The sequence below is a fragment of the Ovis aries genome, chromosome 11 (genome assembly GCF_016772045.2).
Source record: "Ovis aries strain OAR_USU_Benz2616 breed Rambouillet chromosome 11, ARS-UI_Ramb_v3.0, whole genome shotgun sequence".
Taxonomy (NCBI): Eukaryota; Metazoa; Chordata; class Mammalia; order Artiodactyla; family Bovidae; genus Ovis; species Ovis aries.
This window is the reverse complement of record NC_056064.1, coordinates 60,068,842-60,140,930: the sequence shown is the minus strand read 5'-3', so window position 1 is coordinate 60,140,930 and position 72,089 is coordinate 60,068,842. Positions and strand designations below refer to the sequence as shown.

Here is a 72,089-nt window from a genome sequence, read left to right as displayed (position 1 = left end):
TTGTCACAGCTGAGGGTGAACATTCCTCTGGGGAGTTCTGAGTGATCCTGCAGCAGAAGCGAGTACTGAGGGTGTGAGTATGTAGAAAAGAGGAAGCAGAGGAGGAGCAAGAAGGAGAAGAGAAAGAGGAGGAGGAAGAAGGCGGAGGAGGAGGGGAAGGAAAGGAGGGAAGAGACGGAGGAGGAAGAGGAGAAGGGTAACATTTAGCGGGACCGCCACCGCTCGGAAGTGTCAAGGGAGATGAGTTGGAAAGAGTTGGCAGAAAGGCGGCAAGTCCGGAGAAAAGAGCCCGCAGTTTGAGGGAAGACAGGAGGGCCTTTTAGGAAGGAGGGTGTGGTGAAGGAGGAGGAGCGCAGAGAACCTGTCTTGAGATTTATTCAGGACGAGGTTGCTGATGACCTTGGAAAGGGCAGTGTTACTGGAGTGCCGGGGAGGTAAACCAGAGGTCGGGCTGTAGAGAAGGGGTTCAGAGAAAGGGGGAAGCCAGAGCAGTGCACTCAGTTGGAGTCTTTAAATCTTTCAGCCATCTAAGGAAGTTGCCAAGGGCAAAAACCCATGCCTGCCACGATCGCTGGGACAGAGTGTTCCCTTCTCCTTATCACTGTTCACAGAAAACTCAGGGCCGGCCAATCCCGGCCAGAGGTGCTGAGGGTCAGGATGGGGCTGGACAGCTTGGGAGCAGAGGTGGAGGTGGCTCTGGGCCGTTGTGTGCTGAGCCTCCGGGCAGCGCCCGTGGGCAGGAGTCCATCCCTGGGCCGCCCTTCCCTGGCCCGAGCCGCTGTTATTGTTAGCTTCTCATTTCCAGGAGCCCTAAATCTATCCCGGAGTATGAAAGCTGGTGTTTGGAGCGTCATCTAATTAATGCCTTTTGCTTTATCTGAATTCAATGGCAGAGGAAAGGCTGGCTTTGGACGTTCATCTTGCAGGCTGAGTGGCAGTACCAGAACAGCAAGCAGTTCGGTTTAGGAGGGAGGAGCCTGCTGCCTGCTGGACGAGGACAGGGGTCTGAGGGGGAGGGTGGGAACCAGCAGGAGTTAGGTTTATGGGCGTCCTGGGCAGCTCACACAGTAAAGAATCCACCTGCAGTGCAGGAGACCTGGGTTCCATCCCTGGGTCGGGAAGATCCCGTGGAGAAGGGCATGGCTACCCACCCAGTATTCTTGCTGGAAAATCCCATGGGCAGGCGGGCTACAGTCCATGGGGTCACACAGAACCGGACATGATTCTTCAGGTTTACCAGCAATAGGTAGGCCATGGATGTCATCGGCACAGGTCTGGGTTACAACGAGACCAGGTGGTCTAGTTTCGGGTCAGGAAGGCCACGGATGCAGAATCTTCATCAGAAGTCAGCAATCCAGAGATCGTGTTCATCAGGCTTTGGGAAGGAGCAGGTTAGCGTCTTTGATAGGGAGGCAGCCCTGGCTCTACCGCTGACGCTAGGTGCAGAGGCCCCTCTGCTTCCTACGGTGTAACCCCCCGCCCCCCCACTGTCCGCGCTTGCCCTCCTGTGGACTTAGTGTCCCTTGGGGCTGTCGGGCGACCTGCTGGATCAGTGAGGCCCATCTTCGCAGAGCCCTAGGCTTCTGCTTGTTAGAATCTTCCTCTGCTGGGAAACCGCATGCGTTTGGGAGAGTCGCGACAGAGAGACCTCCAGCTTGGGTTTGGATGGTTTCCTGCTCTCTGCCTTGTCAGGGTCGCAGTGAGGGAGCTCCTACGACTATTATAGACTAGTATAGGGGCTTTCCGGACTGGCCCCTCGCACCCCCTGCCTTTCTAGTGCATCCCAACTGTTTCTGCTGTCTTCTGGAGTCAAGCGAGACAGACATCATGCTCTTCTGCCTTGTGAATACGAACTGGGTCTTATTCTTGAATGTAATATTACACGTCATTCAGGAAAAGAATTACATGTGGAAGCTCACCATGACTTATAACTTTAGGCTGCAGGAAGCAAGCTGTTGACCCACACCTTCTTGGGAGGATAAAGGTAGGCAGCCACGCCTGAGCTTTTCTGCAAGGTTTGTCCCAATTTTGCAAATGTCCCTGTTCCCTCGAGGGATAGTCAGCAAGTGGGACTGCGGTTTGCAGTCTGCAAATCTGGGCCATGCGGAGAGTGCAGAGAATGATAAATGCTGGAAGCAGTGTGGATGGGATTTCCGGTCACCTCAAAGGGGCTGTTCTGTATGAAGTGTCCTGCAAAAACTAGAGTCTTTGAAAGAGTTTCCTGGTTTAGAGGTGAGCTTTTTCTTTAATATTTTTGAAGTGTAATTGATTTGCAATGTTGTACTAATTTCTGCCATCAGCTCAGTTCCGTCGCTCAGTCGTGTCCGACTCTTTGCGACCCCATGGACCACAGCAATCCAGGCTCCCCTGTCCATCAGCAACTCCTGGAGCTCGCTCAAACTCATGTCCATCGAGTTGGTGATGCCATCCAACCACCTCATCCTCTGTCATCCCTTCTCCTCCTGCCTTCGGTCTTTCCCAGCATCAGGGTCTTTTCTGATAAGTCAGTTTTTCACATCAAGTGGCCAAAGTATTGGAGCTTCAGCATCAGTCCTTCCAATGAATATTCAGGACTGATTTCCTTTAGGATTGACTGGTTGGATCTCCTTGCAGTCCAAGGGACTCTGAAAAGTCTCCTCTAACACCACAGTTCAAAAGCATCAATTCTTCAGTGCTCAGTTTTCTTTATAGTCCAACTCTCACATCCATACATGACTACTGGAGAAACCAAAGCTTTGACTAGACAGACCTTTGTTGGCAAATAAATTTCTCTGCTTTTTAATATGCTGTCTAGGTTTATCATAGCTTTTCTTCCAAGGAGCAAGTGTCTTTTAATTTCATGGCTGCAGTCACCATCTGCAGTGATTTTGGAGCCCAAGAAAATAGTCTGTCACTGTTTCCATTGTTTCCCCATCTATTTGCCATGAAGTGATCGGAACAGGTGCCATGATCTTTGTTTTCTGAATGTTGAGTTTTAAGCCAGTTTTTTCACTCTCCTCTTTCACTTTCATCTAAAGTCTCTTTAGTTCCTCTTCACTTTCTGTCATCTGCATATCTGAGGATGTTGATATTTCTCCCAGCAATCTTGATTCCAGCTTATGCTTCATCCAGTCTGGCATTTCGCATGATGTACTCTGCATACAAGTTAAAGAAGCAGTGTGACAATATACAGCCTTGACGTACTCCTTTCCCAATTTGGAACTGGTCCATTGTTCCATGTCCGGTTCTAACTGTTGCTTCTTCACCTGCGTATAGGTTTCTTGCAGTACTGGGGTGCAGTCTCAAAAATGACAGAATGATCTCTGTTTGTTTCCAAGGCAAACCATTCAATTTTTGCCATACAGCAAGGTAATTCAGTTTCTTTTTCATGTTCTTTTCCATTCTTGTTTATCACAAAGTCTTGAGTAGAGTTCCTTGTGAGAGAGATGATCTTTTATTCTTATTCAAAGCAGGCACTTCTAAATCAACCTGGAACAGTTAGAAAAAGCTTCACAGAGGGAATGGTAACTTAGATGATTCTAGAAAAACAGTCACAGATCAGCCATGTTGATGATGAGTGAATCAAACAGGAAGAAGAAGGTTGGAAATTCTAGGCTGAGGAAACAAAATAGCTTTGTGAAATTTTCGTAGAAGTTCTGCAGTTCTGAGGAATAAGCCTTGTGATGGAGCATGGTGGAGGGATATGATTCGCTTTGTGTATCATTGCCAGGAGCTTGGGTGTTTACCCTGGGCATGAAGGAGAATCACTGAAACATTGTCTGCGAGGATAAACTGGGGATTACTTGGCCATATTTGGACTTTTACAAAGCTGACTCTTGCTAATATATGAGAATAAGAATACTCTGAGAGATAAGGAGAAGATGATAGATTTAAGCTCTTGCCTTGTAAGAAAAGCAATGAGTTCCTTTTTGTGTATAGTGTTAGGTAGGGATCTAATTTCACTCTTTTACATGTAGCTGTCCATTTCACTGCTGCTCATGTATCTTGACAAAACCATAATTCAAAAAGGACACATATATAAAAACAGCCTAGATGTCCAATGACAGATGAATGGAAAAAAAGATGTTATACAGATATACAATGGAATATTACTCAGCCACAAAAAGGAATGAAATTGGGTCCTTTGTAGAGATGTAGATGAGCCTGGAGACTGTCATACAGAGAGTGAAGTAAGTCAGAGAGAGAAAAACAAATATATATTCCACATAGATTGTGGAATAAAACAATATTTGTTTTATTTGTTATATATAAAACAATATATATTCCACATATATTGTTAATATTCCAGATATATTAGCACATATATGCGGAATCTAGAAAAATGGTACAGATGAACATATTTGAAGGGCAGGGATAGGGACACAGACGTACAGAATGGCCGCATGGACAGGTGGGGGAAGGGGAGGTTGGGGCAAATGGGGAGAGTGGTACCGCCGTGTGTATGCCACGATGTGTGAACTGCTAGCTAGTGGGCAGCTGCTCTGCAGCTCATGGAGCTCAGCTCTGTGCTCTGTGATGACCTCGGGGGTGGAAGAGGGGGCAGGGAGAGAGGGAGGCTCAAGAGGGAGTGGGCATAATGTATGCAAACAGCTGATTCACACTGTCGTACAGCGGAAACAAACAGCATTGCAAAGAAATTATACTCGAGTGGAAAAAAAGAAAAACAGTGAGTCCCTGACGTTACCAGTGACCCTGGAGAGGAGGGGATGATTGCAACAGTGTTTAGGGTCTGCTGGCTGTTAGTTAAGGAAGGTGTAGAGGAAAGAGAAACCCACGATGGTTTCTAAAATTCTGGTTCATACAGCTGTGTTGAAGTCAGTGGCCAAGATCAGCAAATACAAAGATGGGTTTGGGAAAGAGTGATGAATGATGTGTTGTCTTGGACCAGTTGAACTTAAATATTTTGGAACGTTGAGTGGAGGCATCCAGGAGACAGAACTACAGGGTCTAGCGTCTGGGTGAGAGGATCAGGTCAGTGATGTAAATTTGGAATCATAAGCATTGACGTTGGTTGAAAAATTCTTCCCTACGAGAGCATGTAGATTGACTACAGATCACTGTCAAGGATGAAGCCTTGAAGACCAGCAGCTCTTAGGGAATAAGCAGAGAAGTATGAGGGCCGTGAGGAAAAGAGGTCTGCAGCAACACAGCAGTGAGAGATGCATTAATGGCTGTAGAATCCACGGAAGTAGAGATTTTGTAGAAAAAGAAAGTGGGAAAGACTGAGGATGAGAGAAGGGGAAGACAGAGGACGGATGGCTGGATGGCATCCCCGACTCAGTGGACATGAGTGAGCAAACTCGGGGCACACTGAAGGATGGGGAAGCCTGGCTGCCGCAGGCCATGGGGTCGCCGGGGGTTGGACACAGCAGCTGAATAACAGCAGCAGCAGCTGAGGAAGACGCCGCAGACAAACCCAGTCGGCAGCATTTCACCGCAAAGCTTCAGGGCCCAGTGTTTCAGAGACTGGGGTCCCCTGCCAGGCAAGGGGACTTTCGCCAGGTCTTCAGGTAGATTTCTTTTTTTTTTTTTTTAACCATGGACATTGAGAGTGTCCATCAATTTGGTGTACACAGAATGTCAATCTTCATATTCCGTCTTTCCTAAAGCACACATTGTGTCCATAGTAAAAGCCTCTGGGCTTTGGTCTTCTGTTCTGTGTCCCTAAGCAGTTTGCATTTGTTTGGATTTTTGTCTCCTTCAGTAGACTTACTGTTTCTCAAGGGTTTTAATCACGTGTTTTATCTCTCTTTTTTAAAAATTTCAACCCAATATTCAGTCAAAGGATCTCACATAGTAGGTGTTCTAGATAAAAAGTTTTGAGACTCTTAAAAAAAAAAAAGGAACCTAAGCAAGTGCTGAAAGATCTCCCGAAACATTCTTTTTTCAGCCTCATTTCGATAGATCGTCAGTTTGGGAACATTTGTTCCAAACAACCACGTTCTCAGTGACACAGAGACAAGTGTCAGAGAGAGAGTTTGAAAGATGTATTTTTCTCAGGCTGTGAATCTGGCCAGCACGAAGGCTTGTTCATTTGACTTTTCCTGATTGGAGTGATAAGGAGAAGAGTAACCTGATTTTTGTCATCCTGATGATAACCAAAGACTATCAGAATGTGCTTGTGTAATACAGTCATTAGAAATGACAAAAATTCATGATTTACTGAGTACCTGTGGTATTAGCTGTCATTTACTCATAGTGTTTGGGAGGCCAGGCCCTGTGCTAAACTCCACAGTGCTTTAAAAATTTTTTAATTAATTAATTTTATTGGGGTATCATTGTTTTGCAATGTTGTGCTAATTTCTGCTGTACAGCAATGTGACGTAGCCATATGTCCACATATATCCCCCCTCCCTCTTGGGCCTCCCTCCCCTCTACACCCCACCCCTGTAGGTTGTCACAGAGCACTGAGCTGAGCTCCTCGGGTTATACAGCAGCTTCCACGAGCTGTTTGCTTACACATGGTGGTGCACGTAAATAGACATTTCTCCAAAAAAGAGATACAGGTGCCCAAGAGGCACATGAATAGGTGCACGACATCGCTAGCTATTAGAGAAATGCCAATCAAAAATGTAGTTAGGTAGCCCTCACACCGGTCAGAATAGCTATCATCAAAAAATCTACAAATAGTAAGTTCTAGAGAAGGTGTGGAGAAGAGGAAACCCTCCTGCTCTATTGGTGGGAATTGTAAATTAATGCAGCTGCCGTAGAGAACAGTGTGCTGCTGCTGAGTCGCTTCAGTCGTGTCCGACTCTGTGCGACCCCATAGACGGCAGCCCACCAGGCTCCCCCATCCCTGGGATTCTCCAGGCAAGAACACTGGAGTGGGTTGCCATTTCCTTCTCCAATGCATGAAAGTGAAAGGGAAGTCGCTCAGTCGTGCCCGACTCTTCGCGATCCCACGGACTGCAGCCCACCACGCTCCTCCGTCCATGGGATTGTCCAGGTGAGAGTACTGGAGCAGGGTGCCATTGCCTTCTCCGAGAGAACAGTGTAGAAATTCCCTAAAAATCTGAATATAGAGCCACTATATGATTCAGAGGGCTTCCCTGGTGGCTCAGAATCCGCCTGCAGTACAGGATACCTGGGTTCGATCCCTGGGTCAGGAAGATCCCCCGGAGAAGGGAATGGCAACCCACTCCAGTATTCTTGCCTGGAGAATTCCATGGACGGAGGAGCCTACAGTCCATGGAGTCACAAAGAGTCAGATGCGATGGAGCGATTAACACTTTCACATTCATACAACACAGAAATCCCATTACTGAGCTTATACCCAGAGAAAACTATAATTATAGTGCTTTATAACCTTAAATTTCAGGTACTGTTCACTCCAGTGTCCTGTGATGGAGGAAGCCAAGACATAAAAGGTCAGAGCATTCTGGCCTCAGTCACACAGTCAGTGAAGGAACAGCCCAGGCTCCGAGTTCCCAGCCTCTTGACCCCGAAGCACCTGCATATGTGACACTTAATGATTTCATTTATTCTTCACGGAATCCTGGAAGGTAAGTATCAGCAGTAAGTACTGCTTTACTGACGACGAGCCAAAGCTCTGATAAGTTCAGCGCGTTGTCTGAGGTCACACAGGCCGTAAATAGTGGCGCTGCCTTTCCAATTTAGATCATCGGTCCAAGCCCTTTCTCTTTCTGCTGTTTTTCTGGCCCCTGAAAGTGTTCCATCTTCATGAATTGTCATGGGCTTTACTGATAGTGGGGAAAATGAGAAGACTCCAAGGCTGGCCACGTCCCAGGAGATGAGCTCATCCTTCTCTGAATTGCCTGGAGAGGCTGAAGCTCTTCCTGCTTGGTATCAAGCTGAAGAAGAAGGTTCTTTTGGAAACAATGTTGATATCATTGTAACTGTAACACATGTTCACTGGAGAAAAGCTGGAAGACACAGAGAAGATAAAAAATACCCACTTTTTATTTTAAAATATTCTTTATAAAATGGGTAAATATGCTATTTATTTGTAGCCTTTGTCATTTAAGACATTTCCTTATCTTTAGATATTTTTATACAATATAATTCTTTCCTACAGTATGAACACACAGTACTCTAATAACATTGTATCCTGTTAGAGGACAATACCATTACTTATTGAAACATATTAGGTTGATGTCATTGAGGTTAACATCTTTCATTAATGTCTGTGGTGATTTCCTTATGACCAACTCCAATAAACTGAATTCTAAGTTGGAGGAATAACGTGATAAGTTCTTTGAGATATAGTGATATGCACTGATAAATAGTTCTGTATGTTAGTTATATGGGTTTCCCTGGTGACTCAGAATCTGCCTGCAATGCTGGAGACCTGGGTTTGGCCCCTAGGTTGGGAAGATCATCTGGAGAAAGGGAATGGTCAGTTTTATATATATATATACACACACACACACACACGCACAGACATGCACACACAGTCTTTCTGTGCCAAAACCTGTGCCACTTTTTGCCCCTACCTACAGAGTGTGGTTGTACCCTGCACGCCTGTCAGTTCAGTGGGTGAAAAATGGCATCTTTGTTGTTTTTGATTGAACTTTTGGTTACAGCTGTGGTCTGCTGAATCCTGCCCTCCCCCTAAACTGTCCATGCTCTGATCCCCGTGTCCTAGCACCCCTAAGCCCACTGCCTTATCTAGTAACAGAGACTTCACAGATAGGATTCAATGAACAGCTCTGAGATAAGGAGGTTATCCTGGATTATCTGGTTGACCTAATGTCATTCAAATATCCTTGGAAGAAGGAAGCAGGAGGGTCAAAGTCAGAGAAAGAAGATGTGAGGATGGAAGTGGATTTCAGTGAGGAGATGAGCGTCAGCTGCTGACTTTGAAGGTGGAGGAACAGGTCCAAGACCTAAGGAAGGTGGCGGTCTTCAGGAGCTGATGGAGGCCAGGGATGGGTCCCGTGGAACCTCCAGGAGGAGGGCAGTCCTCTGGACCTGCGTTGGATTTCTGACCTTCGGAGCTTACATGTAACATAAAAAATGATGCTGGGGAGCTCAGCTTGGTGCTCTGTGGTGACCTAGAGGGGTGGGAGGTGGTGGGAGCCTCAAGAGGGAGGGATATATGTATATCTGTGGCTGAATCACATGTTGTACAGCAGAAATAACAATAGTGTCAATCAACAATACTCCAATAATAAAAATTTTAAATATGAGAAGACAAAATATGCTTTTTTAAGCCAATAAGTTTGGGGTAACTTGTTACAGCAAGAATAGAAAGGAATACAATAACAATTTTTTTCATTTTTAGAAACTTTTGTGTTTTAGTTTTCCTTGACTCTTAACTTACTTTCATTTTGATGATTTTATCTTTTTCTTATGGGGTTTTAAAGGCCGTTTTTGTATTAACTACATTTCAGTCACACATATGGTCAGTATTTTCTCCAATTATTTGTCTTATTACTTCATTTCTAGTTTTTTGTCTTATTGCTCCCTCCCCCCTCGATAAGATAAAGCTGTGAAGATTCTGGACTATAGTGTCAGAAAGTCCTGGACTTGAGTCTCATCCCTGATTTTGGACAAATTTCCTTACCTGAGCCTTACCTTTCCTATGTGTAAATTCAGAAAATAAAAGACAGTGTGCATAGAGGATTGCTATCGTGTCTCATATCTACTGAATAAGTAATACATATTAGACCTTCTTTTTTTCTTTTTAAATTAAAAATATTTTTTTTTTTGACCACACCATGCTTCACGTGGAATCTTATTCCCCAACCGGAGATCGAACCTGCGCCCCCAGCATGGGAAGCATGGCGTCTTAGCCGCTGGGCTGCCGAGGAAGTCCTGCAATCGCCTTCTTATCATTATCTTTTCTTCTGTGGTTTCTTATTTTGCTCAACACCTGAGGCAGGAGATTTTGCGTTCTGCCTTTAATCCATTCAGTGTCTCCAAACTTCAAGTAGCTGAAACTTGTCGTTTTCCCGTCTGTATCAGCTTATTCCCACCACCATGACAGCTGTCTTCTCGTGTCTCAGACCTTGCAGGGAGAGCCAAGTGTCCCTCCCTTATTTCTTTTGAGCCCTGGTGCATCTGATGACTTGTCATTCTAGCCCACTGGGAATTGTGGTTGCTGACGGCTGCCTTGCTCTTTTATTCATGAAGTGATTGATGGGGAACCAGGAGTCAAAAAGAAGATTTTTTCCATTATTCTGTCTTCTGAGTCTGTAGAAAATCATCTGCATTTCGATCTGAGTCATGGCAGGTGCTGAAACCACCCATACGTTCCGGGCTTATCTAAGAGCTGACTCAAAGGTGATACGTGTGTAGAGTGAGCAGCATCCAGGAGTTGTGCAGAATAAACTTTCTGGAAGTCAGACCCCATTGAGAGAGCGCTGAATTCTGGGCAGCGCTGTGTTCTCATGCTTTTTCAAGTGAGTTTGCTTTTGAAGGCGCTGTCGGTGGGTAAAGTAAACAGAAATGTCTTTAAAAAATACTCCAAGTGTATCGGGTTTTCTTCTCTTTAATTTTGGATCCACATCTTCGGCAGGATTTGTAACCTGATTTTTTTTTTTTTCCAGAGGGAAAGGACTTCAGAGCAAAGTGTTTTTCTCTCTTTTATCAGCAGAATTCTGAGGTCATCATCACAGAAAATGATGATTTGGGTCATAACGCGGCTGACCATTTTGCTCAAAGATTGAAAGGTCAGTCTCATTTGCCCTGTGAAAGTTCCTTATCTTCTCTTCAGAGGGCCAGTCTTCTTGTAAACAAGCCAACAGGCACCCCAGAGGATTGTAAACGGGTCTCCTTATACTTGCAGTCTTTTATTGGAAGTTGCAGCAATTACGGCATGAATCCTTCAACTTCATATCAACAGTTAGAGGCACCTATTGAACGTCTGATATCCCAGGAGATGTGGAAGGAGAGAAAGCAGGACTACTCATGAACATTATATAAAGGGGGGTTTGCGTGTATGCAGACTTTCCAGGTGGCTCAGTGGCAAAGAGTCTGCCTGTCCAACAAGGAGACATGGGTTCGATCCCTGGGTCAGGAAGAGTCCCTGGAGGAGGAGATGGCAACCCACTCCAGTATTCTTGCCTGGAAAGTTCCATGGGCAGAGGAGCCTGGAGGGCTGCAGTCTGTGGGGTCACAGAGTCAGACACAACTGAGTGACTAACACTTTCACTTCTTCTTTCACTTCGTGATCTGACTTCAAATTAGGGCAAGATTCCCAAGCTGGGGAATGTTTCGCAATATTAAACAGTCCATATCACTCTTACAGTCATACTTATGTAACTAACACACATGGTGTGTAATCCCAAGTCTTCATGATGCCAGTGGGACAAACTCCAAATACTAGAATTATGAGTTATTTTATTTTTACAAAAATGTTTTTAATATTTAATTTTCTTTTTATAGTTTAATAGATAATTTTGAGTCCGTAGAGAGAAATAACTTATTTGAAGTCAGTTCTTTTTTCTATCTTACATTTAATTTTCTTTTTTAATGAGAAGACGCCCAAATTCATATATGTAGAATACATTTTGTGTTTCAATCCTTTAGTCACTACTCTCTGTACATCATAAATTATGGTGAAAGTCATATAATTAGTGAATCTGCTGGAATGAAAGTGAGAAAGATGCATTCTATAGGATAATTATATAATAAACATTATGTCTGTTTTTTGAATTTGGAGCTTACCCAAATATTGCCAAATTATCAAGAGAATGCTCGGATATAATGAGAACTGAACTCAGTGCTGTTAGATGTTGGATCAGCTCTGTGAGTCACGATGGCCATGGCTTGCTTGCTTGCTTTCTTAGAGAATGCTTTAATGTGCTTATTTTTGGCTGCGCTGGGTCTTTGCGGCCCCACGGGCCTTTCTCCAGCTGTGGCGAGTGCAGCCTGCTCGCTACACTGGCCCCCCTTGCTGGGAGCAGAGGCTCTGGGGTGCTCAGGCTTCAGCAGTTGCAGCAGGTGGCCCAGGAGCTGCGGCTCCCCAGCCCTAGAGCACGGCGCACGGGCTCAGCTGCTCGGCCGCTCGTGGGGTCTTCCAGACCAGGAATCGAACCCGCGTCCCCTGCATTGGCAGGCGTTTCTTTACTGCTGGGCCACCAGGGAAGCCCAGTTTATTCATTTCTTATTTTGTCACCATGAATGTTTATTTTTTCAAAGCAGGGGGCGGAGAATGTTGAAATCTAGCTCCATCTGTGCTGCTGCTCTGAGCCCAGCAGATACTTGGGACCAGGTCAGCTCACAACCTTTCCTGGTAACTTATTCTAGACGTTTTTTTGTCTTTTCATTCTGGGAGCCAAACAATTTTCCTTGTGACAAGGAAAGTCTTTCTTATTATATCTTAAGTCATTTTTTTTCATATTTTAGAATACACATATACATATATATATATATATATATATATATATATATATGGTAAGTATTACCAGGTGTATTTTGTAAAATGTGTCTTACTAACAATCTTCCTCAAAAAGGCCAGTGTGAGAATTTTGCTGGTATTTGTTCAGTTCAGTTCAGTTGCTCAGTCATGTCTGTCTCTTGTGACCCCATGAACCACAGCATGCCAGGCCTCCCTGTTCATCACCAACTCCCGACTCCATTGAGTCGGTCATGCCATCCAACCATCTCATCATCTGTCATCACCTTCTCTTCCTGCCTTCGATCTTTCGCAGCATCAGGGTCTTTTCAGATGAGTCAGTTGTTTGCATTATGTGGCCAAAGGACTGGAGTTTCAGCTTCACCATCAGTCCTTCCAATGAACACCCAGGACTGATTCCTTTTAAGATGAACTGGTTGGATCTCCTTGCAGTCCAAGGGACTCTCAAGAGTCTTCTCCAACACCACAGTTCAAAAGCATCAATTCTTTGGCGCTCAACTTTCTTTCCCTGGTGACTCAGACGGTAAAGGGTCTGCCTGCAATGCAGGAGACCCTGGTTCAATCCCTGGGTAGGGAAGATCCCCTGGAGAAGGAAATGGCAACCCACTCCAGTACTCTTGCCTGGAAAATTCCATGGACAGAGGAGCCTTGTAGGCTACAGTCCATGGGGTCGCAAAGAGTCGGACACGACTGAGCGACTTCACTCACTCACTCAACTTTCTTTATAGTCCAACTCTCACATCCATACATGACTACTGGAAAACCATAGCCTTGACTTTTGTTGACAGAGTAATGTCTCTGCTTTTTAATATGCTGTGTTTGTACGTTTTTGTAATTTATTTCTCAAGTCTGTTGCCCTAACACACACGGAAGTATCTCTCTGGTTTTGAGAGGTAGATACAGGCTCCCTGATGTTTTTATTAGAATATCATTGAAAACCTCTGCATTTGGGAAGGATACTTTATAGAAATACATTTTACAGGTTGGCCAAGTATTCCTTTCTCTGCAGTGGATCTGAATTCACACTTTATTTGGCTTGCACGCTTCTGCACAACAGCATGGAGTGTGTGTGCTGAGCTGGTTGGGTGTTTCTAGCCTCTCAGGACTCTGACATGCTGGCCCAACGTTGAGCGACTTGTTTATGAATTACAGAGCTACCGATTCCGACCTACTACCTACCTCGTAGACATGCTGTAATATTTTAATGAAAAGGACTTTGAGCTCCTTAGAGGGGAAAAAAAGATCCTCTCTATAAACATAGAATTGTTACCAAATATTCTTTTGATTAGTTCTTTGGATCCCCGTATGAAAGTCCCAGGCCAGCTAATGGTTGGGGATTTATAGATAGCCATTTGTGCAAGAACATCCAAAGACACTCCAACATTAAACAAACACAGATGCAAAAAGGAGATGATGAAATTGCCCGATGATGGTACAGCCTGTACCTGGGAGTTGATGGGAGGGACTGAGTTTTCATAACTCTAATTGTTCTCTCTACCATACATTTGAGACTTGAACAGCCTGAGCTGGCCAGTGTGGACATGGCAGTCTTTTTTATAAAACTCTTAATAGTCCTCCAAGGGCAAAGCAAAATTAGGAACAGATTGTCTAAAGCTGGGGCTCCACTGGCCGTTGCAGTTTTTCGATGTTTTAAGATCTCATCTAGATTGCTGTAGATACCATCCTGTAATGCTGAAGGACACACAGCTAGTGACTCGTGAGCCAGATGTCTAAACTTTGCAGTTTCCCATCAATTTCAGGTGCTGCAGTGGAAAGAGTTAAGCTCTGGGAACATCCTGAGAGCTGCCTCGGGTTTTGTTCAGCCACAGGCCGATGCTCCTTGCACGGCCCCCCTCAGTGACAGACTGGAGGGCATGGATCAGAAGTCCTGCCTCATTAAGTCCACGATGACACAAACAATAGGCGATTCTAACAAGGACAAGAGAACATCGGCTCTCATTATCCACACCAGGGGCCTCCTCTCCCCACATTCTCTAAGCTGCCTCCCTGTGCTCCACTTGACTTTAGCTCACACGGGCCATCTTCTGTTACCATTTGGCAGAGGTCTTCTGCCCAAAATATTCCTGTCTTGCACAATGGAGACGGTACCCATAAGGTCTCAATCAGATTGTCATGTGAATTATTTTACATTTCACGAGGGAGATAAAAATAAACCCAGATTGGGATTGGAAAAACCATTTCACGTCCTCAACCTCAAGCCCTCTTCATCTGCAGTCTCTCCAGCCGCTCTCGCCCAGTCCCTAGCCTCTCCTAGCCTCTCCTAGCCTCCTCTCCTCCACAGTGACTCAGGCTGCTCTCCTGTTGCCCAACTCTTGTTACGACTTGGGAGGTTGTTGTGATTGGTTTGTTTTTAATATCTTGCCCAATCTTTCCATTTTTAGTTCCAGACTGTTGCTTTCAACCACTTTCAACTATCCCATTCTTTACAGAGTGACACAGTCCTGGATACAATCTAGCTCAGAGACTTCTTTCACTCTGGTTCTGGGGTGGCTGCGTCACACCCATGGATTGTACAAAAATGGCCAGTGGGAGGTTGTTAGGCAGTTTCTATTGATTCTCTTAGGGGTCCAGCACGAGGGGAACCGCCCCCGGCCCCCCCGCACCCCCCGCCAGTCATTGTTGCGTTGCTCTCCTAATAGCCTGGAATGTGCGCTGGTATCTGAGGAATGGGGGTCAGTCAGGAGAGCCAAGGTCATCCAATTAGTACTTGACGGTTTCGTAGCTTGCACCCAAGCCTGACTGACTCCAAAACCCATTTTCTAAAAAAATTTCTTTTTTGTGTTTTTAAATGATGAGGGTCTGAGAACACATCTACAGGAGACATGGAAAACACAGAGCAAAATTGCATATAGTTCTATTATACGTTACAATTACTTTTAAGAATTTTGGATTTTAGATTTACTTTTAAGATTTTTAGTTGGAGTTTCAATATCAAACTCAAACATCAATAGAATGAATATACAGACAAGCAGAAGGCTATAATAGACCTGAAAACACCATGAACCAATCAATATGACTGCAATGCCAGAGTCTCAGATTCTGTCCCTGGGCCAGAAAGATCCCCTGGAGAAGGGAATGGCATCTCCACGGGTGTACTGGAGAATACCACTCCAATATTCTTGCCTGGAGAAGCCCACGGACAGAGGAGCCTAGTGGGCCACAGTCCATGAGGTTGCAAAGTCAGACACAATTGAGTGACTAGCACTTTCACTTTGTTCAAGATTTATACAATTTTCACACAACAGTAGGATAGAAAATTCTATTCAAGTTCCCACAGACTATAAACTAGGAGACTCTGGAACATACCCAGGGGCATGAGACAAGGTGCAAGAGGTTCATGGTCTAAAAGGATTGGAATCTGTCCTCTTATCCCTGTGGACCTGCATTAGCAAAGCCCGTGCTGGCTGTTGTTCACCCGTCTCCCCGTTAGTCTGGTCCTTTTTTCCTTTTGGATCCTGCAGACCAGCTTCCATTACTTTTATACAGCTGGAGTGAGAGCATAGCAAATTGAAATTTGGAAGCAGCTCCCCTCTAGCACCTGGCCCAAGAAGCTTATGGGCACAAACAAGGGGGAAAGGGGGACCCTCCGTGAGGAGGGAGGGACAGCAAGAAGTTGTTGCTAAAGGACGTACATCCTACGACGAGCACCGATTCTGCTCAGTCAGGAAAGGACCTGACTCCTGACCTCACTTCTGGGCGCATGAAGCACAAGGGCTTGCGGGATTCCTGACCAGAGTCCTACTGCCAACGCCAATTGCTGTTTTGCCCTCTGAACCCAGTTTTGTTCTGTGTTTCATCAGAGTTCATGCTATCATCAGTTTCCATTTTGCTTTAAGAGAAATAAACCCTGGGTTGTCCCTCCATCCACACCCCATCTGCCTCCATCCCACTCCTGGGAAAGCGCTTACCCGAGGAAGGCGCTAGCTGAGCACCGGGCGTCTTTCCTTAGAAGCAGGGCAACCAGAGCATTACAGAGACACAGGCGTCACCGGATCCTTAAGGAGTTCATTGGAATAGGCACGGGTGCTTCATCCTGAGTTCCAAGGAAAAGGTATTTTGACCGTTCAGCTCATGTAGAGACCATTTGCTAATATGGTCAGCGAGCCCTACCTGCAGAAACTTGTCACTGTTTAAAGCCTTTGTAGAATTTTGCCTAATTATTATTTATTCCCAGTTTACTGGTTCTTTTGCTTTGTTTTGGGTTTACGTCTACATATGTTTATGTGACAAAAGCTAGAAAAAATAAGCTTTTTATTTCCGTTTTTTAAGCATTGAAATGCTTTACTTCTATAACTTTATTTGTTAATTTTTGGCTGTGCCGGCTCGTCCCTGCTGCAAGAGAGCTTTCTCTCGTTGCAGCGAGTGGGGCTACTCTTGCGTCGGGCAGGAGCTTCTCACTCGGGGGCTTCTCTTGATGGAGACACGGGCTCTAGGGTGTGCGGGCTTTGGTGGGCCTAGCGCCTGGGCTCAGTAGTTGCTGCTTCTGGGCTCCAGAGCTCAGGCTCAGAGGCATGTGGGATCCTCCCAGACCAGGGATTGAACCCACGTCTCGTTCATTGGCAGGAGGATTCTTTATCACTAAACCACCTCACTGGTTCTTTATCCACTGTGTGTTTTCTCATTTGAGCTGCTCACGAGTACTTGCTCAGTTGAAAACAGGCGGTAGAAACCCATCTGTTGCAGACCCGGGCTGGGAGGAGATAAAGGAAGTGTTTGCTCTTGTTCAAGTTCAGCTGCAATTCTTTGCTTCATAACCTGCTGCCCAGGTAGGTAACAGTAGAAATAAACACGGAAAACGTAATTTTTTTCCTGGTGAGACGTCGTTGTCAGTTTCAATCATGAGGTAGAGGCTGGTACTTTCTTAGAATTGTGTTCTGCAATGCATTTTGCTTTGCTAAAAATCAGGATGTCATGTTGAATGTCTTGTTCTTCTATAGGAGCCTGGATTTCATCCGGTAATTTCACATGTTGCACAGGTACTTTGCTCAGAGTAGGTGCTGCAGCTGAGCCCAAAATAAAAACTTGAAAAAGTGAACAGGATCTTGATCTCAAAAACGCTTCTATCACCACCTCCAGATTTTTTTTTTTTACTTAATTCATAACATTTCCTTTCTCAAATATTTGTGTTTTATTCATTGAGCAGCTGTGTAAATCCTTAAGAAATAGCCAGGAATGTAGGAATGCCCCCAAATACCCTTCTTTGCTGTCTTAACTTTAATATAATAGAACCAGTGCAGGTATGGCCAGTGTTTTTACAGTGGTTGTTTGGGGCTTGAATTAATTTTCATTCGAATCATGGGGCATCGTGGGGCTTGAAAACCAAGTGGAAGGAGCTGCAAGCTGCAGGTCTTCTGTCTCTCTAAGTTGATGGACTAATTTCTTTCTACAGTAAGAGGTGACTTTTCTGATATTCTGAGTTTATGTTATTGTTTGGTATAAGAGATCTAGACTTCAGTTAAGACTTCTAGTAGATTATGAGGGGGAGAGAGAGAGAACGTGGTCAGTCATGCAAAATTAAATTAGTTTACATTAAAAGCAAAGGTAAGAGATACTCAACCCTCATCACTTCCTGCGGTGTATGCGTTCAATGGGCGATTACTCAGCCTTTAAAAAAAGAAGAAAATCCTGCTGCGTGTGACAACAAGGGTGAACAAGTTACGCCAAGTGATGCCAGCCGCAGAGGGGTGAACACCCGCTGGGCAGTTGCACGTCTGTGAAGCATCTCAAGTAATCAAACCCACGGAAACAGGGTAAAACAACGCTGCTAGAGGGGTCGAGGGAGGGGAACGGGGAGTAGCCACCCGACAGGTGCAGAGTTCCCCTTCTACAAGATGGGCAGGTTCCAGCGATCGGCTGTGCACCCCCGCCAACGGGCAACACCCGGGTGCCGCGTGCTTGCTAATCTGTTGAAGGGAGACCTCATGTCAGGCATCCTTACAATAAAAATGACGGTGACGATGACGACGATGCTCCCTAGGGAATTCTGGTGCACAGTGGTGGTTCAGGACATTTATCCTCTCAGGAGTTATAACGAGGGAAGACTTTCTTTAATTTTTTTTTTAAAATTGATGTACAGTTGGTTTCAGAGAAGGCAATGGCACCCCACTCCAGTACTCTTGCCTGGAAAATCCCATGGACGGAGGAGCCTGGTGGGCTGCAGTTGATGGGGTCGCTAAGAGTCGGACATGACTTCACTTTCACTTTCAGAGTTGGTTTACAATGTTGTACCAATCTGCTATGCCGCAGAGTGACTTGGTTATCTTCATATAGACATTCTTTTTCTTTTTTTTTTAATGTCCTTTTCCATTATAGTTTATTACAGGACATTGACTATAGTTCCCTGTGATATACAATAGGGCCTTGTTGTTTATCATCCTATGTATAATAGTTTACATCTGCTAATCCCAAACTCCCACTCAAGGGGGAAGATTTTCTAGAAGGGGTGATGGCTGAGTGGAGACTTGGAAGTACACATGAATAATCCAGGGGAAGGACGTCAGATCTTGGAATTCTACTGGGCTTCTCCCACGATGCCCACGGAAACCTGGAACATTGTCCTTTCTCAGTCAGCTCTTGTAATAATCATGATAAAATCATGCTACTGTGAAGTATTTGCCAGGACGCCAAGGCAGAGCCTGTAGACCAAAGGGGACTAAAGAACTAACCGAAACCCTTTGACGCATTAGTATGCCTTGGCTGGGATGGAGAGTTGGATTAGAGAGTAGAGATGAAGAAGGCTGGGGAGGTGCTTCACACACCCAGAGAGGTCTAGAAACGAGAAATCCTTAGTCAGAATCTGACCCAACCCCTTCATTCTTCATTTTCACAAATGAGAAATTGAGGCTCCAAGTCCTGGCGAGCTTTCCGAGACTATGCAGCAAGGACAACGGCAGCCCACCTCTTTCCTGATACCACAGAACGGTTTATCTTCTCTCTTGCCCGTTTGCTGTGAGATGCCTCCGAGCAGGGCTTCCCTGCTGGCTTAGTCGGTAAAGAATCTGCCTGCAAAGCAGGAGACGTGAGTTTGATCCCTGGGTTGGGAAGATCCCTTGGAGAAGGACATGGCTGCCCACTCCAGTGTGCTTGCCTGGAGAGTCCCATGGACAGAGGAGCCTGGCGGGCTGCAGTCCAGGGGGTCACAAGACTCGGACACGACTGTGCCCTGGAGCACACACACAGCTCGGATCAATAGTCGGCCTCGTCGTGTTACTTGGTGCCCAAGAGGCACGAAGCACGAGCCTGTTCAGTGACCCACGGGCAGTGCCGCGAGAATGACCGCTGGCTGTGGGGAGAGCTGATGCAGACATGCACGCCTGTTTAAGCAGACGGCTTCAGCGCTGGCTGGAAAGCGTTTTGCTCTCTGAGCTCGGCGGCCCCTGCGTTCTCGGTGGTCGCTGAAGAATGGACAAGGAGGCAAGGTGACGTAGAAGCTGCTGGACTGTGTTCTAGGGATGCCCAAGGGGCCTTGAAGGTGTCTTGCGGGGAGACCGTTTTGGGGGGTGAAGAGTGTGTGGGGTGGAAGCTAAGTTGGTGGGAGCCCTCCCTCCCATTCCCCCTATTTCATCAGAACAGCTCCACTGCCTCAGAGTGGGTTTCCAAGGAGCATTGAGTGGGGGAAAGTGTCCCGCTAAAGTAATGAAGCTGGGAAAGCGCCGGATTAGTGGGCAGAGTGGTCTCCTGAGAGCGGGCAGGCCTGCAGCCGGCGGAGTGGGCTGACTGTGCCTCCACTCACAGGGCGTGTGCAGACCGACACGCTGCGGCTCGTGAGGGCGCGGGAACCCAGGGGCGGCTCTCCGCGCTCTGCCCGGCACAGGGGGAGAGGTTCTTTTTAACGGCCACTGTGGCTGCACCTTGAATATCTCGAAAGTGTCAGCTTGTGAACTTAAGTCACCAGCGGTAGCTGTGCAAACCAGTTACACCAACATGATCATCCTTTTCACTGCCTTTTTTTTTTTTTTTTAACATCATAGCATAGCCTGCTGCTAAGTCACTTCAGTCGTGTTCGACTCTGTGCGACCCCATAGACGGTAGCCCACCAGGCTCCCCCGTCCCTGGGATCCTCCAAGCAAGAACACTGGAGTGGGTTAGCTTGTCTGAAATATGCTCAGAACTCTCTCATTAGCCACAGTTGGGCAAAATCGTCTAACACAAAGCCTGGCTTATAATAAAGGGTTTAGTAGTGCTGTAAGTGAGTTTTTGTTGTCTTGTTTGCTTATATTTTATTTTATGTATAGTGTCTTCCTTCCTTTTTAGCTTTTAAAATTTATTTACTTTGATTTTGATGCCATATTTTATTTTATCTAATACATACATCCAACACATTATCCTTTCCAGATGCAATTAAGATAAAAATGATTAATGAGATACATTATGTATATTTTTTTCTCGGTAGTAAGTATTCAAAATCCGGCATGTATTTTACGGCACGTCTCAGTTCATGCCAGCCTGGCTCAAGTGTCTGATATTCGCTTGTAGCTAGGGTGGTGGTTTAGTTGCTCAGTTCTGTCTGGCTCTTTGTGACCCCATTGTCTATAGCCTGCCAGGCTCCTCTGCCCGTGGGATTTTTCAGGCCAGAATACTGGGGTGGACTTCCATTTCCTCCTCCTGGGGATCTTCCTGACCCAGGGATTGAGCCCGCATCGCCTGCATCTCCTGCTTTTGCAGTCAGATTCTTTACCACTGAGCCTCCAGGGAAGCCCCTGCTTAGAGCTAGTGGCTATCATACTGGACAACATGGATTTAGAGGAGAATTGCCGGCAATACCGTGTTGGCTTCAGCCATACCACAGTGCCAGTCAGCCATAAATCCCTTTCCGGTTTTAAAGGTAACACGTGGTAGTGTGTTCACTGCTAGACTGAGCTAGTGGAAGCTTTCCATCCCAGAAAAATCACAGCGATAATCATCATTTATCTTTTGGTTTTTGGTGGCTCTTCACTTCCTTCTCACATGAGACTCAAAATAACCCAACCGGGCCGAAGGGCTACCCTGCTATCTATCTTCATTTCATGGATTAAAAATCGAAGCCCGAGGAATGAAATGATCCATTTATCAAGGCTGGTATCAATCTCCCTCTCGCATTTTTTCCCTCTCTCTGGGTTCCTTGGTTCCAAAGCTGGACTTATTTTCTTATGGAGAGAGCCAGTCTCACTTGATTTCCTTGAGTAATCTTGACCCAAGAAGTATTTAAGTGAATGTTGGATCCAAGTCCACCCACTCCAGCAGAACCTATGAGGCTTCCTGATTGCATTTTCCATTGTAGATGACCTGGAATTTCCCCGAGCTTGGTGTTCTCTCCCTGCAGCTCCTCTTTCCCATCAGTAGCGAGTCTAAGAATACACCCACCACCCCCTAGGGCTTCCTCCAGGTCACAACAGCCTCCGACTTTGCCTGGCAACTTGGGCACAAGTTCCCCAAAATGGGACTGAACATCATGGTGACTTCGGGTTTGGTCATTTTCGCACAGAGTGTGGCTCTCCCCTGTCCTCCAGTTGGTCTGTTCACCATCTTCCTTGCCTCCCCCACTAACCACAGACACTTGATCCGCTTCAGAAGCCCTTTCCTGTCGTTTCTGGACTACCCCACAGCCACACCTCTCCAGAAGACGGCAGATGTGCTCGTCCCGCGCCGGTGGTGGCCGCAGGGCCAAAGCCCACAGCCAGCCAGCGTCCTCAGTGCCCTCGGAAAGGGGGCTGTCGACACCGCCGGCCACAAGGGCCAACACGGCTTATTCATCTGTTAAATCAAGAGTGATGGGAAGATGGTCCATCCCAGGCAGCGTGTTTTGCACCAGGCAAATAATGACGAATCGTGTGTAAAAATGTTATAATTGAAGGCATACGCCTGCCTCTGAGAAGGGTTCTAGGTGAAATTCAGAGCAGTTATTTATAGACCGGGAGGCCAAAGGCTGAAGGGCAGGGGAGTGAGGCATTTTAGAAAAATATTTTTCTAGGAAAGGAGAGAGAAAGGACATGGAGCAGGTTAGCTGAGGCGGGAACGTGCACGCAGGGGAGGAGCGGAGGACGAGGCAGGGTTCAGAAGAGCTTTGGAAGGGTGGAGACTTGGACTCTCCAAGATGGGGAGGGACTGGTGCAGAGATGTGGTTAGAACCGAAGCCTGGAATCAGTCCTGGCAAGGCCCCTGCTCCTGGCACGCTGGGGAAGATGGATGAAAGGGCGAGCGAGATGAAAGCAAGGGAAATTGAGTCATCAGCCCCCCCTCCCGCCCCCCAGCGCTCACTCACTGCTGAGGGCAGCGCGCAAACAGCTCAGAAAGAACTCATGACCGGGGAGGCTCAGGGAAGGCAAAGCCCCTTGCTTCCAGTTCCTGTTTGAAAATATAAACAACATGCAAATTCAAATAAAAAAATTCTTCCTGTGTCACGTTGAGAAACTCTGTTTCTTTTTTGCCATGACTCACTGGGGGACTATTCTTTCAAGAATGCAACTTGTAGGGATGGGCAGACCTGCTAGGGGAAAAACAAGAACCTCTCTGGAATGTTTACCCATTCTTCAGAAAAGGCTCTCTGTTAGTTTAGATTTGAAGGGGAACATGTCTCAGATATCCTAGCCCGGCTGGGGTGAGGTACCCAGGACATCCTGAACCAGCTCTTAAGGAAGCCATAGGGGATGCCTGGTGCCCGCAAACCTTCTTATCTCCCGATTCACCCCAAAGAGAGCAGAGGCAGCTAGTCTCAGGAAGGGAGTGGGACCAGAGATGGGTCCATGGGTGCTGTACAGGCATTGCCAAGGATCCGACAGTCAGAGTCGGGGACGAAGGTGAGAGAAGCCAGTGGGAACAGCTCCAGTCAGATCAAAGAATCAAATCCTGTGCTTCAGATAAAATACCTGCCTAGGACAGAGTGTCTGCTCAGGAGGCTTACATGGGTGGGCATGGGGATTCCGCTTCAGAACTAAGCTTTCTTTCACAAATGTAAAATTCACATTGAACATTTTTAATCAGATACATGAGAAAAATGTAAATTCTCTGATTCTCTGTAGGTTTAAGATGCTGTTTAAGACGCTGGAGGTTTGGTGAGCATTTTCCTTCCATCTGTCCTTCCTTCCCTTTTTAATATAAATTTATCTATTTTAATTGGAGGCTAATTCCTTTACAATATTGTGGTGGTTTCTGCCACACACTGACATGAATCAGCCACGGGTGTACACGTGTCCCCCATCCTGATGCCCCCCCTCCCCCATCCCATCCCCCAGGGTCATCCCATCCCTCAGGGTCATCCCATCCCCCAGGGTCATCCCAGTGCACCAGCGCTGAGCACCCTGTCTCATGCATCGAACCTGGACTGGCGGCCCGTTTCACATACGGTAATATACAAGTTTCAGAGCTGTTCTCTCAGATCATCCTACCCTTGCCATCTCCCACAGAGTCCACAAGACTGCTCTTTCCATCTGTGTCTCTTTTGCTGTCCACCCTTCCTTTCTTTTTCTCCCTTCCTTGATGTGTCTTTCCACTGTCTTGGCATTGGAGCATTTAATCCTGAAATATGCTACAAGAGATGCCTTAACATTTTTTAAAAGTTGAGTGAAGTGTTCGACATTCCTGAGGTGTCCATCTTTTATCTTCTCTTAGAAGAATCTGAGGTGATGGTGAGAATCTTAAGGCGAGGTATTTGGAAAGAAAACAAATGAGCTCAGTGGTAGAAAGTGTGTGTGTGTGTGTGTGTGTGTAGGATGGTGGGGTTCAGCACCGCCCTGTTTATTCCAGGAGCTGCCGTGGTACCCCTGAGCTAAGGGGGTGGACACAGGGCAGACGGCTTTTTGAAGAGCACCAAAGCAACAGCATTTTATCTGTTCTTTTGTGACCTTCTGCTTATGATTTTTTTTTTTTTCTGGAAGTAGTCACACTTAAAAAACTAAGCATCACTAGTGGAGATGATACACAGACTTTCCTACTCTTTTTGAAGCCAATGTGACTCCAATATGCTCAGCCCTCCCTAAACGCTTTCTGTGTCCTAATAAGTAAAACTAAGCAGTGAAGTTGCATCTCAGTGCTTTCTATGTGAACGGCTGTGAAGTGCTTTGCCAGATTTGCACAGCTTATTTGTAATGATCTAACCTCAAATACAGTTATGCGGCGCATGAGTGATTAGCTTCGGAGGCTCCTTGGGAAACACATCAAAGGGATACTGAGTCATCCTCATGAAAAGATGAAGCCAGATAGGAGGGCCTCATGACTGTTCAGAACATTCACACTGAGGACCATGGACAGAGAACATGGCGGGTCCACGTGAGCCCCGTATCAAGTCTCAAGAAGAAAGCCTGAAACATTGCAATTTCTGTGAGGGCTCTTTCTCACAGGGGTTATTTCACACCAGTTAAGGATTCTTATAAGCCTTGTGGGGAGAGATGGCTGGTAAAACACTGGCATTTGGTGGGTTAGAAGACTGTTATTTGCATATATGATTTCCCCATCTATTTATGGGCCAGTTATATTCCTGAAAGAAAGCAGATCTCATCAGAGAAGTTGTCCATATTCACCAGCTTTATTTTCGCAGCCAGATTTCAAGATCCTGAGCAAGAACAAGGCCATCTGACTTCTTGCTGTTCCTTCATAGCACCCACCCAAGGACAGACACAGAGTCGTTGTTAAAATAAATTATTTCGGTTCGTTGATTACATTGCAAAGTTCGGTAAGTGAATCAATACTCGGTTAATTCACAATTCTGGGAGATTAGACTTGTAAATTTGTGAAACTCTTTCCAGTTGTTTTGGTCATGCAGTGAAAGTGAATAGCATATTTTTTTTTTCAACAGAGTTTGTTTTGCAATGTGAATCTTTTTGGACTTTGCTTTGAAAATGGTCGAAATGGAAGGCATGGCAGTGATTCAGCAAGTTAAGAAGGTTAACAATTAGTCATAACTTTAATAGATGAGACAATTACGCCATCTCTACCTTTTAAAAATAACCATATTTTTAATTAGATTTTAATCATAAAGGTCAGAGGTAGTGTAAGTTTAGAAAATCAGAAACACAGACTGTGTTGGCAAAACTGCTTCGTCTCATATGTGTTAAGTTGGACAAATCAAGTAAAACAGATGGTGAGAGGCTTTTGCTTCTCAAATGATCAGTTGCTGATGGCATGGTCTTAATGGTCTTTAATGTCTCGCAACTCCATCTCGTAGCTCAGGTTCCTAAGTGTTGCTTTCATTTCTTTGTTCCTTAAAATGGTCTGTGAAATATGATTTACTTATTCCCCTGCTTTAATGAAGCACAATATGGCAGTTTAAAAGAACTTGGTATCTCAGCTTTGATTGCGCTTCTGTGGAACATATGAAGATCCTGCCTCCTGATGCAGATTTTAGAGGCTAGTGAGCTATTCATGTTGAAAGTGCTCATCCAGACCAAAAATATTGACTTCAAGTGTTAGTTGCTGTTCTGGCTACCTATTCCTGCCGACAGAAAACTCAACTCAAATTAACTTAAACCAAAAGGGAGTGTGTACAGGGCTAGGACTAGCTACTTGCAACACTTGTATTTAGGCTCCAAAGATGTCAGTGAGATCCATTTAAAAACAACAAAACTTTATATTTTGTATTGAGGTATAGCAGATTCACTGGACTTCTCTGGTGGCTCAGATGGTAAAGAATCTGCCTGCAATGCAGGAGACCTGGGTTCCATTCCTGAAGGAGGGCATGGCAACCCAGTCCAGTACTCTTGCCTGGAGAATCCAATGAGCAGAGGAGCCTGGTGGGCCACAGTCCATGGGGTCAAAACGAGATGGAGCTGACTGAGCGACTAAGCACACAGATAGCTGATTAGTAATTTTGTGATGGCTTCTGGTGCAGAGGGGCTCAGCCACACATAACATGTATCCACTCTCCCCCAAACTCGCCTCCCACCCAGGCTGCCAGAGGACATGGAGCAGTGTCCTCTGTGCTGCACACGAGGTCCTTGTGGGTTTTTATTCTAAATACAGTAGTGTGCCCGTGTTGATCCCCAACTCCCTGCTATCCCTTCCCCCTCTCCTCCCCACGCCCCCCCGCCCCGGCAACCGTAAGTTAGTTCTCTGTGAGTCTGTTTCTGTTCTGTGAATGAGATCATCTGTACCATTTAACAAGACCCTCTTCTTATCTCCGGTTTCTCTGGATGGCTCCCCTGCCAAGCCCTCGTAGTGGCCACGTCCTCAACACGATACTCAGGTTGCTGTTGAGGGGAACGTCTTTTTCTCCGGTCGTCCTTGGGGTCTCCCAGTTGGGCTTCCGAGGCTGTGGTCAGTCCGGTTTGGGGCAGGCTCTCACAGTTGAGCTGGTGGCCTGGGATGTGAAAGGCACAGGCGGCCTCAGCCTGGGTGGCTTTCGAGGTGGGAGCTGAGGGCTCCTATGAGCTCCGCTGGAAGCACACAGGAGCTCAGAGTCGGGGAGTGGACCCCCCGGCGAAGCAGACGCCCGGGGCTCCTGCCCCGGAGTGGGCGGCAGAGGTGGTCGCTGAGCGCCGGCCCCCGTCACCCAGCAGGCCTCCCCGCGTCCCTCCTCCCCGTGCTGACTGCCCTCCTGGCGTCACCAAGCACGCTCCTCTGCGTTCGCTCAGTTTTGGTGAATTGTCAAGAAGCAAAGCTACGCAGAGGTGGCTGGTGTTTCTCCCAGACCTTCATGGTCTGATGGGACGCTGTGTGCCTCAAGCTCAAAAAAAAACACTCGTTCCCAAAACAGCCCCCTTTTCTCCCATGCCATCTGTGTTTCTCCTTCTTGGTCGCCAAAAGACAAAAGCTCTCACAGATATTCATTTACATAAATAGACTCCTGAGATTACTCACATTATTCACTAATTTTTATTTATAATCTTTGGCCCCAAAGGTAGGGTTAGGGGAATGAAACAGGGAGGAAGAGAAGAGCAAAAAGTGATGCCCATTCAGGGAGTGGAGGGCCCTCGCTTCTGTAGGTGACGGATCACATACCCCTGCTTCACGCAGTTAGATGTGATTCCCATCCAGGTGATTCAGATAATTGGATCCACTCCAAACTGTATTCATTATTTTTGGAAATGACAAATAATGCTTTTTTGGCAGGAAAATGTATTTTTGGAGAAAGGGAATAAGGTCATAAGCTGCCTTAATGAGCTTCTTTAATTTGTTGTCATATCAGCTCTCATATTTGGAATTTGTACTTTTAATTAGATGAAAGGCTAGCAAGTGAGCATTTGCAAATGGAATTGCATTTTTTAATGCGAAATTATTCTCCCTTGATACCCAGTCCCTTAGTTTTACAGTTAGAGAATATCATTATAATTGCTGATTATTTAGAAGGGGATAGTCACATTTTTTTTTTCTCATTTGACTCCACATATGGAAAATAAGCAGTTCCCAGGAGATATATATTCTTGGACAAATGGGTAACCATAATTTACTTGCATTCTTAATTTGGCACAGTAGAAAAGAGACAGGTAGGAAAAACAGGAGCCTACAAACACTAGAAGAATATTGCAATAAGGATTCAAGGCAGACAAACACTCTGCAGTGCGTCTGACAGTTCTGTGGTCCAGAGTCTGTGGCGATGCTGGTGGTGGAAAGGGAAGAGTGAGCATGCTCAGACACTCAATCAAGTGTCATTCTTTACGACCCCGTGGTCTGTAGCCCACCAGGCTCCCCTGACCATGGGATTCTCCAGGCAAGAATCCTGGAGTGGGTTGCTTTTCCTCCTCCAGGGGATCTTCCCGACCCAGGGGTTGAACCCACATCTCTTACGTTTCCTACACTGGCAGGTGGATTCTTTACCACTAGCGCCACCTGGAAAGCCACTGGACTCCATGAAGGGTGTGCTTTCCCATGACTTTCTCTCCCTGAGCCCCTGCAGGGATGACACGTTTGGTCTGTGGTGTGTGTTGCTCTCTGAACGTTTGGCATGAACTCCGGGAACAAGGAGGTATACGGAGTGGTTGGTAAAGGGTGCAGAGTGAAGCAGAAGGGCGCCTTCATTTCGTGAATGTCTAGCCAGTTCCAGGGTTGGAGCCTGCATGGTGCTGTCCCTGATACACAGATTCAGGGCAGAGGATGAGGCAGGTCTCCTCACACTGAGCCTGTGCAGCCCCTAAAGCTCTTCCTGCATTCATCAATGCTGCTGTTGTTCAGTTGCGAAGTCGTGTCTGACTCTTTGCGACCCCGTGGGCTGCAGCACACCAGGCTTCCCTGTCCTTTGGCCTACCAGGCTCCTCCGTCCATGGGATTTTCCAGGCAATAGTCCTGGAGTGGGTTGCCATTTCCTTCTCCAGGGGATCTTCCAAGCCCAGAGATTGAACCCGGGTCTCCTGCATTGTCGACATTACCATCTGAGCCACCAGGGAAGCTCCTCCCTGCCCTTCACCATCTCCCAGAGTTTGCTCAAACTCATGTCCATTGAGTCAGTGATGCCACCCAAGCAGCTCGTCCTCATGAGAATTCCATGAACAGTACTTGTCATAAGAACTCTAAGAGACAAGCCTCTGTGGTCACTTCACAGTTGGCAATCCGCAGCTCACGTAAGTTAGAGACCTTGCCCAAGGCAGCTGAGGAGCAGAGCTGTGCTTTGAAGTGCGGCCTCTGGCTCGGAACCCCTTGCTCTACACTCACCTTTCTGGCTGCCTGGCCAAGGGCATGTTTCTCAACCCAGACGCCTTTCCTTCTGAAATGTCGCTCGGGGCTGGCTTTCTGTGACCCAGGCTGACATAGTCTCTTCTCTTCCCAGGATCCAAGCCGGTCTAGTGAGCCTCTTTCAGCAGCACACACAGCTCTCATCCTCTCTCTTCACGGATTCTTCAGATTGAATTCTTTTCCCTTTTGCTGTTTTATGTTAGAGGAAGCCTAGTGATACCTGCTTTGTCCTCTGCCCCAGATTTGATTGCTCCCACGTGGCTGTGTACCAGTGACAGCGCCATGCAGGCTCCATAGCTTCATCCTCGTGGGACAGAGCGTATCTGTATCTGTGTCTTTAGCCTCCTGCTTGCTGCTGGCAGCGCCATAGTCCCGTAAGTCATGGAAGCTGGTTTGTACTTGTCCTTGGTTAGTTCTCTCGCTTTTGTTTCCCACTTTTTGGCTGTGCCCCACAGCATGTGTGATATTAGATCCCCGAGCAGGGATCGAGCCTGTGTCCCTGCATTGGAAGCTAGGAATCTAAACTGCTGGCCTGCCAGGGAAATCCCACTTGCCCTTTGTTTCTGTCATTAAAAACTTCCCTGCCCTGCTCCCATCCCTACCTGATGATCCATACAAGTTCTCTTAACTGTCTCATCCTTCACATAGTTCTCAAGTTATAATAGCATTCCTGAAAATACCCTGTGTCTCCTAGAACTGTTGGGAGGATTAAATGAGACGGTCCCTGTGAAGCGCACAGCTCAGAGTCTGGTGTGTAGTGAGACTGGCGGCTACGGTTGGTGTTGTCTTCGTTGAGCTGATGTAGGAACTGAGATGCTGAGGATCACTGCCTGGTGCTGGAGTCCAGCTTTCTTTGTCACTCAAGGTAGCCCACATATGTGCAAGCTGCCAGAGTCACTCTGAAGCTCCTGTGGTCAACGTGAGGATGAGAAACCCTTTCTTCCTGGATGCACAGCTGATTCAACCTGTAAAATGTATCAGGAGTGTGTGTGTGAAAAACACAGTCTATACATCAATACCCAATGGGCTACCAGCAATATGGAAAATAAAGACGAACTAATAGAGGAAATCTCTCTGAGGACACAGTTACTCCTGGAAATCACGAGATGTCACTGTCCCCCTGGCAGCCCTTGTAAACTACCACCCCCTCCTCAATGCAGGCGCAGCTCTCCTTCGTGGCTGTCGGACGTTCTGGTCACCATAGTGACTGTAATGTTGTTGTTGTTCAGTCCCTAAGTCACATCCGACTCTTTGCAACCCCACGGACTGAAGCGCACCAGGCTCCTCTGTCCTCCAGTAAATCCCAGAATTTGCTCAAATTCATATCCACTGAGTCAGTGATGCTATCTAATCATCTCATCCACTGTCATCCCCTCCTCCTGCCCTCAATCTTTCCTGGCATCAGGGTCTTTTCCAATGAGTCAGCTCTTCGTACCAAGCAGCCAAAGTATTGGAGTTTCAGCTTCAGCATCACTCCTTCCAATGACTATTCAGTATTGATTTCCTTTAGGATGGTCTGGTTGGATCTCCTTGCTGTCCAAGGGACTCTCAAGACTCTTCTTCAGCACTGAAGTTTGAAAACAACCAATTCTTCGGTGCTTAGCCTCCTTTATGGTCCAGCTCTCACATGCCTACTGGATGACTCTAATGACCTGCGTTTATTATAACTTCCCTAAGCAAGGATATTCTATGTGGTAGGAAGGGATACTGATAAGGGGGAGGAATGAGACTTGACCCTGAGTAGCTGCCCTCGACCGTCTTCTGAGAAGGGTGGCCCAGCTCACTGTGGGATGTTTGCTGCTTCTGGTGGGACAGGCACTTTAAGGGCCAGAACTGACTTTTTTTTTCTTTTTTTGAAAAATGGAGGAGAGAGAGTACTTCGTAGGAGAGAGGAGACAGTAGTCACCCAGGGGTAGTCTGCAGCACTCTGGGAGAGGAACAGCCATTTCACAACAATGCGGGAGCTTTTGCTAAGTTGCAGTGTGTGGCCTGAACCTTCTTCTCTACTTTTCCTTTACAATAGCCATTTGGCTCTATGTGGCTTGGTGACGCTTGGTAGGAACAGATTTTCCACAGTGACTGTGAGGAAGTACAAGTCTTGCTTCAAGGCAGGAAGGATGGTTCTGCTTTTGTTGGAAGCTGCATAATTCCTCATTGTGGAGTCTTTTGTGTCCAGGAAATACCGGCGATGATGAAGGATGAGTGTGTTCTAGTGAATAATGGATTTCTGGGTTCCACCAATCAGTGGTGTCTAATGTGACGCTAAACACCATTTAGTAGCATCTGCTCCCCTGGTAGCTCAATGGCAAAGAATCTGTCAATGGAGGAGTCGAGAGTTAGATCTCTGGGTTGGGAATATTCCCTGGAGAAGGAAATGGTAACCCAATCCAGTGTTCTTGCCCGGGGAATCTGATAGACAGAGGAGCCTGGTGGGCTGCAGTTCGTGGGGTTGCAAGAATCAGACAGGACTGGGCGACTAAATAACAGTAACAAGCAGGCAGTGCTGCAGACATTGCCAACACCATGGAAGGAAAAATTGCTGTATCCCCGTCTTTAGCTATTCCTGTGATAAGTCTACACTTGGATGTCTGTATGTAGCAACACAGAACTATGATCCCTTAAAATCGAATATCACTGAGCATTTCCAGAAGATTCTTTGGCTTAGATTTGGCATTTGCTTATTGCAGAGTGCAAAAAGTCATCTGAAATTTGATCATGGCTTCTGGCCCATGCAATGGTTTCTCTTTCTTTTTTTCTATAAGTTAAGGGAAACAAAAAAACTTTTTAGTCTAAGTACTGCCATTCAATGTGACTTACATTCAGAAAGTCAGCTCTTGATGGTTAAAAAAGAACGCACTGGCTTTTGTACAGAAAGACACAGGAGAAGAAAACGAGAAACAAATGCCTTTCTCTAAAGAAGACACACTAAAGTTATAGAGGAGAAGTTTACTTTTCTTCTCTAGAAAAGCATGAATCAGTTCACAAAAGCTGCTATTTAAATCATATCAAAGTTAAGATTTCTTTCTCTGGGGTTAGAAGAAGAATTTTAGACATTTCCTTATGAGAAGAAGAATGACTTGTGTAACCGCCGTCAGTTTGTTCAGTTGGGCTTTTGTTACATAAAGAAGGCTACCCAAAGGTAAACTGTGAAGCCACTTGTACTAATTACTGTTTAAACATGTACTGATTCACAGTCAAAAAGGAGACTGGATGGTTTCAAGAAACCCGGTAAAATGTTCTAATAAACATCTCTTAATTGGATACTTCTTGAGAGTCCCTTGGACTGCAAGGACATCCAACCAGTCCATTCTGAAAGAGATCAACCCTGGGATTTCTTTGGAAGAAATGATGCTAAAGCTGAAACTCCAGTACTTTGGCCACCTCATGCAAAGAGTTGACTCAGTGGAAAAGACTCTGATGCTGGGAGGGATTGGGGGCAGGAGGAGAAGGGGATGACAGAGGAGGAGGTGGCTGGATGGCATCACTGACTCGATAGACATGAGTCTAAATGAACTCCGGGAGTTGGTGATGGACTGGGAGGCCTGGCATGCTGCAATTCATGGGGTCGCAAAGAGTCGGACATGACTGAGTGACTGAACTGAACTGAACTGAACTGAACTGGATGCTTTTTGCTCTGCTCAAAGAAGGCATAGTTGTTCTTGTAAACGATTGAACTGGAGGTTTGTATCCATTTGGACAAGTTCCTCGTCCTTTTCCTTGCCCCCAGGCTCTTAGCAGGGCTGAAGAGCAAGGAGATGGGGGCTGGGGAGTTCCCTGGCAGTCCAGTGGTTACCACTTTGCCTTCCAAGGCAGGGGGTGCAGGTTCCATCTCTGGGCAGGGACTGAGTTTCCACACCCCTTGCGGCTGAAAATGCCAAAGCCTAAAGCAGAAGCAATGAGCAAATGTAATGGAGACTTTTAAAATGGTACACATAAAAAAAAAAATCTTAGAAATAAGCAAGTGTGGGTGTCATGCAGGCGGTGGGGAAGGAATTCATACAAATGACTGTGTCCAGGGGACTGGAAAGGTGCCTAGACTGTCCTTGTTAAGAGGGAGTCCACTGACGCTCCTTTAACAGGAGGAACCCATTCTTGGCGCCCTGGGCAGTTGCTGCTTAGCTGCTCAGTTGTTCTGACTCTTTATGACCCCAAGGGCTGCAGCCCACCAGGCTCCTTCGTCCATGGGATTCTCCAGGCAAGAATACTGGAGTCGGTTGCCATTTCCTTCTCCAGGGGATCTTCCCGACCCAGGAATCAAAGCCTTATCTCCTGCACTGGCAGGCAGGTTCTTTACCTCTGAGCCCTTAGGGAAGCCTGCCCTGCTCCGTAGTTGGTCCCAACAGAAGGACTCAGCTTCAGCTTTGCTCCTGTTTCCGCATTCAGGATCTGCAGCCTGTCCGACTCATCTTCAAAGCATCTTCCAAGAATCTGACATCTTTTCTTACCTCCCGATTCCCACTCACTGCTTGATGTAACGTGATGCCTTGTCTGTGATGGAGGTCTGGATGCTTTTTTTTATGTCGTTGTCCTGACACTTTGCCGAGCAGCTTCAGACCTTACTGGGTCATTTTGGCGTCTCTTCCTTATCCACACCTTAGACTCTGGGATGACTGTTAATGTCTGTTTGCAGAAAACTTTCAGCCTCTCTGTTAAAACCCAAACCCCACACAACAGCCTGCTGGTTTCCTACCTCAGTTTATCAATTACGCTATTTTGTACTGTTAGCTGTTTGTTTTTATATTGATTATCTTGTTTATTGACACATTCACTCTCATTCAGCCACACATCATGTTAAGTACTTAGGATAAAAAGCAAGTAAAGCAGATTACGATACTGTTATGTAGACCTTTACTTCTAATGAGGGAGGTGGATAAGAAAGTGACAGGCAGTGTACACTGTGATTCATACTGTGGAGATGACATAAGGTGCTAGGATGGCATAGGAGAAGGGGCAATCCATGCCAGGTGATGAGAGACAGATTTCTACAGGCAGTGATGTCAGCAATGAGTTTTAAGGGCCATCCAGAGTTGCTAGATGGAGGCTTGTTCATCCCACCTCTGAGGCTGATGTCAGCTGGCCTTCCTGTGGCCTCTCCATGCGTCCTGAGCCTCCCAACAATACAGTGGCTGCGTGTGAGGAAAGGTGTCCTGAGACACAGTCAGACAGGCGCTGTGTGCCCCTTTAGGACCCAGACTTGGGTGTCGTGTAGATTCTATCCTCTGAGACTAGACTTGAGAAATTCACAAAGGTCCTTTGACTGCAAGGAGAGTGCTGTAGACCCCGCGTCTTTCTGGTGGAGCGTCAAGATTCTGGACTGGAAGCACTGCTGTGGATAGTTTCTGAAAACCCAGTCTGACCTTTGTCCACGCAGTTCACACCCTCTTACATGCGAAATAAACCCATACTCTCCTCAAGACATCAGATCTCATTATGGCATCGGACTTGGGTTCCTGGTCCAGGATCCTAGCATTCACGCGAGGCTCCTCCCCCACAGTTCCATAAGTGAGATCTTCAAAGACAGTCGTTCTCGTTCTAGAGGCCTGTGAGCAAAGGGGGCAAATGATATGCTCTGGCCCACCCCCGCCTACAGTGGTGCGACCAGTTTAGGGCCAGTGCTGTAGACACTCCTTTTCAAAGAGGAAAACTTTCTTCAGTCCTGCTCAACATCAGTTCTGGAAGCCACTTAGGGCAAGTGCTGTAGACACTCCCTTTCAAAGAGGAAGACTTTCTTCAGTCCTGCTCAACATCAGTTCTGGAAGCCGCTTGGGCACATTTGTGGTTTCCTTGATTAGGACATAGTCCTTCTCTCGAGAGTGGATTCTCCATGCCTTCTGCCTCTGCCCTCTGGGTAGTCTTTCCTCTTCAATATTGAACTGTCCTGCCTTTGCTACTGAGTGATACTCTCAGCCTATTACCTGCACATAATAGTCAAGGCTCAAAAGTCGTCTTTAATTTTTTTTTTTTTAATTGCTGTTGCCATGTCTCTGGCCCTTTTAGTTGAAGCTTTTAGTTCACAAGATGTTGGCACATAGAGAAACGAGCTGGGGTGGCTGGACCGAGAGTGGAGGGCGAACTGGTAGGAGAAGAAGCAGGACAGGGAGGCAAAAGTGGGTCCGTGCACCAAGCTTAAGAGTCTGAACCTTTCCACTGGGAGCACTACAGAGATGCCCATTCTGCTCCGCATTCTCTTTTGCTATATATATATTTTTAGTGTAATTTTCATGAAAGTACTTTTACTGCTTTAAAATAACTGTTGTTGTGTTCAGAGGAGATACGTGTATAGGCTTGAATTCTAGAGCAGCTTATACCAACAACCTGTGTTTTCTAGGGGAATACAAATTCTGTTAATAAACTGCGATAAGAGTAACAAGGCCAGTATGAAATTAGGTACATAAAAGACATAAAGGGTTGTTTTTTTCATTCGAAACCTTCATAGGTGTCCAGTTTTAAGCTTGCAAATATTTGTGACTATATTGTTTTTTTTTAATCAATAACTTGACCTGTTCAGAAAAGTTAGTTTTCTCAAAAACATTTTTTTTCTATGATGTCTTAGATTGCTACCCAGTTTTTCTCAAGTCAAAGTGTTGAGCAAAAGAGAAAAAGCTGAAAACCACCATAGATTGTACTCCCCTCAGTTCATTGTTCCGTGGAGAAGTTTTATAGGCCGTCAACCGAGCACCACAATGCTGTCACAGATCGTTGCATAGAAGCTGCACAGAGATGCAAATAAAAGAGGAAAAAACAGGGGCGATGAAAGAGTAAAATAGAGACAAATGGGTCGTTGAACACTGAGTGTCTTTCATTCAGCTCGACCTAACCAATGTTTTTATTGAACGCTTGCTCTATTTGCTGAGCTTTTTGAGAGATATACAGCTGAAGAGGGTGTGGTCCTTGCCTTTTAGGAGGTTATGAACTGTTGTGAGGATGTGGGGTAAGTATTATAATTCTGTGTGATTAGTGCAATCATCATATACGCCACGAAATGACAGCTTAAAAGGTCACTCCTAGCTATGGCTTCAGGGAGTCTTTTCAGAGGAGGCAGACTTTAAGTTTGATGGCAAATAATGTGTCCAATTTGGGCAGGCATTCCACATACATAAAAGCGGTAAGAAAAAAAGACGGGGATATATAGGATGTCTTCTAGAAAGGCTGAATACCTTATTTGGTTGACATGGAGAAATAGTAAGGAATGAACTAGAATGGCAAATTGTAACTGGATCTTACAAGATCTGAAACTCCAAAGAAAGTGATCTTTTCTTCCTGTGGGATCTGGGATGTTATTGAAGATTTAAGGGACACTATGATGCATTATTTGACAATGACTTTTAAGAATATGTGTCTGAAATCTCTCTGAGTGATAGTTCAGAATTGATCCCATGGAGTTAAGTTTTGCACAATCAGAGACTTGATCTAATTTATGTGTGTATTTTTAGAATGCTGAGAGAATTGGTCTGTGCATAGTTTTGGAGAGTGCTGATAAAGTTACTCTGAATAAATAATGGTGAAAAAGGCTAAACTCTCTTTAGCTGCTCCATTTCAATACCTGTTTGCTTATGAGTGAGATGGCAAAGGCGGTAGATCTAAAAATTGTGAAAGTCCAAAGTCTTAATCTTGGAAAGCGTCACATGTCACAAAACCATAGGTTTTCTCCATCTTTATTTAGCTGTATTGCGATGGGTGAACTTTTTTCTTAGAGTCGAATATGTATGTTACAGTTTGTAAGCCATATAGTCAGGAGGACTCAGTTGCAGTATCTTATCTGAGAAGAAGGACTTTGAAGCTAAGCTAGCCCTCGGGTCTCTTAGCTGCTTTGTGTACCAGTCCTACCACCTCTCCAGCAGGAATATTCACAGCTCAGGGGGCTGCTGTGAGGTTTGAAATGAGTTACTGTAAGTACAGTGCTCTGTCGCTGTCCAGCCGCTAGGTTGTGCCTGACTCTGCGGCCCCATGGATGCAGCACGCCAGGCTTCCATGCCCTTCACCATCTCCCTGAGTTTGCTCAAACTCATGCCACTGAGTCAGTGAGCCTTACGTTTTATTATTGCTTTTGTTTTATTAACAATTACTGTTATACATATACGTATACATAGAATTCGATATAGAACGTGTCTGATGCTGAAGCTGAAGCTCCAAAACTTCGGCCACCTGATGCGAAGAACTGACAGCTTAGAAAAGATTTTGATGCTGGGAGAGATTAAAGGCAGGAGGAGAAGGGGATCGCAGAGGACGAGATGGTTGGATGGCATCATCAGCTTAATGAACATGAGTTTGAGCAAGCTCCAGGAGATAGTGAAGGACAGGGAAGCCTGGAGTGCTGCAGTCCATGAGGTCGCAAAGAGTCGGACATGACTGAGCGGCTGAACTGACTGATAGAATGTGTCACCCTGTCGTCTAGGACTGAGAGTATTTATATTCTGTTAGGAATACTTTGCTGTGTACTTAGTTGCTCAGTCATGTCCGCTCTTTGTGACCCCATGGACTGTAGCCCACCAGGCTCCTCTGTCCATGGGATTGTCCAGGCAACAAGACTGGAGTGGGTTGCCATTTCCTTCCCCAGGGGATCCACCCAGGGATCAAACTCCTGCGTTGGGAGGTGGATTTTTTACCACTGTGTCACAGACCAGAGTAAAACATTTACTGAAATCGCAAATTAAAAAATTATACTCCTAATCAGTTTACACAAAAAGAAATACAGATGGTTATTAAGTAGATAAAATATTCAGTTTTACTATTAATCACAGAAATAAAGATAAATATAATTTTGAGCTACCCTCCGGGATACTGAAAGAGGAACTCCCCAGGTTGGTAGGTGCCCAATATGCTACTGGAGATCATTGGAGAAATAACTCCAGAAAGAATGAAGTGATGGAGCTAAAGCACAAACAATACCCAGCTGTGGATGTGACTGGTGATAGAAGCAAGATCCGATGCTGTAAAGAGCAATATTGCATAGGAACCTGGAATGTCAGGTCCATGAATCAGGACAAATTGGAAGTGGTCAAATAGGAGATGGCAAGAGTGAACGTCGACATTCTAGGAATCAGTGAACTAAAATGGACTGGAATGGGTGAATTTAACTCAGATGACCATTATATCTACTACTGTGGGCAGGAATCCCTCAGAAGAAATGGAGTAGCCATCATGGTCAACAAAAGAGTCCAAAATGCAGTACTTGGATGCAATCTCAAAAATGACAGAATGATCTCTGTTTGCTTCCAAGGCAAACCATTCAATATCATGGTAATCCAAGTCTATGCCCCAACCAGTAATGCTGAAGAAGCTGAAGTTGAATAGTTCTATGAAGACCTACAAGACCTTTTAGAACTAACACCCCCAAAAGATGTCCTTTTCCTTATAGGGGACTGGAATGCAAAAGTAGGAAGTCAAGAAACACCTGGAGTAACAGGCAAATTTGGCCTAGGAGTACAGAATGAAGCAGGGCAAAGGCTAATAGAGTTTTGCCAAGAGAATGCACTGGTCATAGCAAACAGCTTTTTCCAACAACACAAGAGAAGACTCTACAGGTGGACATCACCAGATGGTCAACACTGAAATCAGATTGACTATATTCTTTATAGCCAAAGATGGAGAAGCTCTATACAGTCAGCAAAAACAAGACCAGGAGCTGACTGTGGCTCAGATCATGAACTCCTTATTGCCAAAGTCAGACTTAAATTGAAGAAAGTAGGGAAAACCACTAGACTACTGAGGTATGACCTAAATCAAATCCCTTATGATTATACAGTGGAAGTGAGAAATAGATTTAAGGGACTAGATCTGATAGACAGAGTGCCTGGTGAACTAGGACAGAGGTTCGTGACATTGTACAGGAGACAGGGATCAAGACCATCCCCATGGAAAAGAAATGCAAAAAAGCAAAATGGCTGTTTGGGGAGGCCTTATAAATAGTTGTGAAAAGAAGAGAAGTGAAAACCAAAGGAGAAAAGGAAAGATATAAGCATCTGAATACAGAGTTCCAAAGAATAGCAAGGAGAGATAAGAAAGCCTTTCTCAGCAATCAGTGCAAAGAAACAGAGGAAAACAACAGAATGGGAAAGACTAAGATCTCTTCAAGAAAATTAGAGATACCAAGGGAACATTTCATATAAAGATGGGCTCAATAAAGGACAGAAATGGTATGGACCTAACAAAAGCAGAAGATATTAAGAAGAGGTGGCAAGAATACACAGGTGGCAAGAAAAGATCTTCATGACCAAGATAATCACAATGGTGTGATCACTCACCTAGAGCCAGACATCCTGGAATGTGAAGTCAAGTGGGCCTTAGAAAGCATCACTACAAACAAAGCTAGTGGAGGTGATGGAATTCCAGTGGAGCTATTTCAAATCCTGAAAGGTGATGCTGTGAAAGTGCTACACTCAATATGCCAGCAAATTTGGAAAACTCAGCAGTGGCCACAGGACTGGAAAAGGTCAGTTTTCATTCCAATCCCAAAGAAAGGCAATGCCAAAGAATGCTCAAACTATCGCACAATTCCACTCATCTCACACACTAGTAAAGTAATGCTCAAAATTCTCCAAGCCAGGCTTCAGCAATACATGAACTGTGAACTTCCAGATTTTCAAGCTGGCTTTAGAAAAGGCAGAGGAACCAGAGATTAAATTTCCAACATCTGCTGGATCATGGAAAAGGAAGAGAGTTCCAGAAAAACATCTATTTCTGCTTTATTGACTATGCCAAAGCCTTTGACTGTGTGGATCGTAATAAACTGTGGAACATTCTGAAAGAGATGGGAATACCAGACCACCTGACCTGCCTCTCAAGAAACGTATATGCAGATCAGGAAGCAAGAGTTAGAACTGGACATGGAACAACAGACTGGTTCCAAATAGGAAAAGGAGTGCGTCAGGCTGTATATTGTCACCCTGCTTATTTAACTTATATGCAGAGTACATCATGAGAAACGCTGGGCTAGAAGAAGCACAGGCTGGAATCAAGATTGCAAGGAGAAACATCAACAACCTCAGATATGCAGATGACACCACCCTTATGGCAGAAAGTGAAGAGGAACTAAAAAGCCTCTTGATGAAAGAGGAGAATGAAAGAGTTGGCTTAAAACTCAACATTCAGAAAACTAAGACCATGGCATCTGGTCCCATCACTCCATGGGAAATAGATGGGGAAACAGTGGAAACAGTGTCAGACTTTATTTTTTTGGGCTCCAAAATCACTGCAGATTGTGACTACAGTCATGAAATTAAAAGACACTTACCTCTTGGAAGGAAAGTTATGCCCAACCTAGATAGCATATTGAAAAGCAGAGATATTACTTTGCCAACAAAGGTCCATCTAGTCAAGGCTATGGTTTTTCCAGTGGTCATGTATGGATGTGAGAGTTGGACTGTGAAGAAAGCTTAGCACCAAAGAATTGATGCTTTTGCACTGTGGTGTTGGAGAAGACTCTTGAGAGTCCCTTGGACTGCAAGGAGATCCAACCGGTCCATTCTAAAGGAGATCAGTCCTGGGTGTTCTTTGGAAGGAGTGATGCTAAAGCTGAAACTCCAATACTTTGGCCACCTCATGTGAAGAGTTGACTCATATGAAAGACTCTGATGCTGGGAGGGATTGGGGGCAGGAGGAGAAGGGGACGGCAGAGGATGGGATGGCTGGATAGCATCACTGACTCGATGGACATGAGTTTGAGTGAACTCTGGGAGTTGGTGATGGACAGGGAGGCCTGGCATGCTGCAATTCATGGGGTCTCAAAGAGTCGGACATGACTGAGCAACTGAACTGAACTGAACTGAACTGATTTAGAAAAGAGATACCAGTGTGTGACTGTCATTAGGAAGTTGTAGCTTGGTTTTGCTTTTAAGCCCAGTCTTTATGGGAGTCTAAATGTGTGACTTCTCCAGAGGCAAATTGAAAACTGGAATTTAGACACTTGGGAAATATACATCAAATGTAGAACATTAAAAAATCTTTGTAATATTTAGCATAACCGTGAAAGTTCATAAAAAGAAAAGCTTCATTACTGCTGACAAGTGAAAGTGAAAGTCGCTCAGTCGTGTCCGACTCTTTGCGACCCCATGGCCTATATAGTCCGTGGGAATTCTCCAGGCCAGAATACTGGAGTGGGTAGCTTATCCCTTCTCCAGGGGATCGTCCCAACCCAGGGATCAAACTCAGGTCTCCCACATTGCAGGAAGATTCTTGTAACAGCTGAGCCACAAGGGAAGCCCAGGAATACTGGAGTGGGTAGCCTATCCCTTCTCCTGTGGATCTTCCCAACCCAGGAATCAAACCAGGGTCTCCTACATTGCAGGTGGGTTCTTTACCATCTGAGATATGAGGGAAGCCCCTTGCTGACAAAAAAGACTCAATTTAGGAAAAATAGTATGTATAATACAACTCGATTATTTTAAGGAATAATATGAATGCGTCTGCCCAGAAGAAGCATGGAGCAATTTACAGAGTTTATGTTTCTTTCCTTTGCTTTGCTTCACTGTCTATTCATTCTTCTAGATTGGGTGTATAAGTAATACAAACTTTTAGGAGCCTGTTGCGATGGTCTAGACTAGGGGTTATAAAATGTTTCTATAAAGGCCAGATAGTATTTTCAGTTTCACGGATCATACAATGTCTGCTGTAACTACTCAGCTTGGACTTTGTGGTCCACAAGCATCCTTACACACTCCAATAAGACTTGACTTACAAACACATGCAGGGAGTGGGATTTAGTCAGCGGGCCACAGTCTACCAACTGAGGTCAGACCAGCGATGACAGGTGCTCCACTGTGAAAGCAACACTTAGGTTAGAAAGTGGGAACATTGCCAGAGGTGTTTCAAAGACGTCGCTCCTGTGGAACTCATAGGTCTCGACAACAGTCTGCAAAGCTGAAGAGAAGGGGTGAGTTAAGGATGCCAGAAGACTCAAGTTTGGACGTCAGCATGGAAGGATACTGAGTGATGCTATCAGTCAGTGCAGGGAACTCAGGAGAAGGACCAGATCTTTGAAGAGCAGCATAGAGTTAGCTTGGGGCGGATGACACACTGAGGTCACGGGAAGGCATTTGCCCATGTGGATCTGACAGAGGGATGCAGTGAGGCGTGGAGCTGAGCATTTAGACACATCACCACGTCCTGACAACTTGATAATTGACATCGTGGACATTGATGAGATACTGGCATTTAAAGACACCAGTGTGAATGTGAGAGTTGGTCTGCAAAGAAGGCTGAATGCCAGATAATGCTTTCCCACTGCGGTGCTGGAGAGGGCTCTTTTAAGAGTCCCTTGGACTGCAAGGAGATCCAACCAGTCCATCCTAAAGGAGATCAGTCCTGAATGTTCACTGGATGGACTGATGCTAGAGCTGAACCTCTAATACTTTGGCCACCTGATGCAAAGAGCCTACTCATTGGAAAAGACCCTAATGTTGAAAAAGATTGAAGGTGGGAGGAGAAGGGGTGGCAGAGGATGAGATGGTTGGATGGCGTCACTGATTCAACGGACACGAGTTTGAGCAAACCCCAGGAAATAGTGAAGGACTGGGGAACCTGGTATATTGCAGTCCATGACGTCGCAAAGAGTCGGACATGACTGGGTGGCTGAAAAACAACAGCAAAGACATCAGTGTTACTCACGGGGGCTTTAGGAAACCCAGACTCATCTCTGAAGAGGTACCAAAGTGTGTAGAATGCTTGTGATCATCTGCCTACCCCTCTCTCTCCTCAAATTCAAGACTAGCATCCTCTTGAACTTTAGTAGCAGAGAGTGTGAAAGGACTCCCTGATAAGAAGGACTGACTACCTTGTTAGTCCCCCAAAGCCAAGTGCTACAACCAGATCAGACATCAAAACTACCTGTTTTTATGATTTTTGTCCTAGGAAGCCAACCTTCTGCTGGACAATTGAAGCAGGAAGAAGCTATTTCCATTTCGAGAAACTCATTATGATATGCATTGCCCTGTTAAAGAATTAAAATGGCTTTTCTGTTTTATTCCATACAAATATTGTAAGTAATTTAGACTTCTTGTTGAAGCTCACTCAGCAGTTTAATAAAGATGGGTGTCCTACTGGGCAGTGTAGTGGCTTAAAAAACAGAACTGAAGCCACAGACAGAACACTTTGCATGGACTTGACCTCTCTCTTCCCCTTACAGCTGCCTTCCTAGTGATACTATCATTAGTATTCAGAGATGTAGTTGTTGAAATAAATAATTTTCGAAGCCAAGTTCAAATGTTTCCATAGGAAAATTATCTTGATATTTTGGCCTCAATGAAAAAATAGGAAATGGGAAAGAGATCTAGGGCAAATTTTTAATAATATGGATTTTTCCCCTCTCCCATAGTGTGAAAGTTGCCGTGGTTGCCAGCAGCACTAAAACAGTCAGACCACTTTCAGAAATTCAGTCACCTCTTAAACACTTAGAGGCCGAATTGAGTGAAAACCCGTTTTCAGAAGAGTTTCCAAGCAAGTAGAAAGTTTCCACACCCTACGTCTTGTACAAAAAGAGATGGAAACTGGGCTCCGTCTGCCAAGAAGTCTGAATGGTTGCGTCACACGCTGTTGAACATTATAATCAGCAATAAAAATGGGAACATGTTTGATGCTATATTAAAATGCACTCCGAAAAGCGTAGCCTAATAATATTTTTGGATTTACTTTATTTCTTTTTTTTTTTTTTTGCAATGCTAACAGTGTTTCCACACTCTCAATAACAATAAGAAAAACAAAAGAGGGGAAAAGAAATGAAATAAAAAATCAGCATACTGAATTCTTGTACTGAAAAAGCTGCTTTTCCCCCCCTCAAAAATCACTTGGAAAAATCCTAGTTTTGTCTATCTAATAAGTCAAAGATTAGACATTTATTTTTTATTTTTTTCTGATTATGAACATAATGAGTGCTTGTATAAAAATTCAAATGATTCAGAAAAGTTAGGAAGAAATTCAAAGTTACTCCATATTTCTGAGATAACCAGATACATTAACATTATATCTGTTAATATTTTCAGTTATAATTCCAACATCTGACTGCAATTATGTGTATACAAATATTTAGTTTATATATAATATTGTGTATCCATAATTTTGCATAAATGGGTGCACATTTGGGGTTTTGTTTATCCAGCTTTTTAAAAAACAGTGAATGAAGGATTCTTTAAGTTCTGTCATAGTTTACATTTTCCCTACCCCTTTCTCGCCCCACCTCCCCCACCGTTAACTACTAGTTTGTTTTCTCTCTCTGTGAGTCTGTTTCTGTTCTGCTACACACATTTGTTTGTTGTATATTTTTAGATGCCACATACAAGTGGCATACATTCACACACAGTGAATTTCTCTGATGATTTGTTTCACTAACCACAATATTCTCTTAGGTCCGTCCGTGATGCTGCCAGTGGCAGAATTTCATTTGTTTTAACAGCTGAGCAGTAGTCCAGTCTGTCTTTATACCGCGTCTTTCTGATGCATTCACCTGTTGATGGACGTATAAGCTGCTTCACTATATTGGCTGCTGTACATAGTTCCGCTGTGAACATCAGGGTGCGTGAATCTTTTCCAATTGGTGCTTTCTCTTTCTCTGGATATGTACCTCCGTGTAGAGTTTCTGGATCACACTGCATTTCTATTTTTGGGTTTTTGAGAAACCTCCATGCTGTTTTCCATAATAGCGGCACCAGTTTACATGCTGATCATCAGCGTGTGAGGGTTCCATTTTCTCCGTATCCTCGCTAACATTTTATATTTGTAGACTTTTTGATGATAGTCGTTCTGACAGGTATGAGGTAATATCTCATCGTTTTGATTTATTTTTCTCTGATAGTTAGCCATGTTGGATATTTCTGCACGTGCCTGTTGCCCATCTGTCTGTCATTTTGGGGAAAATGTCTACTCAGTCTTCTGCCCATGTTACTGCCCATTAGGGTTACTTTTTGTATTGTGTTGTATGAGTTGTTTCTCTATGCTGGCTCTTAACCCCTTATTGGTAATACCATTTGCAAATATTCTCCCATTCAGGGAGTCTTCCATTTTGTGGATGGTTTCCTTTGCTCTGCAAAAGCTTTTAAATTTAATTAGGCCCCATTTGTTTACCTTTGTTTTTATTTCCTTTGCTTTAGGAGATAGATCCAAAAAGATATTGCTGTGGTTCATGTCACTGAGTGTTCTGTTTATGTTTTCCTCTACGAGTTTTACAGAATCTGGTCTTACATGTAGGTCTCAACCCATTTTGAGTTTGTTTTTGTGTATGGTGTTACAGACTGTCCTAACTTCATTCTTTCACATGTAGCGGTCCAGTTTTCCCAGCATCACTTATTGACGAGACTGTCTCTTCTCCATTGTACATTCTTGCTTCCTTTGTCAAAGATTAATTAAATATTAGTGTATGAGTTTATTTTTGGGATCTCTTTTCTATTCCACTGATCTGTGTGTCTGTTCTTGTGCCAATAGTCAATTTTTTTTCCATCAACAAAATTGAGTTGATATTCTTTCAAGTCAATAAATATGGATCTACCACTTGATTCTAGGTCTTATTTATTATTCTACTACATGTACATTACACAATTTACTTCTTTCCTCTTTTGATTATTTAACTATTTTCAGTTCTTTGTTATTTGAATAGTACTAGAATAAATACTTTTCATCTGATTGTCTTACTAGCATAACTTACTGAAATGAGAATTCATTCATTTATTCCTTTGTTAAACAAGCATTTATAGATTGCCTACACGATGGTAGGTATTGGCTTAAGCACTGGGGATATCAGGGGTGACTACACAACTTTTTCTGGTAGAGCTTACATTTTCAGGAGAAAGAAACAGATCATAAACAAATGAGTGAATAATTGACTCAGATTACTATAAGTGTTATGGAAAAAATAATACTGAGTGACAGTCTAAAGATGGGGGTCTCATTTAGATGGAGTGACCAGGAAGCCATCACTGATGAGGGAACATTTGAACTGAAATCTAAATGTTAAAGTGAATCCTGGTGTTTAAACATCTGGAGCAGATTTCTTTCACCAGTGTTTTATAGTTTTCTATGTATAGGTCTTTAGTTTCTTTAGGTAGATATATTCTTAAGTATTTTATTCTTTTCGTTGCAATGGTGAATGGAATTGTTTCCTTAATTTCTCTTTCTATTTTCTCATTATTAGTGTATAGGAATGCAAGGTATTTCTGTGTGTTGATTTTATATCCTGCAACTTTACTATATTCATTGATTAGCTCTAGTAATTTTCTGGTGGAGTCTTTAGGGTTTTCTATATAGAGGATCATGTCATCTGCAAACAGTGAGAGTTTTACTTCTTCTTTTCCAATTTGTGCCAGGGTCCAGCCCCCTCTGGATCCAGGGAAACCCGAAGGAAAAATGGCATCAGTGGATGATTTAGAGAGAGATAAGGAAAGAATATTGTAGATAAGAAAATAGAGGAGAGAAAGAGGCTGATATTCCTTGGTTTACATAGAAAGCCAATAAAACTCCGAGACAAGAAGTTTGCCCTGTTCACAGAGGCCACAGGTGCCCTCCCAGTCTCCCAAGGGAGTGAAGACGCAGAACGTCTTCCCGTTCAGGTCTTAGAAACCCGGGCAGATAAGTGAACATAGGGAGTCTCTATGCTCCAAGGGATCAGCCTGAAAAAGAGAGGGCGAGGGAGAGAGAGAGAATGATTGACATGGGGTTACCAAGCTTCTTCAGTGAGTGAGGCCCAATTACTTTATTTTTCGAAAGGTACTTTTATACCTTGCCTTATACATAGAGGGAAATGAAAGATGCAAGGTCATACAGAGTCAGCCCAAACATTCCAGCAGTTTTGCCCTTATCGAAACCAGGATTTTTTCTGCATACCTTTCCCACAAATGATGTTGTGTACAGTATCTTCTGGCCTTGGAGGCCTGTGAACATTTTATGACCCTCTTTTGACAAAGGCTGCTCAATCAGAAAACTTATTTTCCCTCAAAGTGTTTTTTTCTTTATATTTCTAATCTATGTCAGCTGCAGAAAATGCTAAACAGAGTTACATTTTTCACAGAGCAAAGGTGCAATGAGTTATAAGAAAGAACCAATTAGTTCAAAGGTCTGATGTGGTTAATTTCAAGGCTATACTTGTTTTTCTTACATTCTCACTATGTTAACTAATGCATTCCCAGGTGCACAGTGGATAAGAGATATGGGAACTTAGCAACAAGCATTGGCCCTATAATGAAATCCTACCCCAGCACTACTCTAATAACTTTTAATTCTTTGAAAGGCTCTATGTTTTAGGCTTCTCGTGCATCTCACAGTTGGGGGGCTGTAAACAATCACATGTGTAAACAATCACAGTCTGGATAAACCTGCTAAGCAAGCTAGAATGCTAACAGAGGGGGTTTGATTTGAAATATTCCTCTCATGTCCAGGAGACTTATTAGCTAGAGCCCTAAGTTGATTTTCTCCAGAGAAAGATGGTTGGGGATAGCCCCCTGTTAATGTCAGAGGAGTTGGTGAAAGACATGAAATAGTAAAGCAGACAGATTCTAGTTTTGGGGTAGATGCTTGAGAAAGCCTAGGGAGCCCCTTGAGTCCTGAAGTCTTGCTTAACAGTTCTCTTCCACATGACCTTGTTATGGGTGGGATCCCCTGTGGTGGCTCCCGGCAAATTTGGATTCCTTTTATTTCTTTTTCTGCTCTTATTGCTGTGGCCAAAACTTCTAAAACTATGTTGAATAGTAATGGTGAAAAAATCAAAGAGGACACTAATAGATGGAGAAATATACCATGTTCGTGGATCGGAAGAATCAACATAGTGAAAATGAGTATACTACCCAAAGCAATCTATAGATTCAATGCAATCCCTATCAAGCTACCAACGCAGTATTTTTCACAGAGCTAGAACAAATAATTTCACAATTTGTATGGAGATTCAAAAAACCTCAAATAGCCAAAGCAATCTTGAGAAAGAAGAATGGAACAGGGGGAATCAACCTGCCTGTCTTCAGGCTCTACTACAAAGCCACAGTCATCAAGACAGTATGGTACTGGCACAAAGACAGAAATATAGATCAATGGAACAAAATAGAAGCCCAGAGATAAATCCACACACATATGGACACCTTATCTTTGACAAAGGAAGCAAGAATATACAATGGAGAAAAGACAATCTGTTTTAACAAGTGGTGCTGGGAAAACTGGTCAACCATTGTAAAAGAACGAAACTAGAACACTTTCTAACACCACACACAAAAATAAACTCAAAATGGATTAAAGATCTAAATGTAAGACCAGAAACTATGAAACTCCTAGAGGAGAACATAGGCAAAACACTCTCCGACATAAATCACAGCAGGATTCTCTATGACCAGAAAAGACAGGCTTCAGAATGGGAGAAGATAATAGCAAATGAAGCAACTGACAAAAAACTAGTCTCAAAAATATACAAGCAACTCCTGCAGCTCAATTCCAGAAAAATAAACGACCCAATCAAAAAATGGGCCAAAGAACCAGACATTTCTCCAAAGAAGACATACAGACACATGAAAAGATGCTCAACATCACTGTCAGAGAATGCAAATCAAAACCACAATGAGGTACCATTTCACGCCAGTCAGAATGGCTTCTATCCAAAAGTCTACAAGCAATAAATGCTGGAGAGGGTGTGAGAAAAGGGAACCCTCTTACACTGTTGGTGGAAATGCAAGCTAGTACAGCCACTATGGAGAACAGTGTGGAGATTCCTTAAAAAAACTGGAAATAGAACTGCCTTATGACCCAGCAATCCCAGTACTGGGCATACACACTGAGGAAACCAGAATTGAAAGAGACACGTGTACTCCAATGTTCATCGCAGCACTGTTTACAATAGCCAGGACATGGAAGCAACCTAGATGTCCATCAGCAGATGAATGGATAAGAAAGCACTGGTACATATACACAATGGAGTATTACTCAGCCATTAAAAAGAATGCACTTGAATCAGTTCTAATGAGGTGGATGAAACTGGAGCCTCTTATACAGAGTGAAGTCAGCCAGAAAGAAAAACACCAATGCAGTATACTAACACATATATATGGGATTTAGAAAGATGGTAATGATAACCCTGTATGCGAGACAGCAAAAGAGGCACAGATGTATAGCAAAAGAGACACAGATGTATAGAACAGTCTTTTGGACTCTGTAGGAGAGGGAGAGGGTGGGATGATTTGGGAGAATGGCATTGAAACATGTATAACATCACATATGAAATGAGTCACCAGTCCAGGTTCGATGCAAGATACAGGATGCTTGGGGCTGGTGCACTGAGATGACCCAGAGGGATGGTATGGGGAGGGAGGTGGGAGGGGGGTTCAGGGTAGGGAACACGTGTACACCCGTGGCAGATTCATGTTGATGTAGAGAAAAACCAATACAATATTCTAAAGTAATTAGCCTCCAATTAAAATAAATAAATTTATATTAAAAAAAAAGATCTGAAGCAGGGATGTAAGGGTGAGTGAGAGCAGGGCGATCAATCAGTGTATATTTCACTAATCTACAGGGAAGTCAAAGAAGAAGGAATTTTGTGAGGCAGGAATTATAGATGAAGAATTCTGTATAAATTGTGTTACCCTTGAAGTGCCTCTTAGACAGAATTGTAGATACACATTAAGTCATTGGAAATCTGAATTTAGAGCTCAGGAAAACTGTAAGCAGTAGAGAAGGAAGTGTGGATGGCATGCATCAGCATGTGAGAAGCAAGAAAGGCTTGGGAGCTGGAGCTCAAACTTAAGGAGAAAACAGGGAAATGAGGCGGGCTGAGGATTCATCTGTGGAGACAGCAAAAGTTTAGATGCTTAGATGCTGAAGTGAAGAGGGGACGGCATGAGGATAGGCAGAGAAGATGGCCGTCTGCAAACCAAGGGGAGAGACCGCAGTAGAAACCATCCATCAACACCTCAATCTGGGACTTCTAGCCTCTAGAAATGCAAGAAAATACAATTCTGTTGTTTCAGCCACCCAGTGGCACCCTGTCATCATGGTGGCACTAACAAGCATGATACACAAAGGTATCGTGAGTATAGAAAAAAAGGAGTTGGTCAATAAATTATATGTTCAGCTGACCACACAGAGTAGTTGGCAGGAGAAGCTGAGGGTGACCGTGCTTGGAAAATGGGAGGTGGTGGTGAAGGAGCAAGATGTTGAAGGCGGTGAGGTTACTGGTGATGCCAAGGGTGCAACACTGGCGGTGCTCAGCTTGGGCTGAGAAGATCATGGGAGGAAGGGGCCGGGAGGGAGAGCATGTTGTACCTGGGGAGTCCTCCATGCAGATGCTGAAGTCACCTGCCAGGGTGGAGTGAGGAGGGGAGGGGTGAGTCACGGAGAAAATATACCACAAATGAGACAGCGAGAGTCATGAAGACATCCTGGGTGAGAGTGCTGCCACCCGGGGCTTCCCTGGGAGTCCACGGCTAAGACTGCCCTCCCAGTGCAGGGGCCCAGGTCTGACCCCCGGTCAGGGAGCTAGATCACGTGGCGTGACTAAGACCCAGTGCAGCCAGAGAAATAGATTAATGCTTTTTAAAAAATGGCAGAGGTAATCCCCTGGAGAAGGAAATGGCAACCCACTCCGGTATTCTTGCCTGGAGAATCCCATGGACAGAGGAACCTGGCGGGCTACAGTCCATGGGGTCGCAAAGAGTCGGACACGACTGAGTGACTTCACTCACTCACTCACTTACTCAAGTGTTAGGTAAGGTTTGATTACGTCAAAACTGGAAGGAGGGGAAAGCATTAGGAAGAGATGGTGGTGAAGAAAGAACAGGACGATTCATCTGTAGACCCTGAGCACTTGGGGTCTCAGCAAAAGCTGGCTTTTATGGAGAAGATGGGCAAAGAAACAGAGTCTGCAGGGAGACCTCAAGGCTTACGCAGGAGAAGAAGGGGAAGGAAAAGACCAGAATCAGAGTCAAGGGCATGAGAAGTCTGCTTATTCTGGGGCATGAGTCCCATGCAGAATCCACACTGAAAGATATTATGTGTGCCAAGTTGTGTCTTTCATCATGACTCTTTGCAACCCCATGAACTGTAGCACACCAGGCTCCTCTGTGCGTGGGATTCTCTAGGCAAGAACACTGGTGTGGGTTGCCATGCCCTTCCCCCAGGGGATCTTCCTGACTCAGGAATTGAACCCTGGTCTCTTATGTCTCCTGCATTGGCAGGCGGGTTCTTACCACTAGCACCACCTGGGAAGCAAAGTAAGACTGACTAATTTACTTATTTTTATATAGTTTTAATTTTTTTCTCCCAGTTTTATTGAGATATCATTGACACATAGTGCTGATAAGTGTAAGGCATACATGATTTGTCTCACATACATCACAAAATGATCATAATAAGTTTCATGAACATTGAGCATCTCATATAGGTGCAACATTAAAGAGAAAAAAGTTTCTTTGTAATGAGAACTCAAGATTTACTCTAAGAACTTTCATATATAACATACAGCAATATTATGTTTATCATGTTGAACGTGACAATCACTCTCAGCTTAATGTGGACACATTGAAATCACTTTCCCTAATACCATACACAAAGATAAACTCACATTGGATCAAAGACCTAAAAGAAAGGCCACTCACTATAAAACCCTTAGAGGAAAGCATAGATAGAACACTCTTTGACTTAAATTTCAGCAAGATCCTTTTTTGACCCACCTCCTAGAGTAATGAAAATAAAAACAATAAGTAAATAAACAAGCAAACTTAAAAGCTTCTGTGCAGCAAAGGAAACCATCAATTCAGTTCAGTTCAGTTGCTCTGTTGTGTTTGACTCTTTGTGACCCCATGGACGGCAGCACGCCAGGCCTCCCTGTCACCAACACCACCAAATCCCAGAGTTTACTCAATCTCATGTCCATTGAGTCGGTGATGCCATCCAACCATCTCATCCTCCATCACCCCCTTCTCCTCCTGCCTTCAGTCTTTCCCAGCATCAGGGTCTTTTCAAATGAATCAGCCCTTCACATCAGGTGGCCAAAGTATTGGGTGTTTCAGCTTCAACATCAGTCCTCGCAATGAACACCCAGGACTTATCTTGTTTAAAGGAAACCATAAATAAGACAAAAAGACAACCCTCAGAATGGGAGACAATGTTTGCAAATGAAGCAGCTGACAAAGGATTAATCTCCAAAGTGGACAAGCAGCTCAGTTCACCCAATTTCAGTTTAAGAGGAGAACGACTCACTGAGGTGGTGCGTCTTTGGTTTTCAAGCCTCAGAAGGTCCTGGAGTGTGTCTGGGTTGATACGAGGTGCACTGCTCACGGCGGAGCAGGCACAGGTGGCTCCACGTGATGCAGACTCACAGGAGGTTATTCCTGAGGAAGCAGACCAGCTGCTGGCCTGGAGAAGAGCCACTGGCAGGTCTGTCTGTCCTGACAAGGGGGACTTTCAGTCTCCCCATGTGAACCCCAGGTGGAAAGCCCCAGCTGAAGAAGCTGATGTGTTTTATGCACAAGCCACGAGGGGCCGGCTTCATGATGACTGGGTTGTCCACCTGCTGAATATGCTCATTTTCCAGGTCACGATAGATCCTGTGGTTAAGGGGCTTCCTTGCACATGACCCCCCATGTACCTTGTTGTTACAAAACTGAAAAACCATCTGGGAAGCTTTATGCAGTTTGCAATCTCAGTTTCCTGAAATGGGTCATGTGCTCAGTCACTTCAGACATGTCTGACTCTGTGCGACCCCATGGACTATAGCCCACCAGGCTCCTCTGTCCATGGAATTCTCCAGGCAAGAAGACTGGAGTGGGTTGTCATGCCCTCCTCCAGGGGATCTTCCTGACCCAGGGATTGAACCTTGTGTTTCCTGCATTGGCAGGCAGATTCTTTATCACTAGTGTCTTACAGATGCTGAAAAAAAACATTAGGTTTCTTAACAAGAGGATGGGAAGTGTCAAATGACTCTTCCCAGCAAGGTGGCAATCTTTAAAGAGTTCTTAAGAAATAAGGCGAATAAAGTGAATATTGATAGCAGCCAGACAAAGAGCAAAGAGAGAGGGAGGTGTCACAGGACTCGTCCCTTCAGGGTGGGCATTTGTAGGTGGTTGTTAAGGAATGAGATGAATAAAATGAACACTGACTGGCTTAAAACTAAGGCTTTAATTTAGCACCAAAGGCTGAGAGCAACAGAGGATGAGAGGGTTAGATAGTATCACCAACTCTAAGTACATGACTCTGAGCAAACTCCAGGATGGTGGATACTGGAGTGGGTTGCCATTTCCTTCTCCAGGGGATCTTCCCAACCCAGGGTTTGAACCCTTTTCCGCTACATTGGCAGGTGGATTCTTTACCACTGAGACACTTGGGAAGCCCCAGTATCACATAAAACTGTTGAAAAGACCATGCTATTAATATTACAAAAACTGAGAAGGACACTGGCCAAACTTTGGGATTTTTATGCTTTATATCCTCTTATAAGACTATATCCTTCAACTGAAGACTAGCTAAGTGGTTTAGCAAAGCAAAATAAATGTACCAAAGCAAAAACACGTCTTAAGAAGCTCACTACTTGGACTGTTTTCCTTTTTCAGCAATTTCTTAAAAAAAAAAAAAATTCCTAATCCCACTACCTTTTCCTGTTGATAAATGTGCAGGAGTGAAATGCCAGTCCCTTGAGTGAGTTGGAAACTCTTCATGTCTACAATCAAACGCTTGGCTAACGTCTTGCATTTCTTTTTGTATTTAATTAGACATTAAAGATATAGAGACATTATTTTCTTGGAAAGTCCGACTCTTTGCATGACTAAGCCTTAATTAAAACAAGGACCTGGTTCTGCTTCTGCTGGATCCTGGGGAGGAAGTACCCAAGAAAATCCCTTGATAAGCCTCTCTTTGGAAACATGTAACTCCAGCTTCTTACAAAGGAGTGAGAAGTAAAAGCTCGCACCCACTCCTACATTTAGTTTCCCCTAGATTTATTGCAGTTATAAGAAAGGGAATATTATATGAGGGACTCTTCTTGATATTCATGAAAATGGTTCACATTTATGGAGCTAAGTACCAGCTACTGAGTACTGGTACTTAGAAGAAAGTGAAGAAGAACTAAAGAGCCTCTTGATGAAAGTAAAAGAGGAGAGTGAAAAAGTTGGCTTAAAACTCAACATTCAGAAAACTAAAATCATGGCATCTGGTCCCATCACTTCATGGCAAATAGATGGGGAAACAATGGAAAGAGTGACAGACTTTATTTTCTTGGGCTCCAAAATCACTGCAGATGGTGACTGCAGCTGTGAAATTCAAAGATGCTTGCTCCTTGTAAGAAAATCTATGACAAACCTAGACAACATATTAAAAAGCAGAGACGTTGCTTTGCCAAAAAGGTCAGTCTAGTCAAAACTATGGTTTTTCCAGTAGTTATGTATGGATGTGAGAGTTGGACTCTAAAGAAAGCTGAGTGCTGAAGAATTGATGCTTTTGGACTGTGGTGCTGAATAAGACTCTTGAGAGTCCCTTGGACTGCAAGGAGATCAAACAAGTCCATCCTAAAGGGAATCAATCCTGAATATTCATTGGAAGGACTGATGCTGAAGCTGAAACTCCAATACTCTGGCCACTTGATTAGAAGAACTGACTCACTGGAAAAGACCCTGATGCTGGGAAAGATTGAAGGCATAGGAGAAGGGGATGACAGAGGATGAGATGGTTGGATGGCATCACACACTCAATCACACTCATCACACACTCAAACATGAGTTTGAGTAAGCTCTGGAAGTTGGTAATGGACAGGGCAGCCTGGCATACTGCAGTCCATGGAGTCACAGAGTCGGACACAACTGAGCGACTGAACTGAACTGACCAGCTGCTTTCATTGTACATAGATTATCTTAATTGACTACTCATAACAACAGCTCTGCAAAGTAAGTATTATTATCTGATTCATTTTTTATTTTATTTATTTTTAAAATTTTATGAATTTTTATTTATAAAATTAAACATTAAATTTGATATATTTATTAATTTAATTTAATTTGTATTTTATTTTATAATTGCTTTACAGTGATGTATTACTTTTTACTGTACAGTGAAGTAAATCAGCTATATCTCCCCTCCTGTTTGGATTTCCTTCCCATTTGGGTCACCACAGAGTACGGAGTAGAGTTCCCTGTGCTACACACTTGGTTCTTGCTAGTTATCTATTTTTTACATAAAGTCAATAGAATATCTATATATCAACCCCAGTCTCCCAATTCATCCCAGCCCCCTTTTTCCCTTTGTATCCATATGTTTGTTCTCTATGTCTGTGTCTCTATTTCTGCTTTGTAACTAAGATCATCTATACTAGATTTTTGTGTTTTTTTAGATTCTATATATATGCATTAATATATGATATTTGCTTTTATTTATGTCATTTTGAGCATCTGATTCACTTTACAAGCAGATAAAGCATGAAAAGTTTACATATAGAGTGCCTGAGTTGCATATGTAATAAAGTAATGGAATCAGGATTCAAATCTATGTTCAGTTCAGTTCAGTCGCTCAGTCGTGTCTGACTCTTTGTGACCCCATGAATCGCAGCACGCCAGGCCTCCCTGTCCATCACCAACTCGCGGAGCTCACTCAGATTCATGTCCATCGAGTCAGTGATGCCATCCAGCCATCTCATCCTCTGTCGTCCCCTTCTCCTCCTGCCCCCAATCCCTCCCAGCATCAGAGTCTTTTATAATGAGTCAACTCTTCGCATGAGGTGGCCAGAGTACTGGAGTTTCAGCTTTAGCATCATTCCTTCCAAAGAAATCCCAGGGCTGATCTCCTAAATCTATGTAGCTTGGCTTGAAAGTCTGAATTGACCAATAGAATATACCTGTGATTCTCGAACTGTGAGCTGATGTACTCTGGGGTACTTAGCTAATGCATTGAGTTATCCTAGTTTTTCCAGAGAATTGTCTCTTTGGTATGATGCAGATTAGTATGCTGGAGTGGGTTGCCATATCAGAAGGAGTGTTGGAATGGTTTGCCATTTCCTCCTCCAGGGGATCTTCCTGACCCAGGGATCACACCTGAGTCTCCTGCAGTTCCTGCACTGGCAGGCAGATTCTTTACCATTGAGCTACCTGGGCTTCCCAGGTGGTGTACATGTGTGGTCTCAGTCATGTCCAACTCTTTGCAACCCCATGGACTGTATGTAGCCCACCAGGCTCCTCTGTTCATGGGATTTTCCTGGCAAGAATACTGGAATGGGTTGCCATTTCCTCCTCCAGTGGATCTTCCTGATTGAGGGATCAAACTGGCATCTCTTGTGTCTCCTCTATTGGCAGGGAGATTCTTTGCCACTGGGTAAAGACATGCCAGTTTGATCCCTGGGTTGGGAGAAGGGAATTGCCCCTAGTATACAAGTTTATATTTGAAAAATATTCTCAAATTCCTCAAGAAAGTTCTGATATTAAAATTAGTTTTTTACTTCAGGTCTTCCATTCCTCCTCCCCAAAAATGTACTGATAATTCTTAACCAGTGTAGTTACAGAGATAGTTCAGGTCAGGACCAAAAGTTTTCTCTACATTTTAAGAATCTACTGTGATAATTGACTTTGTCCTGTACAATACCTCTTTCTTGTTTCAGGACACATTATATGTCACTAAAACCTTCTTAATCTTTGCTTATGCATTTAGTTAAGTCTTGTGTTGAATTCCTAGTATTGATTGACCATGTTCTTTGGAAGGCTTTCTTTTAAACGATACTGTCTGCTAATTCCTATTTTAGAAAATGACAAGACAAAGCACTTTTTCTGCTTCTCTCACCTGATGACTCTGGGCTTTCCTTTTCTCTGGAATAATAAATTTTAGGAAGCCCATGCAATGAGAGGCACATTTAAAACATTTTTAGTTCTTTGGCCCATTTTTTGATTGGGTCATTTATTTTTCTGGAATTGAGCTGCAGGAGTTGCTTGAATATTTTTGAGATTAGTTCTTTGTCAGTTGCTTCATTTGCTATTATTTTCTCCCATTCTGAAGCCAGTCTTTTCACCTTGCTTATACCTTCCTTTGTTGTGCAGAAGCTTTTAAGTTTAATTAGGTCCCATTTGTTTATTTTTGCTTTTATTTCCAATATTCTGGGAGCTGAGTCATAGAGGATCCTGCTGTGATTTATGTCAGAGAGTGTTTTGCCTATGTTCTCCTCTAGGAGTTTTATAGTTTCTGGTCTTACATTTAGATCATTAATCCATTTTGAATTTATTTTTTGTGTATGGTGTTAGAAAGTGTTCTAGTTTCATTCTTTTACAAGTGGTTGACCAGTTTTCCCAGCGCCACTTGTTAAAGAGATTGTCTTTAATCCATTGTATATTCTTGCCTCCTTTGTCAAAGATAAGTTGTCCATAGGTGTGTGGATTTATCTCTGGGCTTTCTATTTTGCTCCATTGATCTATATTTCTGTCTTTGTGCCAATACCATACTGTCTTGATGACTGTGGCTTTGTAGTAGAGCCTGAAGTCAGGCAGGTTGTTTCTTCCAGTTCCATTCTTCTTTCTCAAGATTGCTTTGGCTATTCGAGGTTTTTTGAATTTCCATACAAATTGTGAAATTATTTGTTCTAGCTCTGTGAAAAATATTGTTGGTAGCTTGATAGGGATTGCATTGAATCTATAGATTGCTTTGGGTAATATACTCATTTTCACTATACTGATTCTTCCAATCCATGAACATGGTATATTTCTCCATCTATTAGTGTCCTCTTTGATTTCTTTCACCAGTGTTTTATAATTTTCTATATTTAGGTCTTTAGTTTCTTTAGGTGGCGAAGGCAATGGCACCCCACTCCAGTACTCTTGCCTGGAAAATCCCATGGATGGAGGAGCCTGGTAGGCTTCAGTCCACGGGGTCACTAAGAGTCAGACACGACTGAGTGACTTCACTTTCACTTTTCACTTTCATACACTGGAGAAGGAAATGGAAGCCCACTCCAGTGTTCTTGCTTGGAGAATCCCAGGGACGGGGGAGCCTGGTGGGCTGCCATCTATGGGGTCGCACAGAGTCGGACACAACTGAAGTGACTTAGCAGTTTCTTTAGGCAGATATATTCCTAAGTATTTTATTCTTTTCATTGCAATGGTGAATGGAATTGTCTCCTTAATTTCTCTTTCTATTTTTCTCATTATTAGTGTATAGGAATGCAAGAGATTTCTGTGTGTTGATTTTATATCCTGCAACTTTACTATATTCATTGATTAGCTCTAGTAATTTTCTGGTGGAATCTTTAGGGTTTTCCAAAGAAGACATACAGATGGCTAACAAACACATGAAAAGATGCTCAACATCACTCATTATCAGAGAAATGCAAATGAAAACCACAATGAAGTACCATTTCACGCCAGTCAGAATGGCTGTGATCCAAAAGTCTACAAGCAATAAGTGCTGGAGCGGGTGTGGAGAAAAGGGAACCCTCTTACACTGTTGATGGGAATGCAAACTAGTACAGCCACTGTGGAGAATAGTGTGGAGATTCCTTAAAAACTGGAAACAGAACTGCTTTATGACCCAGCAATCCCACTTCTGGGCATACACACCGAGGAAACCAGAATTGAAAGAGACACATGTACCCCAATGTTCATCGGAGCACTGTTTATAATAGCCAGGACATGGAAGCAACCTAGATGTCCATCAGCAGATGAATGGATAAGAAAGCTGTGGTACATATACACAATGGAGTATTACTCAGCCATTAAAAAGAATACATTTGAATCAGTTCTAGTGAGGTGAATGAAACTGGAGCCGATTATACAGAGTGAAGTAAGCCAGAAAGAAAAACACCAATGCAGTATACTAACATATATATGGGATTTAGAAAGATGATTACAATAACCCTATATGCGAGACAGCAAAAGAGACACAGATGTATAGAACAGTCTTTTGGACTCTGTAGGAGAGGGAGAGGGTGGGATGATTTGGGAGAATGGCATTAAAACATGTATAATATCATATATGAAATGAATCACCAGTCCAGGTTTGATGCATGATACTGGATGCTTGGGGCTGGTGCACTGGGACGACCCAGAGAGATGGTACAGAGAGGGAGGAGGGAGAGGGGTTCAGGATGGGGAACATGTGTATACCTGTGGCAGATTCATGCTGATGTATGGCAAAACCGATATAATATTGTAAAGTAATTAGCCTCCAATTAAAATAAATAAATTTATATTAAAAAAACATTTTTAGGTGAGACTGATCTCTCTGATTGGCACCTGTCAATCAAATGGATTCTGCTTTCCTCTGCCGACAGAGATCTCTATAGTCAAAGCTATGGTTTTTCCAGTAGTCATGTACAGATGTGAAAGTTGGACCATAAAGAAGGCTGAGTGCTGAAGAATTGATGCTTTTGAAATGTGGTGCTAGAGAAGAAGACTCTTGAGAACCCTTTGGATTGCAAGGAGCTCAAACTAGTCAATCCTGAAAGAAATCAACCCTGAATATTCATTGGAAGGACTGATGCTGAAGCTGAAACTCCACTACTTTGGCCACTTGATTCGAAGAGAAGAGCTGACTCATTGGAAAAGACCCTGATGCTGGGAAAGATTGAAGGCAAGAGAAGGGGATGACAGAGGATGGGATGGTTGGATGGCATCACCAACTCAATGGACACGAGTGTGAACAAACTCTGGGAGATAGTGAAGGCCAGGGAAGCCTGGCATCCATGAGGTTGCAAAGAGACAGGACTCAGCAACTGAACAACAGCAGCAGCAGCAGTTCCTCAGGAACATGGCTTGACTTTGCCTAAAGTGATTAAATGTGAAGCCTTACCTCCCTCTCTACTGAGCAGCAGTAGCTAGAATTTTCCTGCCCAGGAATCTGTCTAGATTTGGGTGTCTTGGTTGACATACAGTAGGCTATGCATTGAACATTTGTGTCTCCATCAAATGCAAACGTAGAAGCCCTAACCACCAAGGTGCTCATTCAGAAATGAGACTATTAGGCTTATACTAGGTCATAAGGGTGGGGATGGGATTAGGGCCCTTACAGGGAGAGAAACGAGAGCACCCTCCCCCAAAACTTACCCCAGCGAGAAAGCAGCCATCTGCAAGCTAGGAAGAGAGCTCTTAAGAGAACTTAATTAGACTGAACGCTGATCTCAGACTTCCAGACTCCTGAGCTGTGAGAAAATAAATCCCTGTTAAGTTTACCCAGTCCTGTTTCATTATAGTAAATCTAGCTGAGCAGTAAAAGTAAGTACCCAAAATTTTGGTTGCTTGTTTGGTTGATAGTCAGTGTCTTTTTGTTTGTTTGTTTGTTTTTCTTTTTGAAACTTTAACCTTTTTATTTCTTATCAGGGTATATCCAATTAGCAATGTTGTGATGGTTACAGATGAATAACAAAGGGACTCAGCCATACACACACGCACCTGTCAATTATCCCCCTGCCTCCCATCCAGGCTGGCACACAACATTGAGTAGAGTTCCCTGGGCTATACGGTGGGTCCCTGTTGGTTATCCTTTTTGAATATAGCAGTGCATACAGATGGCCAACATTTTAATGCCTTGTCACTTCGTTTCTTTTACCTGCAAGCTGTGGACACCGTAAATTTGATGAAATGAGGTCATAGAAGTCTTTAGCAAAACATCAACCAATTTTTGTCTGAAGCCAACAGACCCTGCCACCTTGTTTCCAATGGTCCAGTGAAAGACTCAGTCACAGATTGACTAAATCTTAGAGTGAATTCCCAAAAGGCATGCAGACAAACTGTGTAGACGTCTATCAAGAAATGGACCGTGTTTGCTGCCAGAGCTGGTAACTCAGCCTGGAGTGAAAAGCAGCTGCTCTGTGATGACCTAGGTGAGGTTCAGACATTGCTGCAAATGTTAGAACATGTCTGAATCATGTTAATGATTGAGAAAACAAGAACTGTAAACAAGTACAATGCTATTAAGCCTGAAAAGCAGACTGTCCCGGCACTACAGATGACTCATTGCATTTTATGCTGAAATGAATATAATTTTAGTAATTTGGGGGAGTGACTGTATGAGTGAAAAGTTTCTGCTTTTTTTTTTTTTTGACTTGTTGAAATCTTTTCTGAAAGATGAGCTTGTTTGTAGTAAGTTTGGTGAACATTCACTGAGAATGAAAAGCAAATCTCAGCATGCCAATAATCCTGACTTTTCTGTGCAAAGTGGGAAAATAGGCACTGTGGCTTATTTAATACTCTACTGTGCTTGTGAACCGAGGCAGATTAGCACCCAAATACTGATAAAACTTCCTGCATGTGATAGCACCATTGGGAGCTTACCCTTAAGAATTTCCTCACTGTATCCACATAAGCAAGACCTTCATTAAAAGGAGAAGGCTGATTTTGATCTTGTAAACAATATCAATTTATTAATTTCGTGTTTTCCATTGTCACCATTTTGATAGATCGTTCTGACTTTTGTCCCCATGCATGTTCTGCTCTGCTCTCTGCTCAGTCACTATGTCTGACTCTTTGCGACCCCACGGACTGGAGCCCTCCAGACTCCTCTGTCCATGGGATTTCCCAGGCAAGAATACTGGGGTGGGGAGCCATTTCCTTCTCCAGGGGATCTTCCTGACCCAGGGACTGAACTGGAGTCTCTTGCGTTGACAGGCTTTACCACTTCCCTGGTGGCTCTGTACCACTGAGCCACCAGGGAAGCCTGATGTAAGTATCCAAGCTCCAGAAATGTTGCTCTTGCAGTTCTGGGGTATGATCCAAGAATCCATCTATATAGATTTTTAAAATTTACTTATTTTAATTGGAGGCTAATTACTTTACAATATTTTGGTGGTTTTCCATCTATATATTTTTAGAAAGCTCCCCATTTCATCTTGGTGCACAACCAAGAATAAGGACCACTGAAATGGAGACGGCATAGCTGAGACCTTTCCTGTCTGTGATGACCAGCCGCACATTTGATAGTGTAGAGTGCTTGTCCTGTGAAACAAAGTTGAATTCCTCTACAAAGTATGTAGTTTTCAATAAGACATATCTCCTCTTGGCCTGAGGGTCTTAATTTCTAGAATAAAACATTTTCACTGTCTCTCACAGTTGATGAACTTGTAATGCAAACTGATTTCTTTAAGCTCTGAATTAAATGCTGCTGCTGCTGCTGCTAAGTCTCTTCAGTCATGTCTGACTCTGTGTGACCCCATAGACGGCAGCCCACCAGGCTCCCCCATCCCTGGGATTCTCCAGGCAGGAACACTGGAGTGGGTTGCCATTTCCTTCTCCAATGCATGAAAGAGAAAAGTGAAAGTGAAGTCGCTCCGTCGTGTCTGATTCTTAGTGACCCCATGGACTGCAGCCTCCTTCGTCCATGGATTTTCCAGGCAAGGGTACTGGAGTGGGGTGAATTAAATAGGTTTTCCATTATACCTTTGTGAGCAGTTTTAGTCTTTGCTTTTTTAAAGAAGATGCCAGTTAACATGGTAACACAGGTTATCCTTGGTGAAATTATATCACCTACTATCAGCCAGAGGTTTATTTTTCTTCATATCCCTCTTTGAAATATTTACCTGTCCTTTGAGGACACACTTCATTATTATTGTTGTTTAGCCATGCCTGCCTCTTTGCGACCCTGTGGACGGCAGCGCGCTGGCTTCCCTGTCCTCTGCTCTCTCCTGCAGTTGCTCAAACTCACGTCCTTTGAGTCCCTGCCGCTTCTCCTCCTGCCTTCACTCTTTCCCAGCATCGGTGTGTTTTCCAGTGAGTCAGCTCTTCGCATCAGGTGGTTAAAGTAGTGGACCTTCCCCTTCAGCATCAGTCCTTCCAATGAATACTCAGGGTTGATTTCCTTTAGGATTGACTGGCTGGACTGGTTTGATCTTCCTGCAGTCCAAGGGACCCTTAGGAGTCTTCTCTAGCACCACAATTTGAAAGCAACAATTGTTTGGTTCTCAGCCTTTTTTATGGTCCAACTCTCACATCTGTATATGACTACTGGAAAAACCACAGTTTTGACTATACAACAAATTTCTTTATTAGGCTGGCTGATTGGATACATAATTTGCTCAGACAAATGTACCACTAATGCTGAAACAATGACCCCAAATATAAGCCTACCAATCCTAAGCTGATCATCTTGCCTTTGTATTCGAAATGTATAGGGATAAAATGTGGAATTTGCTAGTTCAGAGACGGCTGGCATGCTGCATCCCATGGGGTCACAAGGACTCGGACATGACTGAGTGACTAAACAAACTACCAACAAGGTATGAAACTGTTTAATGCTGTAATCTCTTGATTGGGAACAAATAAGCTAATGAATTCTGAGTACTTCTTCTATGCCAGGCACCGAGAAAGCAAAGAGATAATGAAAATCAGTTTCATTGGAAAGATAAAGGGCTTCCCAGCTGGCACTAGTCTTAAAGAACCCGCCTGCCAATGGAGGAGATGCAGGAGATATGGGCTAGATCCCTGCTTCGGAAGATCCTGTGGAGTGGAGCATGGCAACCCACTCCAGAATTCTTGCCTGGAGAATCTCATGGATAGAGGGGCCGAGGGGGATACAGTCCATAGGGGTGGAAAGAGCTGGACATGACCGAAGCCACTAGCATGCAGGAAAGGTAAACCCTCCACCTCATTTCATCATTTTGCTGCAGTGATAAAGACTCGGTAGCAACTATGAAAGCATATAGGAAGGGTACTAAAAGTGGATATACAGAAGAGCGCCTTTGTTGGAAGTGGTACCTGGGCATTTTCTTGAAATGATGAATAAGAATTAGCCAGGAGTGGTGAACTGAAGGAAGTTCTAGGCAGGAGAAGCAGCGTGTGAAAGTCATGGAGGTTAGGAGTTATATATGGTGTGTTTCTTTTTTTTCTTTTAATTTTGATATGGACCATTTTTAAAGTCCTTATTGAATTTGTTTCAACATTACTTGTATTGTTTATGTTCTGTAGGGTTTTTTTTTTTTTTTTTGCCGTGAGGCATGTGTGATCCTCTCCAATCAGGGCTCAAACTCACATCCCCTGCATTGGAAGGTGAAGTCTCAACCACTGGACCACCAGAGAAGTCCTGTGGCGTGTTTCCTGAGACTGAAAATGCTTTAGTTTCCTTGCACATCTAATATGAACAGGGAGAGAATGAATTCTGTTTGCTTGTGAATTTAGAATTAGTGAGGCCCAGTGACATACAGACAGCTTCTAAAAGAAATGCCTAGTCCAGGTAAAACAAAGGTGCAGAATCAGGATTCAAACGTAGCCCATCGGACTTCAAAGTTGGAATTTCGCCAGTAGATGTTATGTGGCATGAGACATACTAATTCGAGAACATCTACCCACTCTGGGGGAGATGACACCTGTGATGTCGGTGTGGGTAAAGATTGTCATCATTTGATTCGGTCAGTCCTTCCATAGTAAACTGCTAGGCGTCTGATTATAGGTTAGGAGATACGCTGAAGCTGATGAAGGTGAAATAGCTGCATTCCGTAAAAGTCTCTTGAGTAGGCACGCCCATAAAGGATGCCGTCTTATCTCTGTCTCTCTGATGACTTGCCCGGTGTTTGGATATGATGGTGATTTAGTTCATGTTATTTGGATAAATGGGATGAGAAGGGTGAAGGAGCTGAGTGAAGATAAGGCACTGATGTTATGCTCAGTCATGCCCGACTCTCTGCGACCCTGTGGACTGCATCCCCCCAGGTCCCCCAGGTCCACGAAACTCTCCAGGCAGGAACACTGGAGTGGGTTTCCATTTCCTCCTCCAGGAGACCTTCCCGATCCAGGGATCAAACCCAAGTCTCTTGCATTAGGAATTGTGAATTCTTTATCACTGAGCCCCCTGGCAAGCCCAAAGTCTGCTTACCTCTTGCTAGTCTCTATTTTTATTAGATTTTTTTTTGAGAATACATTTTATAGGAGAAATTTGTAAAAGCACGAAGGTGATTAATAATCCAAACCAACTGAAATTATGATGCAGCGCCATTTGTGCTGTTGCGGGGAGACCAAAAATTTCAGATGCCAGTGGTCTCGCCTGATTGCACAGGAAAATTAAAACCAATCCTTAGATATTTGGAACTGGTTTGATTAGAGACAGGTGGAAGTGTTTGGTTATTCTCCATGCTTTGTGGCTTTCAGGTCAAGTCTGATGACCAGGGCGTGTTCAGACGGCATATTTCAGGATGCTGTGAGGGCCAAGTCTGTGCTTCATCTGAGCGGAGACATGGCTTCAGACATTGGGAATGAAGTGTAAGGTCATACAGTGTGCTCTCCAAGTGCAAAGATGCTAATTTGATTACGGATTCCCAACAGTTCCGTGGATTCGCTTCATTTTGCCCGGCCGCAAGACAGAGACAATTAAAATGATTAGTCTCTCATTATGTTTGCGTCACCTGTCTCTCCCTTTCTTTGCTGGCTAGAAGGCTGACTTTCTATACCACTTCCTCAGTTTGTGTAATAAGTTTAAAATATTTTACAGGTTCTTTTCCCATACAGGGTATTGCAGAATATTGGGGAGAATGCCTGTGTGGCCTGTATATTTTCTATATAGTTCTGTGTATGTATGTGCATGACCAGACCACTTTCTGCACACCAGGAACTAACACGACATTGTAAATCAGCTACACTCCAATATAAAATAAAAATTAAATTGAGATCATTTAGGATACAGTACACTCTCAAATTGTATTTAGTTGCACAGCTCTTTAGACACAAGCTACCTAGTCTACAATGTCTAATTTCCATGAAAATAAAATGAAATTAGAAGTCCTTCGAAAGCAAATGAGTTTCCTTGCTGTGGTGGTTATGGGGTTGAAGAAAGCCACAGGGTCTCTGAAAGGAACACGGACTTTTAAGATTTTTTTTTTTTTTAATGTGGACCATTTTCTGTTTTGGCTTTTTGGTCAGGAGGCATGGGGAATCTTAGTTCCCTGACCGGGGATTGAACCCTCGCTCCCTGCCTTGAAGGTCAAAGTCTCAATCACTGGACCATCAGGGAAGTCCCTGGATGCATACTTTTAGTGCAGACAGGCCTCTGGGAAACAGAGTTTGCAGGTTACATTCACTCTTACCTCAGAACTTTCTTGGGCTTCCCGACAAAGCGTTTGGTTGCTGCGTTCCTTGGATATGCTTAAGTCTTCATCATCACCCACGTGTTTCTTCACTTAGATCCATGAACAGAACGAGAGATGATTTCTTAAACGTTAACAGGACTCGTCATAATACTCAACACACTGGGATGCCCCCACTTGTTTTCATTCTGCTTAAAACACAACTTTCCTTGGAATAATTCAGTCCACGATGGAAAGGTGATACTCTTCTGAACACTTCTCAGACGCTGGCCAGAAGGAATACCATGGGGATTTAGGGTGAGCTCTTTATGTGTGGCTGGATCTCCTCCACTCCGTCTACCAGTCTGTGCCCAGAGACATTCTCTGAGACTTTCGTGAGCCACGGGCTTTTGCTTGTGATGACTTCATGGTCAAGTCTGCGAGATTCAGAGTGAACCCACTGAAGGGGAGTAGCAACAGCCTCCCTTTCCATTCCTTCCCGTTCTCCTTGATTTGTTTACACTCTTGTGATTACTGTCATTTGACTGTCCAGCTACATCCCCCAACAACTATTCATGTTGCAACGATTATGAAGAGAACGGGAAAGGAACAGGCTGTGCTCAGTTCTGTCTGCAGTCAGGACTATAATCTTGCGGCCGCCTTTGGAGACTATGGCAGAAGCCTGAGACGTGCTTCTGAGTTGGCCAGGGGCTGGTGTTTAGATGGGAAAATATCTTCAAATTTCGCCGACATCCACCTTTCACCTTTTTAAAAAAACTATTAAGTAAGTTGGAGAAGAGGTAGTTGGCAGATGCAGAAAAAAATTAACTTCACATTTAATCACCCTTTTACACTGTTAACCAGACCAAAACATGAGGCTAGCTTAAAAAAATTTTTTTTATTGTAGTATAGTTGCTTTACAACTTGTGTTAATCTCTGCTGTACTGCAAAAAGTGAATCAGCATCTTTTAAAAGGTAAGCATATGTAAGAATCATCTACTGCTGTGCTAGAAATTTGAAAATTACTTGATGAGTCAATAGAGGTGAATGACATCACTATGCATGCGTGCTAAATCCCTTCAGTCATGTCTGACTCTTTGTGACCCCATTTACTGTAGTCTGGCAGGCTCCTCTGGCCATGGGGTTCTCCAGGCAAGAATACTGGAGTGGGTTGCCATGCTCTCCTCCAGAGGATCTTCCCGACCCAGGGATTGAACCCACATCTCGTCTCCTGCATTGGCAGGCAGGTTCTTTGCCACTAGCACCACCTGGAAAGCCCAGAATAACATGGCTATTGAATATTTAAGCAAAGTTTATGTCTGAGTTCGGTGATTAAAAAAATAAGGAGAAGGAACATTGATTTCATCACTGGCGACCTGTCTTCATGGATGGTTTTGATTTGATATTTCTAGGACACAGTTAATAATTTTGTATTTTGATATCCTTTCTCTTTTCTGAGTCTTAGTTAATTTACTGATGTTTATAAGGAGCTAGGTTGACAGGGAGCAGTAAATGATGAATGCCATGTCTCCCATTGGAAAGACCAACATCAGATATATTCTGAGCCCTTTTCATGCCTTGCTGCTGCTGCTGCTAAGTCGCTTCAGTCGTGCCCGACTCTGTGCTTAAGCTGACATAAAAGCCTTTACCTACAGAGACTGTGCATGTGTGCGTGCTAAGTTGCTTCGGTTGTGCCTGACTCTTTGTGACCATATATACTGTGGCACGTCAGGCCCCTCTGTCCATGGGATTCTCCAGAATTCTACAAGAATACTGGTCTGGGTTGCCATGCCCTCCTCCAGAGTAATCTTCCTGACCCAGGGATCAAACCTGCCTCTCTTACATCTCCTGCTTTGGCAGGCAGGTTCTTTACCACTAGCGCCAACTTGGAAGCCCAAAGGGACTTTGTATCATGTTTGAAACGTGTCTGCTGCTCATGGTAAGATGTGCTCATTCATAGAAGCATTGGGAGGCCCAGGGAGTCTTGATTCAATTAAGGCTGATGGACATCAGGCTTCTGAAGTGAAAAGCTGGTCATCCTGCCTGGGCTATTTCATTCTCATACTCTTTATGAAGTCAGGATTTCCAAGAAACATCTCCTCTTGCAGTCTGTATCCGCCTTCTCATCTGGCTCCCAGAATGAGACGTTTCACACAGTGACAGTCCCATTTATCCACTGCACCCGAGCCATCTTTTAGGCATCCTTTCAAAGGAGTGACACACCAGCTCAGAGACACCAGATCAGAAACACATCCGTGGTGTGTTTCCCATCATTTCTGAACGTACCCATTCTGAGTGGACCACAGGAGTGCAGGAGAGACGTGCATGAGAATTTCTTTTCTCCCTGGAAGCGCAGTGCCTACACACGTTCCCACAGAGATATTGGGCATTCTTCCAGGGATTTGTGGAATAACCAGCCCTTTCTGCACTTTCCCTGAAGTGAAAGGAAAATAGTAGCCTCATTCTCATACGTTCTGCTTGTAGATATCATATCAAGGGAGGGAACCCAAAGGCCTTTGGAAGGTCCTGCACTGCTGGAGGTGGGGTCGTGGGTGGACCCCATCATGCCTCTTTCAAAACTTTACCAAAGGAACTTAAGAAGCTCAGCAATTTTTTTCTTTTTAGTGCATTTGCAATTTATTTATATTCTTTCTCTTCTTCAATTGCCTACCATGGTTTCAGTCCAACATTTTGCTGGTAGCCTTCTTCTGCAAAGACCCCATCCAAGTTCCTCCATGCGAGGGAATCTGAATCACAGGTTAGTTAATCCTTTTATTAACAGTAAATAGTTAAAGCTGGAAAATCATTTGCATGTCTTCCTATATGCAGTTTATCAACGCTCCTGAAATCTCCATAAATTCAACTTAAAACAGATTTTGGAGGGGGGAAAAACAAATCAATTTTATCTTAAAGTTGTGGGTTTTTTGAGTTTATTGAAAGTGTCTGTGTGTGCATGCTAACTTGCTTCAGTCATGTCCAACTCCTTGCAACCTTGTGGACTGGAGCCTGCCAGGATCCCCTGTCCCTGGGATTTTCCAGGCAAGAATACTGGAGTGGGTTGCCATGTCCTCCTCCAGGGGATCTTCCCAATCCAGGGGTCGAACTGGTGTCTTCTGCGTCTCCTGCCCTGCAAAAGAATTCTTTTCCACTGGCGCCACCTGGGAAATTCACTGAAAGTATAGCACTTTGTAAGTGTTTGGATCTCACAGGCAACCCATGGTCCTACACAATGTGACTAATACCATTGAAAGCACCACGCTAAGGTTTCGCAAGAGTTTTTCTTCCCGAAACACTTAAAGAATTCTGAAACAATGTCAACAGGGTCCGGCGAGTTGGTGAAGACATCTTCTGTTATTTAATTTATTTTAAAGTAGTTCAAGAACTGGGTGGCTTTACGCTTCTAAAGCATCCTTCAGCCGAGAACACCAAAATATCCACATGGGTCCTTTACGGGACCTGCTGCTGCATAAAACCCAACTCTGAGTCATCTGTGGGAAACTGAACTTTCTCTGGGAGTCCACCAAGGTCTCATTTCTGTATATGGATACATTAGAAAGGATAATTAGATTTAGTTATTTCATCTCCTTTCCTTATTTTCCACACTTCCTAAATTCCTGCAATCAAAGTACCATACTTCTGAATCTGTTTATGTTTTGTTCTTATCTTCTTCAATAGCTGAGGGTGTATTTTTTGCTGTAAGAGGATTTTCACACTTTTTTTTCCCCCCCATGTGCAGGATTTACTGTGTGTGTGTGTTTTTTTGTTTTGTTTTGTTTTAACTGGCAGCCTGCCGGCTCTGTGCCAAGGCTGCTGCTGGGCACAGCTGAATCTGAGCAGTATGACTCAGTATCAGAGGATGGCCTTTCTGTTGACTTTTCTCCTACTAACCTTTGAGTATATATGAAAAGGAAAATCGGTACATAACATTTTCTTCGCCTCATTCAGTCATTAGCTTCCAGCTCCTTACATACTATCAGCAGTTGGTCACAGAGAAATCTCACTTCTACCAAGGTCATAGTTATTTTATAGAAAAAAACTGATTGTTTGCTTTGGGCTGTGCTGCAAGACTTGTGGGATCTTGGTTCCCTGACCAGGGATTAAACTCAGGCCACAGCAGTGAAAGCACCAAGGTCGAACCGCTGGACCACCAGAGAATTCCCAGAAAACTCCCAAGAAATACAGATTGTTATCAACTCTGTCCCTAAGTGTATTCTCTTCCCCTATAAGATAGTTTATGAAATCACTTGGAATTAGTAACTGGAATATAAATTTAGATGTAACCAACATTATCGAATCTGTATGGTCTTATTGGGGGCTTCCCTGGTGGCTTAGCAGGAGAGAACCCACTTGCCACTGCAGGAAGCTCGATTCCTGCGTTGGAAAGATCCCCTGGAGAAGGAAATGGCAGGGGATTCCAGGATTTGTGCCTGGGAAATCCCACAGACAGAGGAGCCTGGAGGAGGAACTGAGAGAGTAGCATTGAAACATATATGTTATCATGTGGAAAACAGATAGCCAGTGAAACTTCCTGTGTGGGGCAGGGAGCTCAAATCCAGTGCTGTGTGACAAGCTAGAGGGGTGGGGTGGGGAGGGAGGTGGGAGGGAGGCTCAAGAGGGAGGGGACATGTGTATACCTATGGCTGACTCATGTTGATGTATGGCAGAAGCCAACACAATATTGTAAAGCAATTGTCCTCCAATTAATAATTTTTTTAAAGGGTCAGACATGACTTAGCAACTGAGCGTGTGGGATTCTTGAGTGCTTTTTACTCAGTAATCTATAGTATGTGTTAGGGCTTCCCTGATGACAGATGGTAAAGAATCTGCCTGCAATGCAGGAGACCCTGGTTCAGAACCTGGCTCGGGAAGATCCCCTGGAGAAGGAAATGGCAACCCACTCCAGTATTCTTGCCTGGAGAATCTCATGGACAGAGGAGACTGGCGGGCTGCAGTCCATGGGGTCACAGAGAGCTGGACGCGACTGAGTGACTTACACTTTGTGTGTTTCCGGTGAATCCCTATTATGTTCATTCTTTTTTATGACCAAATGTCACTCCTCCTTTGAAATACTGAACAGTTGATTTAGCGATTTCTCCTGTTTTTGATTTCAAGTCAGTGGGACCTCCGGTGACTGAAGCTCACTGGCCATTTACCATGAGGTATTACAGTGATTTGTACCCATGTTTTATTTTAATAAAGTAGAATCTGCCTTCACACCCGTCTTCTCTCCCCAGTATTATTGGTAATAATAGCTAATGTGTACAGGACGGCCTCTGTGGGGCTTGCTTCTGTTTATATCACTGATCTCATTTCATCCTCATACAAACCCTAATGAGACAGCATCAGTGTCCTTGTTTTCTTGATGAGAATATAGAAGCCTCGGGAAGTTCACTGAGGTCACACTCCTAGCTAGTTTTAGATTCAAGGCAATTCAGTTGCTGTGGCTTTATCATTAACCACTTCATCATTATTGCCAACCTACAGCCTCCAGGTCAGACTGAGCGCATGGAACCTCATGTGTGTGCACGCTTAGTCGCTCAGTTGTGTCTGATTCTCTGTGACCCCATGGACTGCAGCCCGCCAGGCTCCTCTGTCCATGGGATTCTCTAGGCAAGGACACTGGAGTGGGTTGCTATGCCCTCCTCCAGGGGATCTTCCTGACCCAGGGATCAAACCCGCGTATCGTGCATTGGCAGGCGGGTCCTTTACCACTCTGCCACCTGGGAAACCCCTCTGACTCCACATCTTTCCATTTCCCCGCTTTGATTGCTCATCCGTCGGTAGGTTTTGTGAGGAGCAGGTTGGACGCAGAGTGAGCTAGGCGCTGCTTTGATGCCCAGAGCCGGTAAGACTGCTCACCACTGGCTGGCTGGGGGGACCGGACCGCAGCTTCCCAGGGAGCTCCTCCCAGGAAGCACAGCCTTGAAGCTTTTCTGCCGTCACAGAAAACTCCAGTGTGGGGTTTAGTCCTCAGATTTCGTACTTTGAGTTGCCTTTGAAGCCACGTTTTATTTATTTATTTTTCTCTGCATACATTTTAGTGTGTTCTTTTAGCGAATTGTATTTCATTAAAGAATGTTTTTACCTCCTTTCTTTTAAATGGGGAGGAAAGGGAGGAGACGGCCTTGAAAACAACAGCTGCCCAGAGAACCCACTCCTGCTCTGCGTGTCTTCCCCTCGCGGACAGCGTGCGTAACGTGCGTGCGGTGCGTGCGTGCGTAACGTGCGTGCATTGCGTGTGTGCGTAACGTGCGTGTGCCCACACCTTTGTCT

The 72,089-nt window shown here is 44.2% G+C and overlaps 2 long non-coding RNA genes across 3 annotated transcripts in view; one reads left to right on the top strand and one right to left on the bottom strand.

Moving 5' to 3' along the window:
- The window catches only part of LOC114116945 (uncharacterized), a 14,373-nt gene extending 2,757 nt beyond the window's left edge, over nucleotides 1-11,616 (top strand). Inside the window, exons 2-3 of one of the 2 annotated variants that reach the window (XR_009595421.1) lie at nucleotides 7,319-7,502; nucleotides 7,669-9,585. This is a non-coding gene — a long non-coding RNA (uncharacterized LOC114116945). Of the gene's footprint in view, nucleotides 1-7,318 lie in introns of both variants that reach the window. The other variant, XR_006061338.2, reaches the window with a different exon arrangement.
- Nucleotides 11,617-27,108: 15,492 nt separating this feature from the next.
- Nucleotides 27,109-52,283, bottom strand: LOC132657377 (uncharacterized). The gene is made up of 2 exons (XR_009595420.1): nucleotides 52,076-52,283; nucleotides 27,109-29,886 (listed from the first exon to the last, which is right to left on the bottom strand). It is a non-coding gene; the product is annotated as an uncharacterized LOC132657377 (long non-coding RNA).
- Nucleotides 52,284-72,089: the final 19,806 nt, after the last annotated feature.